Source organism: Vicia villosa, linkage group LG3 (genome assembly GCF_029867415.1).
Source record: "Vicia villosa cultivar HV-30 ecotype Madison, WI linkage group LG3, Vvil1.0, whole genome shotgun sequence".
Classification (NCBI taxonomy): Eukaryota; Viridiplantae; Streptophyta; class Magnoliopsida; order Fabales; family Fabaceae; genus Vicia; species Vicia villosa.
This window is the reverse complement of record NC_081182.1, coordinates 176,266,540-176,338,628: the sequence shown is the minus strand read 5'-3', so window position 1 is coordinate 176,338,628 and position 72,089 is coordinate 176,266,540. Positions and strand designations below refer to the sequence as shown.

The following is a 72,089-nucleotide window of genomic DNA, read 5'->3' as shown; positions in this document are numbered from 1 at the left end:
TTAATTAAATCGGCTAAAAAACCTAATTAACCTAATTAATTAAATGAGCTAAAAAACCTAATTTTAATTAATTTATTTTTTGGCCAATGGCTAAATGCATGAAAATGGACAACACCTACCTATTAACTGTTTTAGGGTTTGTAGTAATAAGAAAATGAAGAAAATGTTTTAGAAAAAACTTGAAAAAAGAAAGTGACCAAAATTAAGTGTGGAAGGCAGGACTTGAACCCTGGTCATTGAGGTTACCAGCAAAACTAACCCACCACTAGGCCACGCATGTTTCGTGTCAATTATCCAGCCTGCAAACAAGAAAAAGAAAAACGTGATAAAGGAATCAGTTCAAAAAACAAAGTCAGTGTGGTCCACCATCAACGCTCTGCCAATTAAAAACCAAAGGGAGATCATGGAATTTTGACTGGCCAATAGGATTGTCCCACCACACGGTCAACAGGTCTCCGACACTATTCATCGTCTTCTACCTTCGAGACCCAGGATTCAGCTACGGATCTCCTTCAAATTAGCTACGAACTTCGCAACTATCTTCGTAGCAAAATTCTTAGAACCCTAGACCTGCAAAAACACGTGAAACAAAACGAAACAAAAACTCAGATCAACTAATTAGAAGGCTACGAACTCAATGGCGTGTTTATTTCGGTCTGAAACCTTCTGTAGGTACGAAAATGAAGATGAACAAACTCTATGCCCTAACAATGGTGAATTTCGCTCTTGGCCTCATAACTTCATCCCAAGGATCCAAACCTCTCCTAAATGCTTCCAGAAACTCATATACATGAACAAATCACATTAAAACGCAAGGATACAAGCAATTCGAATTTCACGAAATATGCATGAATATGTAAACTTGGTATATACGTTATGGATACTATAGAAGCTTAAGAATGATGCAATCTTACCCTATCTTACCTCAAGAATGATTTAGGATGGTTATTTGGCCTTGAGGATGCTTGTAATGAGGAATACGATTTTTCACTCTCTTTGAAGTTTTTGAAGCTTGGAAAATCCTACTCTTCTCCAGAAATCGTCCCATGGCTTGTGATATTGTTGTGCTATTTATAGGGATGATTTTTAGGTCAAAATAAGTGGAAGAAATCAGTCATTGGCATGTGACAATATTTGATTTGAAATTAGTGCAATTCGTTCTATTTTTGAAACATATCTTGCATTAACTATTCCACACGAATTTCCTTAAGTTAAGCTTAGATATTTACTCAAGATTTGATCAAAAAATAAGCCAATACCATATCTTTTATGTTTTACATTATTTATTTACTTTATTCAAGAATTTAAATGAATAAACTCAAAATAAAATAAAATAATAATGATAAAAATAAAATAATGGCATCATGGGTCTTATAATGGGTCATGAACATGTTTAGATTCCAAAACTTAAACCCAATAGTCAAAAGAATCAAGTTTGTTCACAATGACATAACTCTCTCAATATTTGTCATATAAAGGTGTTATAAGACTTTTTAGAAAGCTCAAGGTGTCCTCTAAATTCTCTTTTTGGTTTCATCTCAATTGAGTCTTCCATGTTCATGTATTCTCTATTTGAAAAAGATGACCTTTTGGTTGACTTTTGAAAGAACTTGTAATGTTCTGGCTCATATCTCTAAACGGAAGCATTTCTTGGTCTTCATCGCAACATCAAAGTTGTAGAGAATTGAATTTCCTTTAAAATGAGCTTTGGTTGGACAATTTTTGATGAACCATGTGAAAGTTATGGCTGGTCAAAGTTCAGTTAACTATTAGTTTAAAAACCCTTAATTTAGAAACTTTGACTTTTGATGACTTTGGAGCTTTTCTTGATGAATCATGATCAACCCTTGATCAAATGATGAATATAACCTCAAAATGTTGATGTTGACCAAAAATCATGAGTTTTGACTGTAAGTTGACCATAGTTGACTTTTAACCTAGCATAGTCGACTATTGATCGTTTGGGCATTTGACTGAGCAATCTTGCACTGTGAGGCTCGAAACTTGGTATAAGGATACTTTGAATCATAATAGAAACAGTGAAGTCCACTTGAGGCCTTAGGAGTCCAATTTATTGAGAAAACCAAAACCCTGATTCATGTGTTCATTACTTAGGAGGCAAGTAAGTGTCTAACCCTTGTATATTTTTGGGGAATCACTGAGATTGAAGAGATCTTGAAATGAATTGTGTTGAAAATGGGAGGGCAAATTTGAGGGTGCAACAGAAAGGAACCAAATGCTATATAGAAAAAAATAAATGGGGGTCATCTCAATTAACATACACTTGGGCCAAATGTTGGAGTCCTTTTTGGGCCAAAAAGGTATTGGGCTTCCAAATACTCCAAGACTTCCAAATCTTAGTAATGATTTTGTTGCTAAATAATGGAATGAATTTATGGATGCTAATGATAATGGTTTAGTTAGGACATCTGATTCAGAGATGGAAATGGAATCAGCGACGTTGAGTAGTGAGCAATAATGTACTTGATTTTATTTTGTTCTTTCATTGTTTTTTTATGTTTATGATAAATTGTACAAATAAAATTCTAGTGTGGAATTGCCGGGGGTAGCCGAGACATTATTCTATTGTAATTGCAAGCAGTATGCAGAGGCTTACAAGCCTATTATGGTAGTCAGTTGTGAAACTCGATATGATCATATTAAGTTAAAAAGAACTTATAGATAGTTAGAAAGAAAGAGATTATGGAAAGAATAGAAGGGATACAGAGGAAAGGCCAAAATGGTAATATTAATAGGGGTTGAGGAAACTTGAATCTAAGCTTCAATGTATCTTGAAGAAAGGGGAGCTTATGTGGTTTGAAAGATCGTGTGCAATAAGGCTCATTGATTGGGAGCGTAATACGTGTACTATCATCTCTTGTGAATAGAAGAAGAATAAATAATTTTCTAATGCTTAGATATGAGAATGGTATTTGGATTGATGATTTTGTCAATTATGTCCATGTTTGGCCCAAAACCACGAGGCTTATGTTCAGTTCCCAACGATTGACCATTGAGATTTCCATTATCATAGAACTTTTATAACAAGATCAACTTACAAATTTCTTACATCAAACTTTTATGTCAGGTTCAATTAGCAACCTTTATATCAATACATTTGAGTCAAGAGAACAAGTCTATCATGTTTTACAGTTGCATATTACCCGCGGTTTACACAAGATAAACCTACTCAAGTGTTTCATAGGTCCTCCTTTTATATTAAAAGATTTATCCAAGAAAGGAAAATATTTTGGACTAAATCCACTTCATAATCGATTAGGTTGCGGTTGTAATCGATTATAACCTAGAAAATAGGAAAAAGTTTGTTGAATACGATTCATAATCGATTACTAGGCTTCGTTAATAGATTATTAAGAGAGTAAACCTCATAAGCAGTTACCATTAATACAAAATACACCTAACGTAACACGTTTTTACCACGACTACTAAACCAACCAAATTAATAATTCTTATTTAGGCGTCTGCATTTTTATTTCTCTTATTAAAATACATTTCACTATAGTTCTTATTAGTAACTGTAATGGTATGTTAAGGCTTATAGGTTTCGAATCCCAGTACCACCAATTTTCCTTTTTTTAGTTACAAAATGGGCATGTCACTTATAATCATAATATTTATATTAAAATTAAAATACCTTTCACTACAGTCTAAAACAACAATTGTGGTGAAATGTTCGTGTTAGATCCATGATTATAGGATTGGAAAAATTTTGCTAAAACATGGTGTTTGAAATATGTAAAGCAAGATGTCATAACATCTTGATCTTCTGATACAACTAGTATGAACTTACATTGAAAAACAGATGTCCTGACTGATGTCGTGACATTCTGTACCAGAACTCCAGAACAAGTTGTTTGGAATCTTGATAGATTTGATTTGTTTTAAATTGATTATGTGATATTTCTTTTGGATATAACTCAGTGATTTACGCAGGTCAATAAGATTTAATCTAGAACAATAGAATTGAATCTCCACCAGAATTAAAGTTTCTAAAATTGGATGATTGAGAAAATATTTGCTTTAAAATTCAAAAAGATTTCTCTGCGGATTTGTGGCAACTCTCAGCTTGTGAATCAAGTAAAATGTTTCGAAGCCCATGGACTGTTGAAGACTATTTAAAGATATCATATCATATCCTAATTTTTGACCCTAAGATTATCCATTCATTTGCATTCCAATCATTGGTCAATATCACATTCTTGAGGGTTTATCTTTGGTGATGTGCTCACCTCATCTTTAGGAGGGACCATAAAGCACCTATATTTTATCTTGTGTATATATTATACTAACAATATACAAAAAATATGTCTTTGATTTTCAATGTTTTGATGTAAGATAGGTGTTAAAGCAAGGACATCCACACCTCTCCTAAATTAGGGTTTTGAAAGTAATCTTCAATTGTCTGAGCGTTCATGCAAGCTAAATGAATGGAATTCAATAGGGATTTCTTATCATAAAGTGTCATATTATAAACATTCCCCCACTTCATTTGGCCAAACTTATCTCAAGATTGTGTGGTTTGACTCATCAAGGAACTTCGTAGGTTCATGTGTTTATTTCCATGTCTTCCTCAATAAGTTTCATCAAGCTATGGACCTCACAATCAAGTGTACTTCAAGAGAATATCATCTCAAGGTCTTATGTACTTCTTCATGTTTTATCATGCAAGAAAAGTTCAAAGGATTCCAAGTTGATTCAAGAAGATGGACCTAGTTGGACGAGTTCTTGGTTCCATGAATTGTAACAGCCCGATTTTATTCGCTATTATTTTATTAATTATATTATTTGATGTTGTTAATAATTATTTATTTATTTAGTTATTATGTGATATAATAATTATTTAAGTCTTTAATTATGTGTGTGTTTGTGTTATTTGGCTTAATTGAGTTATTAGAGAGATATAACTAAATGGGCCTAAGTGATAGAACATAATGGATGGATTGGTGGGTTAAGCCCAATTGACATAAGAGAGATAGTAAGAGTAGAAAGTTAGGGTTTTAGAGTTGGAGTCTCATAACTCATTTTGGGGGAGAAAGAAGAGAGAAGAGAAAGAATGGAGGAGCACTTGAGATAAGAAGAAAATTATGGAGGAATCCTCAATTTTCGCAGCAAGTCTCAGCATAGAGTCACCTTGGCAAATCGGGCGTATCTCCCAATCCAACCGTTGGATCGTTCCGATACTTGGTCACGGCGTTCCTAACTCGTAAAGGTAAGTTCTGACTAGAGCGATTTTCATTTTGAGTGTTTTAAGTTCGTTTAATAAGCTGGATTAAGTTGATTATGTTGTTGTCTAAGCTGGATTAAGTTTATTATGTTGTTTTTTAAGTTGGATTCGTGGTTGTGAATTCATTGCTATGTTTTATTGATGTTTGTCGTGATGATAGTTACGTTGATTCTCGTTGTGATTATGAAGGAAATTTTGTAGTTGTGGATGACTTAGTTGTGAATTTAAATATGTTATTATGATTGATTATTAACATTGTTGTTGTGATGCAAGTTGCTTTGAGATGAGAAGTGGTGAATAGTGTATGATCTTATCTTCACTATAAGTATTATCATACATTCTTTTATATTGTTTGATATCTCACCCCTTATGCTGATGTTTCCCCTACCATGGGAAATGGGCAGGTACTCAAGGATAGCTGTGGAAGTTTGTAGCTTCGTCGAGTCTAGTTGGTGTGTCGCTCTGATACGTAGCACTCTAATTTGTTGTTTCATGTAGTTAATATATAAGTTGTTGAGTTCTAAGTTGAATAATGAGAAGTACTATGATGGTTTAAAGTTTTTTCTGATTGAATAAAAATGATTTGTTTAAAAAGTCGAATGTTATGATTCCGCTGCATATTAAATAAAAGTTGGTTTGTTCTTAGAGCTGATATAAGTCGCTTGTGATCCTCTGAGATTGAAGTACCGCGTATCTGATTATGCATTGTTTATATGAAGTAAATGTGACATCCCAAATGCTTGTTGATAGTTTTTAAAATACTCTGATTTCTGCATTATAATTTCTGGTAAAATTTGGGGTGTTACAGTTAGAAGGGCATAACTTCCTTAATTTTCAATATTTTTGAATGCTTATTTTTGAAAAATACTGTCCTTGATATCATCAACAACTTATCTTCACAAGTCAAGAGAAAATGTTGTGAATAGAGTCATCAAAAGTTAGAAGACATTACAAGTCTCCTTTGAAAGTTAAGGAAATGTGTACCAACTTCAAAGGATCATAACTTGCTCAATTTTTGTCATCTTAAGCCCATTCTTTTTTCATAATAATATTTAGTGAGTCTAATTTGATTCATCTTTGAAGTTGAAGAGCAAAATATAAGTGGAAGATCATGTTTGAAGAGGAAACATTATAGGTCATATTGGTGTGCATTGGGTTTTAAGGCATAACTTGTGTGCAAGACTGTCCCAAGGCTAAATGATTCAAAAATAACTTTCTATTGCATAACTTTGGTACTTAAGCTTATTTTTTCATTTTCTACAACTTTCATGTTGGGACTTTTGGCAAATTCAAGCACTAAGATGGACTTTTGACATATGCATCAAGGTGTTTGATGAAATGACCTCGAGGGAATGCCTTATTTTTGTCCAAGTTGACAAACCCATGTCTTTTGATTCATATAAACTTTAAGGATTATTCTTTTTTCAGTGTGTTCATCATAATAAGGTGATCATTTTGCTCAAAGAAAAATGGAAAACGCACGAGCCAATTTGTAGAGGCCTAGGGTTGAAGTGAGCTGACCGAAAATGCCCAAAATTGCTAAATTTGGCTAAGTGTTTTAGGGTTTTTTATCCACTTTGAGAAGCCATAAATTTCAATTCAGATCATCAAATGTAACCTTTCTTAGGAAATTGTAAAGCTTGTAAGTTCCTCTTTCCAAAGATCCTAAGGTTGCATCATAAAGCTTCCTACATTACTTGCCCTATGAATTCAAAGTTGGTACCTTGAAGCTGAAGAAAGCTCATGATCAGTTTGGTCAATCTCCAAATTACTCAAAATTTATCCAATGTGGCACGCGTTTTTGCATCTAAACATGTTTAGCAACATTGCAGAAGGAGTTTAGTGCATTAAAACTCAAGTCTTGGTTGCGTTTCGAGTGAATTACAAGTCACATTTCTCTTGCTTCGACCTTTACACAAATTCACTCAATCCTTGATCATTTTACACGCTTTTTGATTCCATCACCTTCGCTATAAATAGAGGATCATTCCCCATTCATTTCGGAAGTTTTTGAGAGCCAAATCACCCCTGTTCAGATCCCACACAAACTCTGAACTTCAAATTTCCATTTCTTTATTCCTCACCTTCTTTCACTAAAATCTCCATTAAGTTAGCTTCATTAAACTTCTCTGAAGATAACTACACTCTTACATTGAAGAATTGTGACCTGAATCAAGCACACGAACTCCATTTTCAGAGCTCTGAAAGTGAACTTCTACAGGTAGATTCCTCCACCAATTCTCCTCAAATTTGTGGCTACAATGTAGCTCTCATCACTCTGATGCTTGTAGTGTTGTTTGTTTTCAACTAGAAGTGGTTTATGCTCATATATTTTCAAATTCCCTTTCATTTCATCTTCTGGTTTTTTTCCAAAACGAGTAAGCTATGGTTTGAATAAATTTTTCGCGAAGGTATGGTTGTCTTCGTCCTGATGAGATGAGTAGAATGACATAAGTATGAGCCCCTGATTTTACCATTTGTGGAGGATGAGTTGAGAGTGGCTGGAGGTTGAAGATGATGACGTGGTCATCTTCAACCAATGAGAATTTGACATGCTTATTTTCAAAAACGTTTTAAATAGGATTCAGTGTGATATCCACTAAAGTCTATGATATGCACAACGCGTCTGATCCATTGGATTAGCTTACTAACGCGTTTTGACACTATCAGATGGCCCACATTTTTTTGATTTTTATTTGATTTAATTTCAAAAATTAATAACTCCTTCATTTTAATTCCAAAAAATACCATCATTTTTTTCTAAAATCTTCTTTTATTTTCTCTTTTTTGATTTTTATTTTTCCATATTTTTATTTTTTGTTTTAATATTTTTTTCTAAATTTTTGCTTTATTAGCTTTATTTTAATTAGTTTAAAATTGTTTTCTGACTTTCAAAAATTATAAAAAAAATTTGTTAACACTAGTTGATTTATGTTTGGCCTATGGTTAATTTTTGGGATTTTTGTTTGATTTTATGATGCCATTTATGTATTTCATCACAAATTTCCAATTAATTAATCAGTTTCGATCAAGTTTTTAAATAGTTTTGAGTTTCTGAAAATTATGAAACATTTTTCTAAAAATCATATATAGTTTTTCTGATTTTATTATGGTCTTATGAGAAGTTTATTTGGTGTTTGGATACCAGTTAAGTATTTCATCAATAATTTCTTATTTTAGACCATTTTAAAATCTCTTTTATATGTTTTTAAATATTAATTTTGTTTCTTTTATGATTGGTTCTGACTTTGTGAATATTTTATGATACTTCAACTTGGGTTCATTAATGTCATTAGATCTAGGATGTTGATAGGTTTGAAAGAACCGAATCCATAATATTTGATGAATGATATTAATGATAATTTCATTTTTCTTCCCTTCTTTGATTAGTGGGTGTAAGTCTTGTTTGAATTCATTGTGTAGAGGTTTTGATTCTATCAATCCTCTGATGAATCATCAAGTTGAGATCCCATAAAAATAAAAATAAAATTCATCTGGATACCATGGTTCTAATATACTTCTTCCCCTTTCTTTTTCTTTGTTTCTTATTAGAGAACGATCATTCGCTGCCTAAACCTATGTTTACAAGCCCAAGGATGGTTGATTATTTGACAATTGGTTCAAAAACTTTGAAAGCTTGTTGTGTAGAGGTTTTGATTCTATCAATCTTCTGACAAGTTTTCATAAACTTTGACCTAAGTTCATTGGTCATCCATTATTGATCATTCAAGCTAACTATTAACTACTGATTTCTAACAATTGACAATTAACAATTAACTTTACTTTATGCCTTTTATTATCTTGTCTTTATTTTTTTATGCTTTATGCTTTACCATCTATCATTCATTATCATGTTTATGTTTATTCACTTTTTCCTTTGTCCACTTGGACATATGTTTATGTTTATGATATTTTTCTTTTGTCCACTTGGACCATACTTTACTTTTGTGTTTAAGATACTAATAATCAACTTGAATCATAAAAGACTTAATGTGGATTTGGACTTTGGTTACCTTACCCTAAGCTTGGAAGATGGATCTATGGACTTAGAATTAGGATTTTGACCCTGGCACTTTGGAGTTTCATCTGAGTTCTTGATACTTTGATTGTATTATGCTTGTTTGTCTGGAAGTCTTTGGGGTTCACTCCAAGGCATTGGGTTATTTCTCTTTATGTACACAGGTGATTCTTTAAAAGTCCTTGATGGTTAATTCCAAGGCATTGTGATAAGGAATTCATCTGAACACAGTTGTTACTCTGCCCAATATTTGCCTCAAGTTCTCATGGTGTATTTCCAAGACTTTGTACAAGTTTTGTTTGAAGATATCAAGTCCATCTGGATCCCCTAGTTGGTATTGTGTTTGCTTGGTTATGGTTTAAGTCTGACGGATGGGAAATCTACTTTGACTCTTTAATGTCAAGTGTTGGCTTCTTGTTTGGTTAGATTGTTCTTATCCGTAGTAAAACTCTGGTGCAGTAAACTTAAATGTCCTATATAATGTCAAGGCATCTGGTCTGTCATGAAGTACACAAGCAAGACATGAACAATTTTACACAGTACTGAAAAGTAAAGAACACAAGCAATTGTTGACCTAGTTCAGTGACAAACACACCTACTCTGGGGGCTACCAAGCCAGGAAGAAGATTCCATTATCAGTAGTACTATTTTATGTAAACAACCTCTGGTTTACAGATAAACAACTCCGGTTTACCTAGTCACTACCTAATATAACATTTATCTTAGAACACCATCTAAGACAAGAGAACTTCCAGTCACTCCCCAGTGATACCTAACTGTTATAACCATTTAACTTCTATTTAAACAACAACTAAAAGACACATTTCCATGACAATACCTAGTCAAGACTCTTGACTAAGAACAGTAACTTAGAGTTGCTTCAAAGCTTCCTCCTAGAATAATACACCTCTTACCTACAGGCTTCAATCTGGACACTACTTCTCTTTCTTCACATCTTCGAGAATCACATGGTGATCTTCCTACAGCCCGGGAGATTTACCTAGACAAACCCTATACTTCTACATCTTGAGTCGTATCAAACTAGGTTACAAATCCTTATATTTATATCTGATTCTTAATTGGATTTGGGTCTTCAATCACAGCTTATTTGCTATTACAAATAAGAAGTAACTTATGCTACAATCAAGGTATTTGATTCCTTAGTCTCCAAGAATATCTCCTTATTTAGAAACAATATAAAGCTGTATATTCTTCAAATATTCTGATTGATTCTTCTGAACTTTTAAACATATAACGCCTTATATGATTACATCATATCTCTGGATATATTTGTGACTGTTAAATCATAACTGATTTAACTTATCCACTTTAGCTCAGGCACGATGTCGTGACATCTCATACGACATGTCATTTTAGATATTGAAATAGTTCAACATAACATGTTCCAACATTCTGATAAGACTTCTTGCTGTTCCTGTTCTTCTTAGAAAGTTTCTACATCATATTCTATATTACATTATTGCTGCTATTATTTGTTTTACAAAAAATTAAGTCAATCCTAAAAATAGAGCACTTACACTTAGCTTTTACTTTATGCTTTAGGATAGTCCCTTCATCTCCTTTCCCCTTCTTAAATTTTCAAAATCTTCCCCCTTTTTCCAAAATTTTCTCCCTTTTTCCAAAATCTTCTTATGTTTGCAAACTCTTTTAAAAACCTTTCTTCAAAAAATATCTTTTGCCCTTAGTGGCTTTTCTTCAATAGTTTAGACATGATTAATTGTGGTGGTGAGATGTAAAACTCCAAAGTCTTGATATTGATTGATATGATGGAACCTTTTCCACTTGAAAGAGTTAGTGGCATACTTGTTATTTTTTTTTTCATTTGTGATGCAAAGGGTCCATTTGTTCTCATGTTCAAGATAATTGGCTGAGTATTCTCTTCTATGACGATAAAGAGTCTATCCAGTTTTTTAAACTTTTTCCCTTTTAAGTGAAACTACATTTGCTCTGACTTCTCCATTGCACTGAGGAGGTATGTAGGCACAAGATGTAATGTCTTGCCGACCATAATTTTAAAATCAAACAAAGCTCTTTCTTTTGCACACAATTCTCTTTTTACACAAATTTTCAAAAAGATTTCTATGGAGTATCACAAATATGAAGAGTGCTAAAACCTTCCCCTTGTATAACCAACACTCGTACCCAGAATCTCTCTTTTTGTTGTTTTTAATTTAAAAACTTCTTTTGGATTTATTTCGCTTTTTTCCCATTTCGTTTGGAAACAATAAAGCGCGGTGGCGACTATCACTAAAATACAAAAAAAAAATAAGTAAAAAAAATATGTAAAATATTTTAAAAATCATCATTGGTTTTAAAACCCCGCAAATTATTAAAGTATGTAAAAAAATATATAAATCATCAAAATACAAAAAACCTTCATTAATTTTTTTAAAAGGGAAATACTCTCTCACATATATATATATATATATATATATATATATATATATATATATATATATATATATATATATATATATATATATATATATATATATATATATATATATATATATATATATATATATATATATATATATATATGAGGAGGGATCAAATTACACCCGAAGAGTTACACCACGAGTTACACTCGTTCAATAACTACATCTCGAAATAATATTTTTTAAATTCAACCGTTGGATTGAAACATAATATCATATAGATCATACCTATAAAGTTTGAGCTTAATCTATAATGATTTACTATATCATCAAGATATATAAATTTCTAAACGTACAAGAAACATAAATACAATTCAAGTGTTATCAAGCTATAACTTTACATGGAGATAAACTTTAATGGAAAGACATCTTACTCTATCATGCTAGAACCAATATGGTACATCTAGGTTATATATATTTTGGAAATTTCTTTACCCACCTCCTTATGGGGTCACCCTTAGCGAAAACCCCAGTTTACCCTTGCTTCGGAAATGCATTTCCGAACTTTTTTTTTTAAAAAAAATTTCCCAGACTTCGGAAATGCATCTCCGAAAACACCAAATGGGGGGTGTTTTTGGAGATGCACTTCCAAAAATACCTTTTTTCAGATTTTAGTGTAATTCGGAAGTGCATTTCCGAATTATGCAGAAGTATATTTTTTATGCTTTTTCTAATAGTCCCGTACGAAAGATATACAAAACGTATAATATATACAAAACGGAAAAGCCGAACAAAACAAACGACATATCAACGTAAAATACTAATATAATAAATAAAATTCAAATAATATATACAGACCGAGTCATAGTGTGCGAAATATATAATCCAAATACAAAAAAAAACCCGGACCCCTACTGGGTATGCCTAACCCTCTCTCCCTGGGACCTCCTCTGCCGCCTGTATGCCGCCGCACGGCCCGCATCAGTGACAATCCTCTCCATCACGGCGACTTCCTCTGGACCACCCTGATCAACGATACCTCGATCCAACGCGTCTCGCCCAAGCATCTCTATCCGCAGGCAGATCGGCAGAACATCAATGGCGTGGTCATCCTCGGCATGCTAGTTCTCCAGGATCTCCTCGTGTGCTGGCCTAGGAGCGCCGGGAGCGTCGGGTCTCATCAGAGGATGTGACACCCGATAGAACCATGTGACATACCCCTCCACACTGTGCCAGTCATGGGTGACCCGAATGCGACGATACTCCTCCGGGACCACATGACGCTCTCAATCCTCAAATATGCCAGTGAGTTGCACTCGGGTCACTGTGTCGGGAGCAGCCTCAAAAGGTGACCTGGGTATCATCTGCACAAATCCAAACTGCCGCATGCACTGCTCAGGGAGATACCGCACCATGGTGTTGGTCCTGCATGCTGTTTACGGTGATTTCCGGTAAACAACCGCTAGTCTTCCAAACTATAATAAATATGATTTGGTTACTCGCAGGATCGACTAGATTGATCCTAGGACACATAGTCAAAAGGATTATTATCAATGTTCATTCGAACCATATTCATGATTTGTCTTCTTCAATAAGCGTTGTTCGATTAAAGAACAAATAATCTTGATAATTACTTTGTTATATGTAAGTGTGATTTCAACGCAAAGATAAGTAACATAACATATGAAATTAAAAGGACTATTAAAGCGTAAGGAATCTTAAAATGCAGAAACGTTACAGACTTTGAAAGTAAATAACATGAAAGTAATTCGAAAGTAAATGACATTAAAGTAAAGATACAGAAATGTAAATGGCGAGAAGTAAACGAAATGCAGTAATTCTGGAAGATATTTGAAAACAAAAGATAATACACATGTATTAAAGTGGTGGTGTCATACGTACATTTTCTCAGCGAACTCTTTCTCTTAACGCTTGATACTTGAGTAAATATGTGAGTGATTTGTACAAAATGAACACACAGAATCCTAACATTAAGACTCCTATTTATACTAGTTTCGACCTTAACGGTCCTACACTAATCTGCTGCCACGTCTCTCATAAGAACTTCTAGCGACGCCATCTGTTACTTGGACAGTTACGAAACCGTCTTCGAATTTCAAATCTTCCCGCCTGAGTCCGTCTTCGACGCGTGGCAGTGTATTAAAAACACTACGAAAACACGCTAAGTAGTAATACTTGAAAATATTTTATAAATTTTGTCTAAGTCCCCGAAGACACATACTTTCACTAGCTTTCAGTATTCACTATCTTCATAACGAACTTAGAAATCTTTATTCTCGAAGCATGACCGTCAGTAGCCATTCTTTTATTTTTAAGGGATGGCCATCAGTAACCATCTTTCCTTCGATTTTCCACTTCTTCGAAGGACAAATATTACAAAACGAAATCTTCAGCTAACAAATTGCCCCCAATAAATGCCTGTTTCGAGAATCAACAGAAATAGGCGTTTCTTGTCATTATAAGATTTCGTTCTTTATTGATCTTTGAGAGTTCCAAGACTGCTGACTAACGTCATAATCATTGATGACCCTATTTCTGAAACGTCTTGTCATTTTCAAAGATGTCTTCTCATAACTTACATTCCCACGTTTTTACCTTACTTCTTGATCATTACTCCTACATACTAGGAGTGAGGCTAACTTATTCGACCGCCGTTGGATTAAATCACCAGCCGCCACGTGTTCTTTGGGTTTTACCCAAAAGATTTAAAAAGGGTTTCCGTTAAACCTTTAAATACTTGGTCTTGTACTTCTATACAACCTTTCATTCCTATTTCCTCATCTTCTTCAACAAAAACCAAACATCTTCAATCTTTTCAAAAATCTTGTTCCCTTAATCAAAAATCTCTCTATGGCTTCATCTTCAAATGTTCTTCAACCTGTTCTGAAGCTCCAATCAACAACACGGTCTGGGGAACAAGAACATATTCAAAACCCTAACACCGAAGAAATACGCGCTATTTACGATTCCCAGGTAATCATTCCCTTTGAACTTTCTGGAAAATCTCTTGCTTTTATGGGTCCGTTACCAGGTGAAAACATCCCATCTCTGAATAGATTCTTCCCTGCTTATTACAAGACTAGACCATTAGTTAGCAAAATTAAGATAGATGAAGATGGTTGTTCTCCCTCAGGAAAATCTGCTAACATTGAAGAAACTTCAACTGTCACCCCTTTAGCTTTAACGAAAATTAGGTTAAACTATATGACCAATTCTGTAAAAGTGTTTAGGTCAATTCCTTTAGCCAAAGATCCTGATTTGTACTATGCCTGGTTAGAAAAAGTAGAGAAACAGAAAGAATCCTTCTGGAAATCGTTAGGAATGTACGATTTGATTCAACTGTCAAAAACAGGTTTAGAATATAACCAACCCATGTTAGTAGCAGCGGTTCACTTTTGGGATGCTTCTCACAACACTTTCCATCTCCCATGTGGAATGGTTACCCCTACTCTTTTCGATGTGGCTGCGATTACAGGACTTCGACACAAGAAGAGACAAAAAGCTGTTACCCCTTCAAGAAAAGGGAAAGGGATAAGTCCCTCTAAAGCTGCTTCTCCTGGCGATAAGGCATCCTCTGAAGAGTCTCCTTTGAAAACTGCTAGTAATGCTTTCGTTGTGGAAAGTCATAATTCAAGTCCAGACAATATCCCAACCAAGGTATTTGGGTTCCACCCCACATATTATCTTGTGATTTTAACCAAATAATTGAACTGACATTTACCTTGTTATTGCAGGATGACGCTTGCACTGCCACTTCAGGTTTTAAGGATCATGGCTTTACCATTAATGTTGACAAACTTTACGGTAATTGTCAAACTTTAACTTTCGTCAACTACACCCCTCAAAGGCTTATCTTTATGACTAACTTTGCTCCGTTTAATGCAGATACTTCTCAAAGCAAAACTCATGTTCTTTCGCCAGTCTTCGAAGATGTTAGGCCAATCGCCACCATATTGCCTAATGAACCAGTCGAATAAAGCCAATCCACTGACGAATCCCCACCTACTCATCAAGACAAAAATTTGGAAGAAGATCACCCATTCTCAGGCAGCGACAATGTGAACCCACAACCACATGACAGCGAAGATACTGCGTCGGAGAAAGATGCTATGGAAGAGACTTCTAAACCAGAAAAAGAAGATCCTCAAGGAACTTCGACTCTTGATACAGAAACCATTCCTGGGACAACTTCGACACTTGCCCCTGCGAAGCCTACTCCTTCGGAGCTGGAACAACTTAAGCAAACTGATCCTCTTAGTTTCCTAAAGGCTATCATGAATGTGAATACTTCTTCGCCTTCGGAACTTGATGTCTCTCCAGCTGTAACTGTAGAATCTAGTGATAAAGAAGATATTCCTAGCCTCCTCCGACAAATAAAAGAGAGATTCTTTGGGGTCAATCTTGTGGATGTTCTCAACCGGGAACCCATTAAGAGTCACAACTTAAATCAACTTTTAAAGAAAGTAGATTTGCTTCAAGTCTCCACAGAAGTTTCAGAGGTAATTGTTTTGCTAGGTTCTCTACTTGAGCAACTCCAAGCCAACATTCTTCGAAAGCAAAATGTCGAAAGAGAGCTATCTGAGACAATGGCCTCTCATGACTCTTCATGGAATTCTGCTGTGGACGCAACGAAACAAGGTGAGGCCCTTAAGCTTAAACATTCAGAAAATCAGAAGGCTTTTGATGATTATGAGAAGAATATCAACTCCTGGAAACAAGAGATAAAAGTACTCGAGGACAAGATAAAGGAAGCTGAACGTTGTCAGGCAGCCATACAAAAATCCAACCAACAGGATTTGCTCGAAGTGGTGCAGTCGGGAATTAACCATTTCGAGGCTGCACAAAAATTAGTGCCAGAGATCGAAAGATTGAAGAAACAACGGGCACTAATTGAGCTTCGTATGTCTTCGTGGGAGACTCAATACTTGAAGATCAAAAAGGATCTCCCTGAGGATTTTAACTAGCTGTTTCCAACCCTGTTACTTGTTGCATTTTTGTTTTGTAATCGAAACTATTGTAGAAACATCTATTTGTATGCTTGACTCCTATTTTCTTCGTTCATATCTATAATGTTTGCCAGCACTATTTTGGCGAATCTAAATATTTCTGCCAAAATATATCTTTAGATTTTCTACAGTGCTTTTATTTAATACAACGTGTAGAACCTGAACATCTTTCGCAGCATCCTTGCCTCTAGACTTGACGTTTCCACTTCTCTAGCCATAATTATTATTGAACAGTGACGTCACTTTCTTCAAAACGTCAGTTTTAAGACGTGCGTGCATCAGTTTCATGATTACTTCTCAACTTCCAAGGGCGGCAAACGGCGGAAGCCATAACTTCTCTCTTTGGAAAACCAAACGCAGTCCAATCAATCATTAACAATTTAAAACCACCCTTCAGTATTCCCAGTCTATATAAAGGGTCTAATATTGCCTTCATTTCTTCATTCATGCGCTTTCTCTCCAAGCCAAGCACAGAAAAAGAAAACACACAACTTCTTTCTCAAAAACCTTTCCTACCTTGCAATGGCTGAAACTCTTTCCTTTAACAACATCAAAGCCCTCATCAAAGGCGAGTTCAGACTCTCTGAGGATGAACTTGTTCGTAACTTTATCAACATCGAAAACCTCTTTGTCAACCAAGAACTGGACTTCTATTTTGAAGAAGTCTTGGAGGGTGCTATCTACCCCAATATGGTGGCAGAATTCTGGATGAATGCGTCTTTACGCATAGATCCTGAAGGTAGGACCACCATTGATTCTGAAATTCGACATGCTCGTCTTAGCATCACTCCCACCACTATTGCCAACCTAATAAGATGCAATAACTCTGGGGCAACTTTTGATGACAACAGTTTCAGCATGACTACTCATCTCATGTTGAGAACTCTTATGGACAACGATCGCTTCAGTGCCAAAGTCATCAGGATCTGGCACCAGATGCTCGTGGGAAACTTCCAACCTCGGAGGATCGATGAAAACAACATCATGGTTGAAGACTTGGAGTTTATCCTCTGTGGTCTTCGAGGGAGGAAAATTAACATTCCTTTGATGATCTTTAAAGGACTGGTTAAGGCTGTCTCTATCGGTGTCGACCGTCAAGGGAGTGTGACCTGTCTTCCATACGGGAGACTCCTCAGTTACATTTTCCTTAAGAAAGGTGTAGTGAGGCGGATGCGCGATTCTGGAGCCAGGGATATGTTCGAAGCTGAACCCTCGCCTGTGCTGTCCTTGGAAGGTTTAGACCAAAGGATTAACTAGCAAGTTTTTACCTTAGGTTTTTTATGCCTTCTTCTTTTTTTTTTTTGTAATCTCGGATCCTGTTCTTTGGATCCTTTTGTAATGCATGTACTTCTATGCTTTAAATGAAAAAAATATTTTGGTGTCTCCTTAGACTCTTTTCCTTCCATTTAACAATTTATTCTGATTGTAAAGCCATTTTGATCAATGTGGCGTATATGTTTTGACACATGCCTGACCATTTTGGCTTTTCGTAGTACCCTGAGTATCTACGTTTTTGCAATCTTTACTTCATACATACTTGGTTTATATCTCTTCAAATATTTCCCGTTTATTCTTAAGATCCTACGATCTTCTGCTAACTCTTCAATTTCGTAAGCATTGTTCGAGAATACTTTTAAGATTCGAAAGGGTCCTTCCCAATGTGGGGACCATTTACCAAGTGCCTGATTCTTTCGATCTACAGGTAAAATAACTTTCCAAACTAAGTCATTATTAACAAAAGTTTTACCTTTCACCTTTTTATTATATGCTCTGGACACTCTTTCCTTTTGCCTTTTTATCATTTCCAGTGCTCGAAGTCTGTCTTCGTCCAAATCTACTAACTCATTCATCATTAACTCCCAGTATACGTTGGGAGGAATGTCTGCTTGTCTTTGTATTCTTACCGATTGCAAACATATCTCAATTGGGAGTACTGCATCATGTCCAAACGTCAACTGGAAAGGAGTTGTATTTGTAGCTTCTTTTGGAGATGTTCGACAAGCCCAGAGTGCTTGATCTAAAGTCTTATGCCAGTTCTTAGGTTTCTTTCCCACATGTTTCTTAATAAGGCCAATTATTATTTTGTTTGCTGCTTCAACCTGTCCATTTGCTTGAGCGTAGTAAGGTGTAGAAGTAAATAACTTGAAACCTATTTCTCTGGCAAAGTCTTGCATTTTTCGTCCAGTAAAGACTGATCCCTGATCGGTTGTTATACTTTCTGGGATTCCAAACCTATATATAATGTGTTTCTGAATAAACTCAATCACAGCCTCTTGATCCACATTTGCCAGTGGTATTGCTTCGACCCATTTTGTGAAATAGTCTATTCCTACCAAAATGTACCTTTGACCTTTAGATGACTTGGGGTGAATTTCTCCAATCAAATCTAATGCCCATCCCCTGAAAGGCCACGGTTTTACTATCGTACTTAATTCGTTTGCTGGAGCGTGTTGGATACCTGCATGTTCTTGGCACTCTTGGCACCCTTTCGCAAACTCTATGCAATCCTTTAACATCGAAGGCCAATACATCCCATAACGAAACAAGAGCCATTTCATTTTGTGCCCTGCTTGATGTGCACCACATGCCCCACTATGTACGTTCGACAGAGCCAAATATGCTTCTGCTTCACCCAAGCATTTCAACAATACCCCTTCAGGAGTTTTCTTGAACAATTCATTTCCCATCAGAAAATATGACAAGGCTCTATACTTGATTTTCCTGTCTGTATCCGTCGAAGGATTTTTCAGATAGTTAATAATTGGACTCCTCCAATCTGTGTCTGCCAACGAGTCTATATTTAGTACTTCGAATTGTTCTTTGTTGGCATAACCCAATTGTGAGTTCTCTAGATCACTTGGCGAAAGTTTAGTAAACATTGCTCTTCCTCTTACTTCAATCAATTCTTCCAACTTTTCTTTTGATACTTTATATCCTGAAGCTAATTGTGCCAAGTCGTTTGCTTCCTGGTTATTCACCCTTGATACGTGTTTTAATTCCACATATTCAAATTTCTTGAGTAGCCTATTTGCAATGACAAAATACATGATCAAATTCTCTTTGATACACTTGTACTCCTTTGTCAATTGTTTGATGACCAATTCGGAGTCTCCTTTAATTTCGACTCTGGTTGCCCCCAATTCTAACAAAGCCTCAAGTCCAGCAATTAATGCTTCGTATTCAGCTTCATTGTTGGAGCATAATGGACCTTCGATTTTATACTTGAGCTTTGTTGGAATTCCATCAGGAGAAATTATCAACATTCCAACTCCAGTACCCTCTCTATGCGTTGAACCATCGAAGTATAACTTCCAAGGTTTTAAGTCCACATAATGCTGATGATTCTCAACCACCGCATGGTCGACAATGAAGTCTGACACAATTTGACCTTTCATTGCCTTGAGAGGCTGAAATATTAATGAATATTCAGTAAGGGCCAAAGCCCACTTGCCAATTCGACTATGTAGTATTGGCTTAGATAACATATGTTTGATAACATCACAATGAGATGAAACGTAAACATCAACTGGCTTTATATAATACTTAAGTTTGATACAGGAGAAATACAAACAAAGGCAGAGCTTTTCTATATCAGTATATCTAGTCTCTGCATCATTGAGTACTCTACTTAAGTAATAAATGGCTCTTTCGATGCCATTCTCATCTTCCTGGGCCAGCATGCTGCCTATTGTTTTATCTGACGCTGAAATGTATAGGCGCATGTGCTTCTTCCCATTTGGGGGAGACAGAATTGGTGGACAAGTCAAGTATTGCTTTATCTGATCGAAAGCTTCTTGATGTTCAGCACGCCATTCGAATTTTCCTTGCTTAAGCCGTAGTAGAGGTGAGAAAGCTTGCGTGCGTCCACTTAAGTTAGAGATAAATCTCCTTAAGAAATTTATCTTACCCAATAATGATTGTAGTTCTTTCTTCGTGGATGGAGACTTGGTTTCCCTAATGGCTTTTGTCTTGTTCTGGTTAATTTCTATCCCTTTTTTGTGGACTACGAAGCCCAAGAAATCACCTGCCTGCACAAAGAAAGCACATTTGAGGGGGTTCATCTTCAAGCCATATTTCCTCATTCTTTCGAATGATTGGCTCAGATGATCGAGATGACTCATACCCGAGGTAGATTTTACCACAATGTCATCTATATATACTTGCATGAATGTTTCTATAAAGTCATGAAATATAGAATTCATTGCCCTTTGATAAGTTGCCCCAGCGTTTTTTAAACCAAAAGGCATCACAACCCATTCGTAAGTGCCTATTGCCCCTGGGCAACGAAATGCTGTTTTGGATACATCATCTTCTGCTATAAAGATTTGATTGTACCCCGAATATCCATCCAACATGCTCAAATACTCAAAACCTGCGGCTGAGTCTACTAGCATCTCTGCTACAGGCATGGGATATTCGTCTTTAGGAGTAGCTGCATTAAGGTCACGAAAGTCTATGCATACTCTTAATGAGCCATTCTTTTTAATTACAGGTACTATATTAGCAATCCATTCAACATACCTTGTAGTTTGGATAAATTTGCAACGCAAGAGCCTTTCGACCTCTGCTTTGATCTTCGAGTGAATCTCTGGCGCGAATCTTCTGGGAGTTTGCTTTATAGGCTTCTTCCCTTCTTTTATTGGTAATTTTAATTCGACTAAGTCTCTTCCTAGCCCAGGCATCTCATCATAATCCCAAGCAAAACAATCTCTGTTTTCTTTCAGTATTTTGATGACCGTTGCTTTTAATTCTGGTTCTAATTTCGCGCTGATATATGTTATCCTTTTTTGATCATTGTCTCCAAGATTTACTTCTTCAAGTGGATCTTGGGCCAACATCTTTATGTTCGACGCCATTGGGTCTTTTTCGAATCCCAAAGGTTCCTCGTCGTATATTGCATCCAACCTTTGATTTGGTTCTTCTCTTATGATCTCTTCATCTGGAGCCGTGTTTTCGAAACTCGTACGTATCTCCAATTCTGTTATTCCTTCTTTGGTTAGAACCGCATCTATCTTTGTATTTGATAGTTCGGCTTCGAGAGCCGCCTTCCTTTTGTTCTCGGCCACATAGGCCGAAATCTTTTCGAAGAACGAAGACTCAGACATGATTAATGTCATCGTCCCAGCCTGTTGGCCGTACTGTTGGATAATTCTCCAATGGTGCTGTATCTGCTGGACCATCCATGATCTCTCTATCCCATTGGAATCCATTTGGGTGTAAAGTTAAATAGTACAATGCATTTTTATTTGGGGTATACATCTCTTCTGCAGCATGACAAGGGCCTATGTTTGCCAGGTTCCTATCGAAGTTGGTTTTATTCACCTGGTTGACTTCAGCCATGTAGTAACTCTGATCACCTTCGATATTCTCCACTATACCATCTTCTCTCCAAATTGTCACCCTCTGATGCATTGTTGAGGGCACAGCTGCTACCCCATGAATCCATTCCCTACCAAGCAAAAGGTTGTAGTTTGCTTTTGCTGGTATAACCATGAACATGGTTGGCCTGGTAACTGAGCCTACTGTCAAATTGACCTGAACGACTCCCAGTGTTTGTCCTATTTTGCCTTCGTAGTTAGATAAAACCATGTTATGTGGCCTTATATCCGTATCGAACATACCAATTCTTTTTAGCATGTATTGAGGCATTAGGTTCACTGCTGCTCCCCCATCAACTAGGACTTTATTAATGCCAACGTTCTCAATCTTAGCCCTGATATAGAGTGGCTTCAGATGATTTCGCATACCCTCATCAGGCCTTTCGAAGAAAGCATTCTGTTCTTCAACTGCACCATTATTCAGCACATAGTAACACACAGGTCTGTGTTTTGCCATTTCTTCGATATCAGCCTCTTCACAGTCTTCCACTTCAGTTTCCTGATTAAACTCGTGAGGGAGTACGGAAACAACATTGCAATTCAAGTTTATAGATGACACTCCATCAGAATCAAAATCATTTGTCATTCTATCCTCTTCTTTCCAGGAATTTGAACGCATCTTTTCTTCTTCATCCAAGAGTTTTTCAGCTTCGAATAATCTGCGTTCCACCGGAGGTTTGTTTGACTTTGCCCCCTGGTATGGGACTTGGTTGCTACTAGATTCTCCAGTTTCTCTTGGCCTGTATTCTTTCTGAGCCTTTTTTATTCTCTGATGCCTTCTCCACTGGGACCGAGACATAGGATTTTTTCCTTTATAATTCTCCAATCGATACGCCTCTCGATTGGGTCTTTGAAATTGTTTCCTATATGCCATTGCAGTTCTACCACCTTGGTCCCAACTTCGCCATTTGTTGGTTCTTGCATCAGCTTGCACCCACCTATCCCTGGGTGCATCTGCAGGGATTTTGAAAGTTACCCTTCGAGCTCTGGGGTGTGGGCTATCAGGCCTCTTTGTTGGAGTCCATATGTCGAAACCGTACAGGTTAGGACGCAACCCCTGAGTTTCTCGACTCATGTAACAGTACACACGTTCGAATGATCGTGCTAGCATTTCATCATAGACTGCCCCACATCTTGGGCACAGAGCAATTTCAGTGTTTCCTTTGTGGCATCTGACCAAAAATCCTACTAAGCTTTCCTCCATCCTTGGGTACAGTTGTAGTAGGGGATTTGGCTCTCTTCCTGGGTGTTCCCATCTTTCGCGTCGAGCCCTTTCGAAGTTGGCTTCGACCCTTCGATTCAGCATGATCGAACACCTTGGACACATCCATTGCTTACCACCATTTCTCTCGTGGCAATTCCAGAGATATTCTTTGAGGCTTTCGGTTTTTGGAGGAACTTCGATGCCCCCATTTTGCCTCGTCAGCCATGTCTCTAGTTCGCCAAATTCAGACACTGGGCGTCTGGCGCTGACCATGTTAACCGCTGCTGGAGGAACTTCAGAGATCTGGATTTTCTGGAGTTTCATCCTGAGGTCTTCAGTGGCCTCACTGTTTTCTTCCTTCGATGCTTCAATTATTTCTGTCTTGGAAGATTCTTCAACATCAGTGTTGAAGACTATGTCACCATTTAGGCTTTCAGTAGCCTGCTTTCCATTGAACATTGTTTTAGTTTCCACAACTTCAACTCCAGATGCCTCCACCATGTTGATATCTTCTACCTCACAGAGGCTAGCGTCAGCAATGTTCAGGGGATTGGTATCGACCCTCATATGACTCTTGGTCTTGTCAGCAAACTTCAACCTTCCATCATTGAGAGCATTTTGAATTAGATCCCTGAAAAGAAAACATTGAGAAGTTTTATGGCCTAAAAACCCATGATATTTACAAAAACCTCTTTTCTTCCGTTGTTCCAACGGGGGAATTTTGGAATTTGGAGGTAGTATCATTTGGCCATCTTTTACCAATAAATCAAATATTTCATCACACTTGGTAATGTCGAATGTATAAGTTTTCTTAGGGAACCTATCATTCTTATCGTTTTCTACTGGGTTTTTTCCATTTGCAGGATTTAGCAATTTACAGGCATAAGGTGGCGCTTCTTTCAACTCAGCCAAGTCTATTTCGACTTCTTCAGGGCTATATGAGTCATTGAAAGACTCATCATCAGCGTCCTCGGCTTCGACGTACGCTACTCTTTCCTTCTTATAACTTTTATTCGCCCTAACTTTTTCTGCCTTCAGGCGTTCGACTTGTCGAACCCTGTCTGCTAATTGGGCCATGTCCCTAAGGTATTGGGTATCTAGTTTCTTTCTTATTGAATAATCTAGACCACCTGCAGCCATTTCGACAAGTTCATGCTCTGGGACTGTTGTAAAACACCTTGATTTCAACAGACGGAACCTATTCAAATAGTCATCAATTGTTTCTGTGAATTTTCTTTTAACACTGGCCAATTCTTTCAAACTTATCTTAGTTTGACCCATATAGAATTGCTCATGGAAAAGCCTTTCTAAGTATGCCCATGCATCTATCGAATTTGGTGGCAAAGTAGTAAACCAAATGAAGGCATTCTTTGTCAGCGAACTAGGGAAATATTTGATCCTTAAATCCTCGTTTCCCGCTAAGTCTCCTGCTTCTGTCAAATATCTAGCAATATGTTCCACCGTTGACTCATTAGTTTCGCCTGAAAATTTTGTAAATTTGGGTACCTTAGTGCCCCTAGGCAATTCTGTCTGCATGATATAATCTGATATAGGGGATGTATAGTTTGGACGTCTAAGTCCAGTACTAAGGCCATTATTGGCCATAACCCTTTCTATCATGGCAGTTAAGTTATTTTCTGTAGCCAGATTTTCTCTTCTGACTCTTTGGACAACCTCATCTGGGTGTTCGTTCCTACCCACAATCCTTAATCTGGGTCGCTCCTCCTCCGTTTCCTGTCGAACGGGGACGGCTCTTTGATTTGAAGCTTCTAAGTTAATTACTGGAGTTCCTTCGAACATCTCTGTTCTTCGTGAGGGGCCTACATCCCTAGTGGCTGTCCTAGATGACGGAACTATATCTTGTACACGTTCCAAAATGGGCCTCTCTTCTTGATTCGAAGGCTGTTTGTCTTTCCTTTTAGGTGGTGTTACTCCCATGAATTCTGCCATTCGATTCATTTGAGATGATATCTTTTGGAAAGTCTCCATGTTTTCTCTATTTGTAGTAGTAACATTCGCCATTAGTGGGCTTAAAACTGAAGTCAATTCTCTGGCCAAAACCCCTACCATATCATGGTTGCTTGCATCCATTTCTTGTCGAAATGCTGCTTGGTTATTTGTGGTAAAGTGGGGCACCTGGGTAGAAAAACTAGTGTTGTGTGCACTTCGACCCACTGAACTAACATTCGGTGAAAATGTCGCATTGTTGGTTGGGGCATATATAGGTCCTGCCCCTCGTACGCCTGTTCCATATGGGTATGGCATTCCATATGAACTATTTGGTCTCCATTCGAAAGTAGAATTCGTGCCTTGACCAGACAAATTATTTGCAGCATTTGTCGATGAAAACAGTACGTCTTCTGGACTTGTGGATGAGGGTGCGGTTGTCGACACTGAAACTGGAGTAGTCCCTGAGGGTCCTGTATTAGTTTCAGGCATAGCCTGGGAATTATCTGCAGGTCTCGATCCATTCGGACCCGTTGCATCCCGTGTTCCTTGAGTGGAAGTCGAATTTGCCGCTCCTGATCCTGAACCTTGTGGGGGATCTCGATCACCCCCTGCACTGGCCGTAGCGGCCATTTTCTTGTTGTACCTTCGTTTGGGAATCGGTTGTGCACTGTTCTTTAATTTACCGTTCCTAAGGTTCATACAAGATCTTGATATTGTCTAGACAAAAATAAAGCAATTGATTAAAACAATCTGCTTGACACAGTCCCACCGGGCGTGCCAATTTGTTTACGGTGATTTCCGGTAAACAACCGCTAGTCTTCCAAACTATAATAAATATGATTTGGTTACTCGCAGGATCGACTAGATTGATCCTAGGACACATAGTCAAAAGGATTGTTATCAATGTTCATTCGAACCATATTCATGATTTGTCTTCTTCAATAAGCGTTGTTCGATTAAAGAACAAATAATCTTGATAATCACTTTGTTATATGTAAGTGTGATTTCAACGCAAAGATAAGTAAGATAACATATGAAATTAAAAGGACTATTAAAGCGTAAGGAATCTTAAAATGCAGAAACGTTAAAGACTTTGAAAGTAAATAACATGAAAGTAATTCGAAAGTAAATGACATTAAAGTAAAGATACAGAAATGTAAATGGCGAGAAGTAAACGAAATGCAGTAATTCTGGAAGATATTTGAAAACAAAAGATAATACACATGTATTAAAGTGGTGGTGTCATATGTACATTTTCTCAGCGAACTCTTTCTCTTAACGCTTGATACTTGAGTAAATATGTGAGTGATTTGTACAAAATGAACACACAGAATCCTAACATTAAGACTCCTATTTATACTAGTTTCGACCTTAACGGTCCTACACTAATCTGCTGCCACGTCTCTCATAAGATTTTCTAGCGGCGCCATCTGTTACTTGGACAGTTACGAAACCGTCTTCGAATTTCAAATCTTCCCGCCTGAGTCCGTCTTCGACGCGTGGCAGTGTATTAAAAACACTACGAAAACACGCTAAGTAGTAATACTTGAATATATTTTATAAATTTTGTCTAAGTCCCCGAAGACACATACTTTCACTAGCTTTCAGTATTCACTATCTTCATAACGAACTTAGAAATCTTTATTCTCGAAGCATGACCGTCAGTAGCCATTCTTTTATTTTTAAGGGATGGCCATCAGTAACCATCTTTCCTTCGATTTTCCACTTCTTCGAAGGACAAATATTACAAAACGAAATCTTCAGCTAACACATGCCAACCAGCCAGAATATAACGAGATGCTGTCAAAGGGGACAACATCAGTGTAGTCGCTGAATGGCCTCCAACTGATGTCATCGTGCATCGTGCGGTCGAGGTACCCACGGTATGGTCCCACTGCATTGTTCCCCCTCTGGAGAACATATCGGGCGCCCCTGGGCATGGCGTCCTCGTACGCAGAATCAACGCGGAAGCCGTGGATGCGGGGGAAGTAGGAGATGATCCAGCTCTGAAACACAAACACGATAATGTATTAAAAATAAATACGAAACATAAATAAATGTGAAACAATTAAAATGAAACGTACTGTAAGTAGTGTGCAGGACAATTGAAATCAATAAGAATGCGAAACAATAGAAAAAAATTCAATTCTGGACCACTTCGGAAGTTCATTTCCGAAACTGGGAATGGAGGTGTTTTCGGATATGAACTTCCGAAACACCCCTGCGAAGTAGTTTTCTGCAACTTCCATGGCAGACCCCAAAATCCATCTTCAAAACTAATTTTAATCAATATAAACAACCTAAATAGCAGTATCAACCTACCCCAATATAATTTTCGCAAGTTCTAAACACCCTAATAGATATATGAGTAATGGATCTAAAAATTGAAAAAAATTGATAAACTTACCACTAATAGAGATTGAGATGATTTAGGTTGAGATTGGGTCGCCTTTGGCAATCTCTGACTAGTTCACACACTTGCTTTTGCAGAAATTTTGAAGAGAGGAAGTTTGGAAGAAGATTTAGGATAAAATGAATGGGGGAGGGGGGCTGTTTTGCTTATTCTGCAAAACGCACAGTATTTCGAAAATGCACTTCCGAAATGGTGTTTTCGGAAATGCATTTCCGAAATAAGACAAATTTTGAAAGAAAAAAAAAACGCTTTCGGAGATGCATCTCCGAAAACAACATTTTCTTGCATTTCGGAAATGCATTTCGAAAATGTATTTCCGAAGTAAGGGGTATATTTGGTTTTTCACCAGAGGTGACAAAAAAAGTAGGGAGGTGGGTAAAGAAACAACCTATATTTTTTTCAACCTGCACATCACAGATGCAATACAGGAACCTTGTTGCGCCCAACACTAAGCTATTGAAGTTAATTTTGGCCAAAAAAAACTACTCAAGATGCAATACAATAATAGATCAAATAATATATCTAGAACACATCATTAAGAAAAAATCTAGAAGCTACAAAGAGAAAAACCAATGGCAAAAATATCTAAATTTCAATTTGTTTTGGCCTAGAACAAAAACAGAGATAAATAAGGTATCAATTGCTGACATGTTTATGACTGGCATATCCTCTTTCAAAGTTTCAACAAACTTGATTTCTTCTTATCATTTTAACATTTTGAGTTTAGTGGCTGCTATTTCTTATTGAAAATTATTCAAGATAATGAGTGGTATTCATAAATAAACATTAGTAAAATATCATTTGCACAATAAATGCACTACGCTAAATTCTGCACAAAAAAAATGCAGGCGATGGGGTATTGAGCCCTTTATCTCAACCTTTTACTGCGGTTGTTTTATACAATCGTAGTGGTATGATACGCGCTACTGTGTATTTAGCACGGCTAGTAGCCCTTGATTATAAAGAGGACACATACAATCACACGCTATCTTACTAAGTACCACCATCCGTAGTAAAATCTTTCTCCCAACCGTAGTAAGATACATGTTCTGTAGTAGTGTACCTAAGTACCATAATCAGTTGTAGGCCGAATTTCGATATATAATTGATTAAGTAAGGATCATAATCAATTAATGAATTGAGTAAATATATATTATATGATGAAATCAACATTTTTATGTTATTTGATTCATGTAACCGAGTTCACTAAAATTTAAGTGTTGTTGTCGTCATCATCCAACAAGATTGAGTGAACTCTTCAACCCTTACTTAAAGGTGGTGAGAACTCTATAATAGGCAGAGCATAAATTTTATTCTTTCACTACACTGATGTGAATTAGTTCACAATATTATAAGTCCAATTTATTGAATAACTCATCCATGTCTTACAACCATAACAATTTGAAATGACTTTAAATATGAATTAACTTTTGCAATACTATGTGAGCAATTTGAGGAAGACATTATTTAAGTTTAACTTTACAATTTTTTTAAATTGGGTGATTCTTGTTCTAAATTCCATGACTTGATCCTATAAAGACTTGAAACAGAAACATGTGACAGGCACCTTGCCTGTTTTTCTGATTTTGTTAGCTTTTTCTTTGACTTTCAACTCTTCTTTTCTTCTTTGATCTTCCAACTCTTTGATTGCTCTTTGCCCAATCATATCTAACCTTGCTATCTTTCTCTTGTAATGTTCTATTACATTTTCTCTTTGATGATCCATTTCATTCTATAATTACATAAAAATTATATCATGTGTTCACAAAATTTAAAACTAGAAATTCAATAATTTCAATGCTAACCTTTTTCCTTTCCATTTGGATTTTGGCTTGGATTCTTTTCTCTCCTTCCCAAGAAAGGATTTGGAGCTTCATCTTCTCATACCTGAATTTTCATCCATTGTCAAGAATAAATACACTAAATCTATATTTGTTCACACTATATATCAATTTAACAACTATAACAAACAAGATAAAACTTTAAAAATTGGTAATTATATTACCTCTTTTGAATCCTTTGTAGTTTAGCCTTTTCCCAAGCTTCTGCTTTTGCCTTATCATTTTTGTTATGTATTATAATCCCTTTTTGCTTTTGATACCCTCCAATTGGAGATATACCACTTGAGCTTCTAAGAGGTAAAGCACCTTCTCTTGTCCTTGTTTCTTGTCTAAATGGCCTTTTCATTGAAGTTTCACCTAGGTGGGACCGACATCACATTATTCTCATTAGTAAAATAATTTTGGAGAAATTACACTAGTCTAAAAATGATATTGACACATTTTATAGTTTTAAAATATGTATTAATTCTTTGAAATTTATATACCTATGGATATTTTTATTGACAGTTAAAAAAAATCTTAAGTAAAGATGACAATTTTTATATAATTTTTGGGTGTAGTTAAAAATTGTTAGTGCTATATTTAAATTTATGAAAAGTTAGTGCATATTTTAAAACTAAAACAGCGCCCTTATCATTTTAATAAACTCGGGGAGATGAGAGTAATTTACTCAATAATTTTTTTAGCAAAGATATATGATATATTTAAGTAAATGTCAATTTACCATAACTTGGTTGCCTTGGTATATTCTCCTCTTTTCCTTTTCCTCTTATAGATTGGTTCTTTGAAAATTTTGGACTATCTCTTATTTTCTTCAAATCAAGTATCCCTGCTTCTTCTAATGAATAAATGGAAAATGCAGTGGCTGCTAATGCAGTTACAAACTCATCATCATCTCTTGTTTGTTTATGTGATTGTGGACTAGAAAATGACACTCTAGAATAACACAAAAGTGATATTTTGTTAGTATAGTAAATAATTTGTTATTAGTAGGAAACTAAAAAACTCTAATGCTTTTACATTATAAGAAAATAAATAAAAAATAATGCATATCAATAGTTATACCTTCTTTGGTTTAGCCTATTTTCCATTTCTTGAAACTTGAAAAATGACTTGAAATAATGTCTTTCTTTGATAGTTATGTGATTGAAGATAGATGAGTACTGTAGTTATTCATTCTCCATGTTTATAAAAGGTGAATAGAACATGCAAAGAAGCAAGATAAAGTGTGTTTTACAAGTAGTCTATAGAGGAAGCAAAGGATCTTATTTGAATTAGTGTCAAAACATGACTTACCCAAACATGCACATAAACCTCTATTGAGAACTTGTTAGAACTTTAGGTTTCAAGCATTGCTTTATGGCTAGAGAGACAACTTTGGTACACAACATTTAGTTTTTTATTAATATGGAATGGTGATGTTAATGCAACTATTCCTTTTTGCCTTGGAATGGAAGGTATAGTTGCACGTTTGTATTGTATATGTGGTGAGGCATTGATTATATATATATATATATATATATATATATATATATATATATATATATATATATATATATATATATATATATATATATATATATATAAACAAAACTTTTCACCAAGAAGAAAAAAAATGCAAAATGTATCAAAATTACATTATGTGATCAAATTAATAACCCTAATGATGTAGTAGAAAGTTTGTGTACTCCTCTGACGGAGATCACATACAAATTATTCTGGTGCATACTGAAAAATTGATGACATGTGAGAATGAATGAATTCTTTCGATGTGTCAGTCTTCCGTATGGCAGAGCAAAGTTATGTCTTGTAAAGGTTAATAGTCTAATGTGTAAGTCAATGAGATCAGATAGATGTAATTTACAAAAGTAAATGAAAAACTATATGTCATGGCACATGAATTAACTTACATAAGATGGATGGTTAAAACTGATCCTGATTGATTCGGCGTGGGATGTTGGAGGCCGTTGGGTTGGATTTGATGGGTGATGATGAGTGATTGGTCTGGATCCTACATACGTCCTCTAGTGAATAGTCTGGATCCTATATGCGGTCCTCTAGCGAAAGTCTACCCGTACTTTATTGGCATGTGTAAGCAATAAAAGGGGATTAAATGGATCAAGTCCATACTCAAGGTGTGAAAAACAGAGTACATTGATTAAATGGTTTTAATTGTGTTGAAGTTTTTTTTTTCTTTCTAATTTGAAAATAAAGAGATAAGATAAAAGGAATTTTAATCAAAATGTTGAAAATAAAGAGATAAGAAAGAGAGAAGACACGTGAGTTTTATTCGAGTTCACCCCAAAATCTAGAGTTAAACTCAACTCCTTCACACTTGAGAGAAATTTATTATTATCCAGCTAATTACAAGTTTACTAAAGCATTTCCTAACCTCACACTTACTATACCAAAATTTTCCTAACATAATGAATTGACTACAACTTAGTCGAATTGTCTTTTTAAAGAATTTGCCTACAAATTAATGCTTTGAGAAAATTACAATATTAAAAAGATAACTGTTAGTGTTTACAATGAAAACTCTCAAAAAGATAATCAAACACATAATACTAGAAAGTAAATAAACATAACAAAATATAGGCTCATATATGTTAGGTCATTAATTCGGGAGTCAACACGAGGGAACATTTTTACATTGTGATCTTTTTCTTTATGAATAATATACCTTGTGAGAGACACACCACATATTCACTCAAAACCTTCAGGTGATAGGTGTGTAGATTTTCTCACTTATAAATGCTCAAGTCTCCAATTTTCTAATCAATGTGAGACTTCCCCACACTTATTTCTCAAGTGTTCTAACTCACACTTGTTATTCTCAACATTCTCAATCATGTGTGAGTCTATCAACAATGCTCCACCTCAAGGAGAAACTCTTTCATCCACATACATTGTACCACCATTTACACTCTTCAACAGAACATCTCCTATCCACCAGCTATGGGGAGCATTTTTGATACAATGAAGTCAATCCTTCACTGGAAACAAAAGACTTCTAATACCACTGTTGGGTCATCAATTTGGGGGTCAACACGAGGGAGCATTTTTATATTGGGGAATTTTTCTTTATGAGCAACACACCTTGTGAGAGACACACCACATATTCACCCAAAACCTTAAGGTGATAGGTGTGTGGGTTCTTTCACTTATAAATGCTTAAGTCTTCACTTTTCTAATCAATATGAGATTTTCTCACACTTGTTTCTCAAATGTTCTAACTCACACTTGTTATTCTCAACAATACAAAACAAAATAGAGAAAACTATCTCGAGTTTTAGAAAGTATATATAGATTTGTGATAGGTAGGGTGTGCATTTTAACCGGTTCATTTAAACCATAATTATAAATTTAATTTATCAAATTAAAAAGTCCAAATTATATTTGTTATTAACTCAACCAGACCATTTAAGGAAAGCCAATAATATTTGGAGAAATTCTCTATGCACACATACACTCTCTTAAAGACCTTTGGTGAAAACCCCAAACCCTCCTTAATTCCTTTCCGGAGAGCACACGCTCCCTTGCCTTCCCATTGCCAATGGGTGGACGCCCCTTCCATCTTCCATATAGGGGGTGGACGCCCCTGTTCTTTTTTTTCTTCTTTTCTCCACATGAGGCGAACGTCTCTTATACCAGTGCCCCCTCGCCACTTCCAATAACAATTAACCTTATCTTTACGGTTTCACTCAGAATCTACCCAATTCATATGTTTATGTTCCAATCGATTAATAATAGACCAACACAACAATAAAATTGCAGCAACACAAAAATTATATCAATCAACACAAAACAATTTTTGCAGTAACAATTCATCGAAAAATCACAACTTTTCAGCATCAGTCACAACAACTGAAACACAAAACAGAAGCAATATTTTTACATACCTAATCTCACATACTATTCATCATATACCCTATTATAGAGTCAGAACCTCACTCTTACCTTGGATTGAAGACCGCTCTATTCTACCGGTTGTAACTTCTTGGAACCCTTGCTTCTTGCCTCTTTTCTCTTTCTCTGTAACTTTCTCTACGCAACCTCCAACAATTCTCTAATTTCTCCAAAAACCCCTCATTAACCTAATTTCTCTTAATTTAACCAAACCCTTCACAACTTATTATTTCTCTTGGGCTTAACTCCACAATTTCAATTAGGCTTAACTTACACCCCCACATTTCTACTGTCAACCACCGAAACAAGCCCAATTAATTAATTACTTCATTATTTCTCCATCACTAATTAATTAATTCCAATAAAATTACTTAAAGCCCACTAATTCACATTCACTTCATAATTCATCAATTAATTCGAAAACAATTAATTAAATAATTAATCGAATTATTCGGGACGTTACAGGGTGCACCATACCTATTTGTACACAATAACACAAAATCATAAGATTGCTGAAAAAACAACACATACATGTTTCGTAGATGTACCTCCAGAACGTGTTCTTCTTCAACATGTTACGTAGATGTACCTAGGAATGTTACATTTTTTTTACAAAGATTTGATACATAATGTGACCAATGCAACAGATAAAGATGAATGTTTACTTGAAATTATGTCTTCTCTTGCTCCCTTTGATATGTTGCACCAAAAAGTTAGAGTTTTAGAGTGAAAAATGATATTGATGTTGTAGGATTTTTAGATTGTGGAAGTGAGTGTTGAAGAAGAAAACCAACAATGGAGGAATGATCATGCTGATTCAAACTATATCAGATAGTTCCGTAGGTACATCTACGGAAAATTCTAGCGCTAAGTTATTCCGTAGATGTACCTATGAAAAAAAATCCATAAACTAAATTAATTTGAAGTTTTCCCAACGTTCACTAGTTTAAAATGCTTCAGTAGATGCATCTTTAGAAATAACCAAATTTTGTAAAAATAAAGATGCTTCCTGATATTCATCTAAAGAAACATGATGCATAAATAAAATTTCGTCGGATGCCTAAGAATTTTAAGGAGTGCATCGAAATTTTCTCTATTTGTCAAATTATTTTTGTAATTTAAAATAATTTTTCAAAAACAAAAACATTTCAAAAAGTGCGTCATTTTCCCCATAATAATCCGTTAGAAAACACGCGCTACAAATCAATACTACATACACAGTTTTCAAAACACAAACACCGCACCTCGCATTCAAAAAACACCAGTGAGTAAGTCCATCCCCATCAATGGAACTCACAGAAGAACAACTAAAACAAATCGAAGCAAATCGCCTTGCCGCATTAGCAAAACGCAAAGCTTTCTTAGAATCATCTTCACAACCTCAACGAAACCCTTGGCACCTCTTCAAATGCCAAAAAATCTCCCAACCCCAACCAATTCAACCCAAACCCCAATCCCAACCGGTTCAACCTAATCCCCAACCCGAACCGGATATCAAATTCCGCGCAAGACTCGAAGTTTGTTCCCCCGATTCCTTCACAATCACTCCTCTCCCTCTCCCCAATTCCCGTTTCCCAACCTTCGGTACTTGCTTCCAGATCCTCAACAACCTTCTCTCCCAAGTACGTAATCAGATTTCACCGTTTAACTATTGGATTTAACTTGTATGCATAGGAATTATGATTTTGAATTTGATTATGATTATGCGATTTTGTTAACAGGTGGATGTGGATCCGTCGAATTTTACTCAGACGAGTGTGGACGGGAAAGCGTGTGTGCTGAAATTGGCGGACTACCGAACTGTTTTGAAGCAGTTGAAGGCGGGGATTGAGGTGGAGGAGATTCCTTGGAATACTTTTAATGTGGTTGAGAAGCTTTCTCATTCGGTGGGGAGGTGGAATCCGGTGAGGCCGGAGCATTTGAGTGATGAGGAGGTTGATGAGTTGATTAGGAAGTTGCCTAAGAGTTTAGTTGATGTTTTGTTGCCGTTTCAAATGGATGGTTTGAGGTTTGCGCTTAGAAGAGGGGGTAGATGTCTCATTGCTGATGAAATGGGACTTGGGAAGACATTGCAGGTTCTGATTGTTTGTTTTTCTTTGTTTTGCTTGAATTGTTTTAGATTTAGAGTGCGTCCAGAAGAGAGTTTTTATGAAGGTTTCTGTTACTTATGAGGCCCACATCGGACAATATATGGTCTGAACATGTCCTTATAAGTGGGGGCAATCCTCATCCTACAAGCCGGTTTTATAAGGACGGGTTAGGTCCAACCACATTTCTTAACAGCTTCCTAGGCTTATTTTGTGACATGAACATTTAAGCTTGTGATTGGTTAAACTTATAAAAATATTTAGCTTATGAACTAACTATAGGTAAGGTCTTATTTTGCTGTTATGGTTGTGTTGTGGTTGTATTGCCATCCTTGATTATGCGGAAAACGGCGGTTGTGGTTGTATTGCCATCCTTGATTATGCGGAAAACGGCGGTCAAATACGATTGATGCAGAGAAAAAAATCGACGTTGACCCAATAATCGCGTTACAAATAATTTTTCTTAAACATTGCCTATAAGTTCTTTTGAGTTATTTTCAATAAGCTTATGCTACAAGAATTATGACATAAATTCTCATGAGGTACTCTTGTTGAGTAAACTCTTAGTTAAGCACTTAAGCTGATTATCAAATGTGTATGTGGATGGTTTGTTGTTATGCATGATTTATGATAGACTTTTGTTGTTGTAGACTTTATATTGCTTGAATTTTTCTCACTAAAGTAAAATAGAATGGTGACTTGAAATGTGTATGGTTTGTATGTTTTTTCAGGCTATTGCCATTGCAGGATGTTTCATGGATGAAGGAGCTATACTTGTTGTTTGCCCCGCTGTTTTGCGGTATTCATGGGCTGAAGAAATTGAGCGGTGGTTTCCTTCCTGCTTGCCTACGGATATTCATCTCGGTAATGTATTACATTTGAAGTTGTGTATGGTGCTGTATAGTTGTATTACATTTAGTCATGTGCATAAATTAAAATTGAATATGGCAATGATATTCAATATATATTTTTTATCCATAGGGTTTTTGTAGGCTTTTTGGAATTCAACTAAGCTTTATTTATTTGAATGTAAACTTTTTTGTTGGATGGTTTTTAATTCATAGCACTGTTGCAAAGCTTCACTTTCTTTCTTTAGCTAGTAAACATTTACATGTTTCTTCCAATTCAGTTTTTGGCCACCAAGACAATCCTGTATATCTAACAAGATGCCCTAGAGTTGTGGTTATTTCTTATACCATGCTTCATCGTCTAAGGAAGAGCATGCTTGAGCGTAAGTGGGCTCTTATGATTGTTGATGAATCTCATCATGTACGTCCTTCAAAAAAAACCTCAGAACCCGGAGAGGTATGCTTAGTTTCCATCTCATTTTCTGGTTTGTAAAATTTAAAACACATAAAGTAAGTTTGCATTTTGTATAGATACATAATCCCTTTATGTTAGTTGTTAAAGTCGATGTGTATATTAATTTTGGCATCTCTTTGTGGTATTCAAAGATAGAGGCTTTTGGAAAATGATGATATTATCATGTTTGTCATTGCTAATATTATTAACATAGCTATCTTGTCCTCTCCCCCCAAATTGTGAACGGGCATTTAAAATTTATTGAATTGGGTGTAATCAAAAGCAGGGAAGTTCATAATTGTAAGCTGAAAATGAGCATCACTTACGATTAAAGCTTTAGTAATTGGCAAAAATTGTGAGCCTTATTTATAATTTTAGGGACTGATATAAACTTGGATGGAGGAATGGGATTTAGATTAGTGGGATAAGTAGATGTGGCAGGGGCCGGGAAGCTGCGTTGCACTGGTTCGGGTACGTACCCAGTACCTGGTACGAGTACGGGTACGGAATACAACATTTTTAGAAAAACTAAGGTACGGGTATGCCACTATATATTAATTAAAATATAATTATAAAAATAACTACATTGTTAAAAAAATAATAGGAAGGAAATATATTATTGAAATGATAACAAAACATTAAAACTAAAAAGTAATTTGTTCAAAAAGGTCAAGATCAATAACATATAATAAATCACGTTATCAATAATTCATAAAGTCAAAGGCTAAAATTTGAAAGTTGATAGCATCGGCGGAGTTAGACAAAAATGTAAGAATATATATATATATATATATATATATATATATATATATATATATATATATATATATATATATATATATATATAATTGATTTTTTACCTCTCATTTTATAAATAAATAGCTTGAAATTATATGGACCGAAGAAAAAACCTATGTTTTTTGTGGGTACGTGTACCAATCGTGTACCAACATGTGTACCAAATATGAAATAAAAAATAAAAAAAGGGTGCGGCTTTGGTACGTACCATAGGCATACCATACGCGTACCAGTACGTACCCGGTACTGGTACTTTGCCTAAAACGGTGTACCCGTGCATCACAGTCGGGAAGTCAAATAACCATTTTTTGCTCACAAATCAAATCTTTTTGGTTCAAGTTTATTTTTCCTTTTGGAAGAACTTCTTTTAGAAGAAAGGTTCATGTTCTTAATTTGTATGATCTCGTCTTTTAATATAACGTATTATCCTTTACGTATGTGTATCTTTTATTTGGCCAAAGCTTAAAGAGGTATTTATATATATTTTTCATATATGTTTTGTTTTAACAGATAAAGGCTGTTCTTGACGTGGCTTCGGAAGTCAAGCGTATAATTTTGCTATCAGGGACACCTTCTTTGTCAAGGTTGTAACATAGGTCTTACTAGCTGCATATGCTATGTTGTTAAGAGTTATCATTGGATTTTAAAAATCTAATTTTAAGATTTTGGTTGTGGCTCCATGTTTTTGAACTTTCCGTTCTTTGTTGTAAGTTTGGTACCCTCTTCAATTTTGTTATTTACTTTGTTAATGTTTTCTTATATCTTATGGTGCATTTCTTCCTAGGTGCCGATAGACCGTTTGACATATTTCATCAGATAAATATGTTATGGCAAGTATATTCAACTTGAACATTTTCCATATTTTTTTATTCTACTAACCATACTAATTCAGTTTTCTATGAAATTCTTCTATTTTACAGGCCGGGTTTGCTGGGGGTAACCAAATACGAGTTTGCAAAAACTTATTGTGATCTCAAATATATCAAGGGTGTCCAAGGAAAATATTTTGCGGTAATCCTGTCTGTGCGCGTGTGTAATTTGTATGCTTTTATTTGGTTATTTGTTATGAGTATCTTTTAGCTGCTACTAGTTATTTCTTACAAGTTACAACAGAAGAGCATTACCTTTTTGCATTATTTATACTAGGAATTTAGGTTGTTGGCGGATTTTATAAAAATATTGAATAAATAGTTGCAGCTAGAAAGGTAATGCTCTTCTGTTGTAATGTAATACTAGGAATTGCTCTTCTGTTATTAAAATATTGAATAAATAGTAGCAGCTAGAAAGGTAGTGCTCTTCTGTTGTAACGTTATACTAGGAATTGCTCTTCTGTTATAACAATATGGGATAAATATTGATGACGGTTGTTAAAAGAGGAATTGACACAAGCGACGGTATTGCAGGATTATTCAAAGGGCACTCGCTTGGAGGAGTTGAACGTGTTACTAAAGCAAACTGTTATGGTGGGCATTCTTAACATTTTTTTCTCTGGAAAATCAAGGTTATTTTGTTAATTTTTATTTTGTGTGCTGTGCAACATTAAGTCCTATACAACATTGCAAGTCTTGTTTACTCATTCCGCAAGCAAATATAGCTTGTTTTCTATCACAATTAACACCCAAATTGTTTGGTTACAGTAATCTTGATTGAACCTTGTGGTTACTTCAATATTTATTTCTTGTTGTTTTATATGATGAATCAAAGATATTCAGGCCCAATATGGATCAGCTTCTTGCTTCATATGTGCTCCTAATCTAAATTTAAAAAATAAAAATAAAAATATGGAGTTTCTTTTCTCATACATAGTTTTATAAGCTTGTTATTATAGATGTTTATGTTAAGAGTCCCACATCGGACAATATGTGGCTTGACATATGCTTATAAGTTGGGGCAATCTGCACCTTACAAGCCGGTTTTGTAGTGTTGAGATAGGCCACACCACAATTGTAAGAGTTTATGGAGAAATTAAATTAGGCCTTTTGAAGATATTGAGATCCAAAAGCTAATTTTAACATATACCTTGTTTAAAAAATGTTTGAAGATTATTTTAATATTTGTTTTTCCTTTCGTATTTCTTGAGAAGTTTACCAAACCGAAAACTGTGTCACATGATATGGCGTGGTCTCTAATTTTTTTTGTGTAAGGTAGATTTAGTGCGCATCTCTTTATTCAATGTTTATTTTATTATGCCTTCTTGATCGTGTATAATAAAATTTTGTGATACTTCTCCAATCCATGATTGTAAAGATATTGTTTTACCATGTCTTGCAGATAAGGCGCCTCAAGGAACAAGTGTTGCAACAGTTACCTCCAAAACGCAGGCAAATTATTAGAATGTCGCTGAAGAGATCAGATATAGTTTCTGCGAAAACAGCAGTTGGGGCATTGAAAGCTGATGACTCTGAAAATGCTAGTGAAGATGTGCATTTGGAAAGTTTTGAAGAACATGATGGTATTGTTGCAAAATCTTTACCTTCACTCTATTGAGTTACTGTGTTTCAGCTAATGACTTGCATAATATTTTTCAGTTCAACATTGTCTTAGGCCTCACATTAGGAAGAAATTTTATGTGAAATCAATTACATCATAAAAATAATGCATTAGTTTGAATTGTTTATAATTTGAATAGTTGAATTGTAGTCCTAATCATCTATTAGGCCCTGTTAGTTAAGGGGGTTAGAGTTAGTTAGGATAAGTCTGTTTTATTAAAATAATAGGAAAGGATGAGTCTAGGAATTTATAAGAGAATTGGAGCCTTTGGAAATGTGAGGTATGCAATTGCAAACCCTTGCAGTTATGCAAGTTTGTAGAAGTATTCAAGGGACAATTTCTCTATTCTGTCTAAACAAATAAAACAGTGGGTTTTTATCAACTGATATCTGAATTTCAAATGTTGGTGCTGTTGATACTGCATCTTGAAAATGTGGTTTCAATGTTTGATCTTGATGGATAATCAATGTGGATCAGTATACTCAGACAGTTGGAATATGTGTAGAAGATATCAAGGGTTGCAAATGTTTTACTCTTGAAAGGCCTTGCTTTTGATTGGCGGCTTTGCTCAAAGGGGAGCAACCAAATGTAATATGATACTTGTTGTTTGGTCGCTGAGGCTCAAGTGATGAGTTCGATGGCGGTGGTTTTGGCTAGAGTGGTGGATGTTCGAGATGGCGACTGGATTCTGCCTGAAAGACTAGGAGACACTGGTAGAATGGATAATTAGATAGGAATTGACAGTAGTGGCGGGCAACAATAACAAATGTATGAAAATGCATCTAATGTGTTTGGAAAGAAGAACGTGATGTAGAAAAAGGGTTGAAGCAGTAAACTGGAGATGAAGCAGTTTTAAGCAAAACAATTCATAATGGGAAAATGCATGAGCGTATCAGGATAAATACGAAGGTTAATGTTACGTTATTTACGTTTCTTGAAAGAGAGAGAACACAGGCATGTGATGTTGGAACCGTGTGCAAGAGCCCATTTTACATAGGATTGATTATATAATTACAAAATAAATAGGAGATTTTATAACTATTTACTTAATATGATATGCCTATACAATGATTACAAAAATCCTAAACATATTTTCAAACACTATTTATATGATATGGTAGAATGGTAACTATTTACATTATTTCAAAAATTCCAACAACAAATACGCAAGGTCACAAGAAAGTTCAATAGGGCCTAAAGTTGTCAGAAAAACAAGTCCAATTCTAGCATTTGTGATCTTGTGACATTAGCAACCAACGTTGGAATTGAGAATTATAAAATATTGATACAAATTGACTCTAAGCTTCCAAACAATAATTCATTCCCGGTAATGCCACTAACATTAACATACTTATTCTGGGAAAAATATCATATACTCATTAATTGTTTTAATTATACTTCCATAAAAACAAACTGTCACTAGGTTTTTATGTTGTTCAAAGAAAATGCCATGCTACTTTTACTCGTATCCTTTCGTTTCCATTAGTTGTGTTGCCTGATTTAAACTATACCGAAGTGGGAGAACATTGTAAATGTTTAATTTCCTCATCCTACCTATTGTCAGGGAAGCTTACTAATCAAGAACTTGGAATTGCAAAGCTATCTGGGTTTTGTGAATGGCTTTCCTTCCATCCACTCATTGCAGGATTAGATAATGCTCCAAAGATGATAATTTTTGCTCATCACCACAAAGTTCTTGACGGAGTACAGGTGCGTTTCTTATCAGCTGGTAATTAATTGACAGAGTTTGTCGCAGTTCTATAGTTGTTCGTCTGGGAGTCAGTTAGTATTAGTAGTAGTGGTAGCAACCCTCACTTTAACCCTCTTTCCAACACTTTAACCTTCTTTCCAACACTCACTCTCTTAATATGTGAAATTAACGTGGCCCCCACTTTATATGGGGCCCATTTCCAATATGGTGGGACCATTGTGAATTTTACCCAAAAATAAGAGTGTTGTCGCGAGTACTACTCTAGCAGTAGGTCAAATGATGTCAGTTACAAAAATATACTCACTAAATGTTTTAATAATACTTCCATAAAATATCACACACTCATTAACTCCAGTGGGGTAAATGTCCTTTCATTCTCCAAGAAGGTGAATATTTTAATGGGGATTGTGGAAACTCGCAACATCAAAATTGAGTAGACAGTTGTTAAAATGAAAATTAGCGTCTTGGTCTGTTGCACGAGTGTTGCTGACGTCCAGAACAGAAACTGATAGCTAGAGGTGCTTCCTCCTGTTCGAAAAAATGCTTGTGGCAACTGCTTCTTTGGTTTCGACAAAAGACAGAATGTGGCAAAGAGCGGCATCGGGTAAAGTGCTTATCATATCGGCCATTGAAACTTTTCACCATTTTACTAGAGAGAACAAAGGAAGGACCACGAACCACTGCTAATAATCTGATTGTTATCAGCAATTGAAATACAGTCCAGTTCTTTTAATTCAAATAGGGAAAAGGGAAAGTTAAAGGAAAACTTTTCTTACCTGTCTTTCCGAAAATTGTGTTTTTGTCAGAAAATACACGTTTGGAGAGTATAAAAACAATGCTTTATGGGATGTGTACTTCCAAAGTGCTTTTTAGAGTGTTAAAAGTTCTTCCGAAAGTTTTGGTTTTACATTCAGAAAGGTTTTGTTTATGGGGACGTTCAGAATTTGTTTGTGAACTTATGGGTGGACCAGTCCAGTTGAGTCCACAAACTAAATCTTTCTAATTTGAGATCATAATTTTCCCATGGCTGTTTATGATGTAAGAAAACTAAGGCATTAATTGGCCAATGGCCCCAATTTTTACTGTTAATTCTTGTTGGTAATTTACTATAACTATTAAGGTCCAATATAATATGATCACATGAATATAGAACCCCCAACAACATCGAACGTGTTCCTAAAAAATTCAACAGGTGGGAGAAAAAGCAACAGAAGCATTACAAGTTAATACTATTTAGCTACATGACATTGTTTAACAAATGAATGAGTTTTAAATTGGTATTTATAGTGAACTCTGGCAGATGAATATTGAGTCGGGTTTTGATTTATTGTCCTTTTAAAAACTCTATTGGATTAACTCATTTCTTCGTTTTGATTTCTTGTCCCTTCATTTGAACGGTAATCATCATACTGTAGTAGCATTGGCCTTTGGGCTTTAATGTCCCACAAATGTTTAAATTTTATTTCTAGTATAAAGCTTGTCTTCTGAACCATTCAGGAGTTTATATGTGAGAAAGGAGTAGGTTTTGTGCGAATAGATGGACTTACACTACCCAAAGATAGACAGTCTGCAGTAATCTCATTTCGATCATCACCAGAGGTATTGTAAACTTGCTATTTCTCTCCTGAATTTATTGTGATACTGATATTTTTCTGGTCACTTTCCTTTCCACCATATTAGTAAGTTTTAATATTATTTGTTGTTGAAAGTCAATTGCATTTGGAATATTAACTTGGAATACTTTGATGCTTTCTAATTCTCTCTCCGATTCTGTTTATAAGAAACAAAAGACTAAGTCACCAAGACCAATAAAGCACATTCAAATGATTTAATGCTAATTCTTTTCCAAAATTACTCTCAGCATTCATTAATTGAAACCCACTTGTGTAGGGAAGAAGAATTTTTAAGTAAAGAAAAACCTACAATTAAATAGGGGTATAAAAAATAGGGCCAGTAATGTAAAGCAGCCTAATTGTCACTTATAATCAGGACCAGAGGTAATTTAACTTTGAAACTGTATTTTTCCGATGATCAGTCTCATTTACACTGCTCTATTTGTTGAATTGATGTAGTAGTTTCATCTAGCTGTTGGAATGCATGCATGCTTATGTATTATCCTTAAAATTAACATGTTTCATTCAAGATCAAAGCTGGTGCGAAATTATTAAATGAGTAGATTTACATTGTTGAATAATAGTCGTGCATTACTTAAAAACAACCACATTGAACATTTTTGCTACTATCAGACTTTCTATCTCTGTCATATTAAATGTACATGTGTGTGTTCTGTGTTAAGTGTCATTTATACCATCCATCTAATCTAATATAATATATTAAAACACAGTCCCAGCTGCAGAAACGAATACCATTTAGCAAATAGCACCAGATCCTCAGAGACCTCAGTTTTTATTGCAATGATATTTTTAAATTCTAAAAATCGTTATTTAGGAAAGAGATTAGATATATCTAAAAAATTGTCTTGAAATTGGGTCGCCAAAGTTTAAATTGTAGATAATACATAAGATATTATACTTAGAGTCAGCTCATGATTTTCCGTTGGTAGAGATGTTCTCTTGTAATGTATTAATTAAAGTTCCCATTCAAAGAGATTACTATTCTAATAACATAGTTTAAATTTATTTTCCATAAGCTTCATACACTTATTCTAGCTCATATTATATTATTAGATATCACTAATGCAAAAAAATTCCAGCCGCGCAACATGCGGGTCATCATCTAGTTGATGTAAGTTTGGAGTATTTTACCTTGTCATTAGGCTTCTTTTGACTTGTTAGTTACACGTGCATTTCAGGTTAAAATTGCGATAATAGGTGTTCTAGCAGCAGGTTTTGGAGTTGATTTCTCAACTGCACAGGATGTTGTCTTTTTGGAGCTACCTCAGTGCCCAACAGTGATGCTACAGGTTCCGTTAGATTGAATATCACTTCACAAACGTTTTTTTATAACTATTGTTTGGTTGTAGGATATGCTGCATTTTCCAGGGACTTGTGTTTGTCTTGTCACGACAATTGATTATGAAAACATGATTTAGGTTTGAACAGTTTGTATAAATGAAATATCAATATAGCTGCAAATGATTCTGCAGAAGAGTGACTAGTGTAGCAAAAGAAATAAAATAGCCCTATTGTTGTGTAATTTACAATAATAAAGGTCCATATCACGCATCAAATGTATCTTAGTGTGGTGCTGGACGCTACAATCATAATGAACTGTAAACACATGTAAAGCTGATTGTCATTAAAAGAATAATAGGAATGGAAAATTAGGTTCATCTGTAAAATATACTTGATAATCTTATTGAAAAAGTGCAGCAAAACTCGAACCAGGGATGATTCCTTTAGAATAGCACATGGTGTTGAAAGATACTTAACCATTAGGCCTGTAATGGAACTTTTTTCATCCTTCTTTTGATAATTATCATGTCTGGTGTTGCACTTGATCAGTCTTGTTTACTATGAAAGTGTTGCAGTGTCACTAGATATTACCTATGGGCTATGAGATGGTCCTGTAAAGTTTTTTCTTAATCATGGAAACCTCATACAGATTGTTTGGTGTAGTGTACCTGTAGTTGATGATGAAGTGTAAATTGTGGGGGTATTCTAGATATATAAATAATTTCTTAAATAAATAATATAATGTTAACATGTTTTGAAGGCTGAGGACAGAGCTCATCGACGAGGGCAAACAAATGCAGTTAACATATACATATTCTGTGCAAAGGTAATTAGGTTCTCATTGATTATGAAGATTTGAGATTAGGGTTTATTGTGATATGCCTCTGTCAAGCATTTTTGTTTGAACGACTATCTACAGGATACTTCAGATGAATCACATTGGAAATATTTGAACAAAAGCTTACATCGTGTTTCATCTACGACAGATGGCAAATATGATGCCGTGAAGGAGATAGAGGTCTCACTTCAGTTTCTTTAATTCTATTATTTGCTTTTTACTGTTGGTTTTTGTTGTTTTCGTATAAGTGTCTGTGTAACTTGAAGTGTTTAGCTTGTCAATAGTTGTAATACTCATACAAATTGACAATTTTATACATTTTATGCTCTACAACAATAACAACCAAGCCTTATCCCTCTAAGGGGGGTTGGCTACATGGATGAAATTATGCCTTAATGTTCTATCCAAGACCATGTTTCATTCTAATTTGTTAATCTCCATATCTTTTTTATGAATCTCTCTTACAGTTTTTCTTGGTCTTCCTCCACCTCTAGTTGTTTGACAACACTGACATTATCTATGTTTATCTTTATTAATGCGGATGAATTCCCTTCCCAACTTATGGGATGCACAAAACACATTGGTCGTCTTTCCAATTGATTACATTGACAGAATCAGGCGTTTAGCATTTAGTTCAGTTGAATGATTTATTTCTCATCAGTTTTCAATGTAATACTGGGACCTGTTATGTTCTAATTTGGGTTTCAATACTGTGTTACGTGAAAGGTTTTGTCTTGAGTCCTAACTTCTGATTACCTAGTTAGATACACTTCTTGTCTTGGGTCATTATCATGAAATACAAATATTCAACATAGGTTTCAATGTTTTACAAGTTTATTTCTTTTCCTTTTTTCCATTTTCTTGGTTCTCTTGTTAATAGAGTAGTGGTTACATAATATTCTATTATATGTGTCAATAGTGGGAAGAGTAGTGGAGGATGCGTTCCACTACCACTGCTGAGCTGGCACTAGCTGTTAGACACATTTGTCAGTATTTGATTACCTTTTGCTTGCCTATATATATAGCAAGTTCCTTGTATCTTTATTATTAAGAAATACAATGAATATTTCTCTTATCTTATCTATTGCCTATTGTTTAACAAACTCTATCATGGTATCTTGAGCCTCTTTTTTTTTTCTTTTTCTTTTTCGTTTCTTTTCCGATCCATGGAGTCTCTTTTTCTTTCCTCTCAGGTGAAACTTTCTCACCTGATCTCTGTTAAACTCGATGACAAAAACTTCAAACAATGGAAACAACAGATTGATGGGGTTGTTCGTGGACATCGTCTCCAAAGGTTCGTCACTGTTCCGGTGATTCCTTCTCCCTCTCCTTCAGATCCTGCATCTCACAATGTATTTCTGGAGTGGGAGCAACAGGATGCTCTCATCTGCACCTGGCTTCTTTCCACCATCTCTGATTCTCTTCTTCCTAAACTTGTCGAGTGTAAACACGCGTGGCAAGTCTGGACAGAGGTCCACCGCTACTTCGACACCCTTCTTTCAACCAAAGCTCGTCAGCTGCGTTCTGAGCTTCGTCGTCTCACCAAAGGTTCGCTCACGATTGAGGAGCTTCTGAAGCGTACTCGTGAGATCAGTGAGTCGCTTGTTTCGATTGGGGATCCTGTTCCTCTTCGTAACCTAATCGAAATAGTTCTTGATTCCCTTCCTGAGGAATATGACTCCATTGTTGCCGCCGTCAACAGTAAGGATGAGCTGAGCTCCTTGGATGAACTTGAGTCGTCTTTGCTTGCTCATGAGTCGCGTCTTGAGAAACATCGCAAAGCCGCCGTTGCGGAGCCAGTGACGGTAAATCTCACTCAATCTGCGTCGTCTCCTTCAACTGTTACCACTGGTCAAGCCTCTACTGAAGCTTTCCCTCAGGGAACGAGTCACGTCACTGCCAATGCTGATAATCACACCTATGGCTCCCGTGGAGGTCGTTTCAGTCGTAGTAGTGGGCGTTTTGGTCGTGGTGGAGGACGCTTCGCAAAACAGTCATGTCAAATCTGTCACAGGTCTGGACATGATGCTTCAGTATGCTATTATCGTTACTCAAGTGGTGCTGGTTATCCTCAGCAAAGAGCTCCATTCAATCCATTTCATGTCGCTCCTCGTGCTATGTATCCTGTTCAGTTTGCTCATGGTTCACCCAGAGCTGCTTCTCCTAGATCCGCAGCACCACAGGCCCTTTTTGCAGGTACTGAAGCAAGCAACAACAATCAGTGGTGGTATCCTGACTCAGGTGCCTCTCACCATGTTACTCCTGAAGCCTCAAATGTGTCTGATTCTTCTTCTGTGCCTGGATCCGAGCAAGTCTTCATAGGAAATGGCCAAGGTTTGTCTATCAATTCTGTTGGTTCCATGTCTTTTCCTTTACCACACAAACCTCACCTGTCTCTCACCCTTAGGAACCTCTTACATGTACCACAAATTACCAAAAATCTCATGAGTGTGAGCAAATTTGCTCAGGATAATAATGTGTTTTTTGAATTTCATTCTAAATTCTGTGTTGTTAAATCTCAGGCTACTTCTGAAGTTCTGCTCAGTGGTCATGTTGGAGATGATGGCCTCTATAAGTTTCCAAATCCTGCTGCATCTCCAGTGTCAAAGTCTTGTCCTAGTCTTCACTCTTGTAGTACTAGCAATAGGGTTATGTGTTTTCCTGCTATAAGCAGTTGTAACTCTTCTAATTATATGTCCAATGCTACACTTCCTTGTAATGATCCTTCAATTAATAAAACTACAAGTATCTTTCTTAACTCTTCTCTTAATTCTGCAAATGCTAGCACTAATTTATCTTTATCTCACTCTAATAGCTCTACTGCAATAGCAACAAATCCTTATGTTCTGTGGCATACTAGATTAGGTCATCCTAATCATCATGCCCTTGTTGAAATCCTGAAAATTTGCAATCTTACTGTCCCTTCAAAACCTCCTACTGATATGTGTCATGCCTGCTGTGTTGGCAAATCTCACAGATTGCCTTCCTCTTTATCCACTACTGTCTATACTCATCCCTTTGAACTTGTTGTGTGTGATCTCTGGGGTCCAGCCCCTATGATATCTTCAAGTGGCTACACCTATTTTCTTACCTGTGTTGATGCCTTTTCTAGGTTTGTTTGGGTTTTTCCTCTCAAACTCAAGTCTGATACTATGCTTCAGTTTATTCAATTTAAGAAAATGGTTGAACTACAGTTTAATTGTCCCATCAAGTGTGTTCAAACTGATGGAGGAGGGGAGTTTAGACCCCTCACCAAGTATCTAACAGATTTAGGAATTGTTCATAGATTCACTTGTCCTCATACACACCATCAAAATGGTCTTGTTGAACGTAAACATAGACATATTGTAGAGACTGGTCTCACTCTTTTAGCTCAGTCCACTCTTCCCTTGAAATATTGGGATCATGCCTTTGTTACTGCAGCCTACCTTATCAACAGAATTCCCAGCCCTACCCTTCACAATCACTCACCCTACTTTAAATTACTCAACAAACCTCCTGATTATTCCACTCTCAAAGTTTTTGGCTGTGCTTGTTATCCTTTCCTGCGTCCTTACAATTCTCATAAGCTTGATTATAGATCTCAACAATGTATCTTTCTAGGCTATTCCTCATCACATAAAGGCTATAAATGTTTGGCTTCTGATGGTCATATCTACATCTCTAAGGATGTTGTTTTTCATGAATCTTTGTTTCCCTATTCCTCTTTATTTCCAGCCTCTCCTAACCCTTCTGTCCCCTCATCTATTCCTCTTAATCCTTCATCTGTTCCTCCCTTTCCTGCTACTGCCAGTCAGTTCCCACCTCCTCTCTCTCCATCCAATGCTCCCTCTCTCTCTTCCTATAATCCTGATACCAATCACAGCTCCCCTTCTAGTTCTTCCTTTTCTTCCCATATGGCTGTTCCCTCCCCTGAATTTTCTACTTCTGCAAGTCAGCAGGTGTCAAATACCATTCCTCAGCCTCTCACTGCTATTCCTACCTCCTCTCCCTCTATCTCTCCTGCTCTTATCCTCCATGATCCTGCTGAAACTAGCACCATTTCCCCTACTTCCTCTCCTGATCCTTCTGAACAGTCTAGCTCACACTCAAATCCCAGCCCTCCTGGTTCACCTTTACCTTTCATTCATCCTGAAAATGTCCATCCTATGCAAACTAGAGCCAAAAGAGGCATCACTCAACCTAGATTACATCCTACTCTCCTTTTAACTCACATGGAACCCAGTTCTGTTAGTCAAGCATTAGCATCTCCTCATTGGTTTCAGGCAATGCAAGAGGAATACAAGGCACTGCTGAGAAATCAGACCTGGACATTGGTGAAAGCTCCTATTTCCAGGAAACCTATTGGCTGTAAGTGGGTTTTCAGAACTAAGGAAAATCCTGATGGATCTATAAATAAATACAAGGCCAGATTGGTGGCTAAGGGGTTTCATCAAAGAGCTGGAAGTGATTTTCAGGAGACTTTCTCACCTGTTATCAAACCTGTGACAGTCAGAATTATTTTAACTATTGCTATTAGCAACAGGTGGCCCATTCAGCAGATAGATATCAATAATGCTTTCCTCAATGGCACCCTTGAGGAAGAGGTGTTTATGCAGCAGCCTCCTGGCTTTGAAGCTGCTGACAAGTCCCTAGTGTGTAAACTAAACAAGGCTATTTATGGTTTAAAACAGGCCCCAAGGGCCTGGTTTGACAAACTGAAGAGTGCTCTTGTTCAACTTGGTTTTCAAGCAAGCAAGTGTGACCCTAGTCTCTTTCTATTGCATCAAGGCAAGCTCCAAGTCATGATCTTGGTCTATGTTGATGACATAATCATCACAGGCAGTTCAGCTCCCTTCATCACCTCTCTAATCAACCATCTCAACAATAAATTTTCTCTAAAACAATTGGGACAGCTTGACTATTTCCTTGGCATTGAAGTCTCTCATCTTCCAAATGGTTCTTTACTTTTGTCCCAAACCAAGTATATTTCTGACCTCCTAACCAAACTTAACATGCTCAATGCTAATGGAATGCCCACTCCCATGGTTTCCAGCAGCAAACTATCAAAAATTGGCTCAGCAGCTGTTGAAGACCCCACTCATTTTAGGTCTGTTGTTGGTGCACTGCAATATGCAACTTTAACTAGACCTGAAATTTCCTTCTCTGTTAACAAGGTTTGTCAGTTTTTATCCAATCCCTTAGAGGATCACTGGAAGGCAGTCAAAAGGATCCTAAGGTATTTGAGTGGTACACTATGTCATGGCTTACTCATTCAGCCTGCCCCTGTTCAGCAGCCTATGCAGCTTTTAGGATTTTGCGATGCAGATTGGGCATCTGATCCTGATGACAGAAGGTCTACTTCAGGGGCATGCATCTATCTTGGTCCTAATGTTGTTTCCTGGTGGTCCAAGAAGCAGCAGCTTGTTGCCAGGTCTAGTGCTGAAGCAGAATACCGCAGTATGGCTCAATTGGCTGCTGAACTTATTTGGATACAATCTTTGCTTCAGGAACTTCACTGTTCTATTCAGGTGCCTAGGATTCTATGTGACAACTTGAGCACTGTCACCCTTGCTCATAACCCCATTCTCCACAACAGAACCAAACATATGGAGCTTGATATATTCTTTCTAAGAGAGAAAGTTCTCAGCAAACATCTCTCTGTAGCTCATGTTCCAGCTCAAGATCAGTGGGCTGACATTCTAACCAAGCCCTTATCTGCTGCTAAGTTTGTACCTCTGCGTTCTAAGCTGCGTGTGTTAGACAAAATCACTTTAAAGCACCCCCCTGCAGCTTCTAAGGGGGACTAATAGAGTAGTGGTTACATAATATTCTATTATATGTGTCAATAGTGGGAAGAGTAGTGGAGGATGCGTTCCACTACCACTGCTGAGCTGGCACTAGCTGTTAGACACATTTGTCAGTATTTGATTACCTTTTGCTTGCCTATATATATAGCAAGTTCCTTGTATCTTTATTATTAAGAAATACAATGAATATTTCTCTTATCTTATCTATTGCCTATTGTTTAACAAACTCTATCACTTGTTTATCATCAGTTTCCTTTTGGGGATGGCAGGTTGAAGGTGTTTCTTATTTAGATCCGTCCTTGAAAATTGACAGACCTAAAAAAAAATCTACATCTAAAGATGCATCAGCTGAAACACATTTGGATGGGCAACCCTCTGTAGTGAAGTCAAATGAAACAGAAGCAAATCAAGAAGATGAATCTGGTCTTGCAAACAACATAAATCAGGATGCTAATATTATGGTATGACATAGTTTATACTTTTAAGTTGCTTTGCCTCAAATATATTCGCTCTATTAGTTGCTTCTTTCTAATTATTCTATTTTATTGGTAGAATAGGTTGATAGTGTTTCCTTCCTAGATTTATGCAACGCTTCAGTTTTGGATGGAAATCTTGATGTAGATGCTTCTAATGCTGAGGATAGATGTTCTGAAAAGAGTTCCGAGGACAAAGATAAAGTAATAGAGGTGCATTTTCAATGAAGCTATCTAATGGAAGGAATGCCTACTTTAGCTTGTGTTTTGTGAGAGTATAGAAGTCTTATTTTTCTGTTTCAGGATAAGAAATCAACTTTCATAAAAGATGCAGATGATGACCAGCCCTCTCATCCTGTTGAAGCTGAAGTAAAACGCTCTCATCAAGTGAATTCTCTGCGGTTTGAGGTGAAAATCATTTGTACATTGTTTTGTTTTCATTGTACGGGGAGCAATATTATTGAAATGAATTTATGTTTATTTAAATTTGCTTACAAAATAATGGAAGAACTTGTATTCTGTGGGGTTCATCCTTTTATTTGGTGTATTTGGTTAGAGCAAGGTGCCCATGTTCAAGTAGATGTTGGTACCATTACCTTGGTGCCATGCAATGACTGGATTTTATACTTTATAATTCTCATGGGTGAAAAAATTACATTTTTCTACTCTTCAGGTGAGCCCATACACCGGAAGGATCCACCTCTATACTTGCATTTTGGGTAAAGATGCAAGACCACAGCCACTTTATGAAAATTTCCGACCAGAAGACCTTGAGCTGCTGAGTCCTGCCGATGATGATGATGATGAGAAAAAAGGTATAGAGTCTGCATCTGTCAAAGATAACCCTGTGTATAGGAATGCTCTTCTGGATTTTGCCAATGAGTGGAAGAGTTTGAGACCAATTGAACGTAATAAGTTACTTGGAAAACCATTACAACTTCCTTTGGCTGTCGAACTGTGCTGCTTAAATGAAAGTAATAGCCACAACAAGAAGGTTGGCACACTATGCACTTAAACTCCATTTTTGTGAATATGTATGATCTTTTCATAAAATTGTCTACCCCCCTCTAATATTAATTTGCTTCTTTATATGTAATGATGCAACAAAATTCTATGATTGACAGGGATTGATAAATGGTGGAAGCAAACGTCGCATGACTCCTTTAGTCGACATCAGCTATCCCTTACCATCAGATGCTGTTTGGAAACAGGTTTGTCTTCGAAGCGGTTGTGGTAAGAAGGAAAAAGAATACACTCAAGGCTGGAGTCCGAAAGATGGGCCTCTTTGTAAGCTTTGTCAAAATCAATGCATGTATGTCCCATACAAATCATGTGTTGCTGTAAACATCTTTTAGTAGTATACAATTAATAATTATATTTTCAGGGGTAATAATGCCAAGACACCTGAATATTTTGAAGATCTTTTTTGTAACCTTGTCTGCTATCAAGAGTATCGCATGAGAACTAGCAACAGATTCATCCGTCAGGTTAGAACATTTGTCATATTCAAATTAGAATGTATTTGACTAATTTTTGTTTCAATGTTCTCTGCTAGAAATATCATTTTGGAGTTTCATGTCTTTGAGTTAGGTTTTAAAGTAATTGATTGAGATGAAATTTTCAGGAACTTTTTAATATTGAGCAAGGTGTATGCACAAATTGCCAATTGGACTGTCATAAGCTTGTTGTGATCATAAGACCTTTGTCCTTGGAAAAACGACGGGAGTACATTGAAAAATCCGCACCAAATATTGCAAAGCGGAGGAAGCTGTGAGTTTATGATAGTGAAATACCTAAAGTCAATTTTGTTACGATGTTAGAAAACAAAGTTACAGTCTTTTAAAAAGACTGACTGTACAAAAGTGTTGCTAAACTTGCTTATTTCTGAAGCATTCTGCTGAAACACTAGTTGATTATCTGCAGGCTTGAGAAGCTTGCCAAAGATCCAATTGAAGGAAATGCATGGCATGCTGATCACATTGTTCCAGTATATAAAGGAGGAGGTATAATATCTTTTGAAGTCCAATCCCACCTGCTTTTGGAAGAATTGCAGTATCAATTTTTAATTGTACTGACATTCTCAGAAATGAACATCTTGATACTTGCAACTGAGATTTTTATATGCTCAATAGAAATGCCAATATTAAAATCTTGATTCATCTAGTCTTGCTCGTACTTGTAATACCAGTACTAAAATGTAAATAAGTTTAAGTAGTAGGGGCTACTATTAGCACCACTATAGAGTTTTTCTCTCACAAAATGCCTACATCCCAAAGTTAACTTCCAGAAGCTATTGACTTAGGACGTGGGGTAATTTACCATCTAGATGATTACTTTCAGAATTTTACAATGTTAGGATGTTAACTTTCAAAATTTTACAATGTTGGATGTTAACTTCTGGACTAGTTGCATAAATTACAAAATAATTTTCCTCTCCTTTTAGAAATTTTTTTTTAGCTGTTTGAATTTTATACCTTATTTAATAATTCCTATAGGTGAATGCAAACTTGAGAATTTGAGAACTCTTTGTGTGGCCTGCCATCATAATGTTACTGCTGAACAATGTGCTGAACGACGAATTATAAGAGCAGAAGCCCGGAAACAACTAAAAGCATTGATGGATACCATGAAAAATAATATGAAGGGTGCTGCTGGCACTAATATTGAGGTATGTAATAATTTCTGCTGATGCTTAGACACACATTCCCTGATTGTGTGCAGCATTTCAGTCTGCCATATGTATTGGATGGCATATTTGTATGACACTTGTGTCAAGCATTCATGCTTTGAGAAGTTATTTTGGTCAAATATATGGTTTGATGTCAACCTAGTGAGCTAAAATTTGTTCAAGATGGTATTTATTCACATCACTTCCTTTATAAAACTCAGGACCAACTGCTTCACGGGGAGCAAGAAATTATGCATGAGGATGATATTTTAGTCGAGGTTCCTGGAAGTGCCTATGCGCTCGCAAATTGTCAAGAAAGCGGAGATGCAGCCTGTTAAAAATCAAGGACTACTACTGAAGATCTTCATCATTCAGCCGAGTTTGTAAAAATCTTTGACAGCCAACATTGCACATGGTGCAATTTTAACAACCAGCAGATGATCCACTTGGAAGTGGTTGTCCATGGTGTGGCATACTTAGCAAGATCATCCTTATTTTATTGGAACGTTCCATTTTGACTGAGCAGCCTAACAATTAGATTCCTTGAGGAAATTTTTTGAAGAGTGGTGTCTTGCCTAGTTCTTGCAGCATCCATGATGTAAACTTAGAGAAGGCCCTTAAGCCTGAGATTAAGAAGACCATGGCAGTGTGTGGCACAGTTTTGGGTCATCCATGTGTAAACATATACTATTCGATCATTATTTTACATAGATTAAGGTATTGTTTGACCAAGTTTTTTTCGATTTAAAAGTTGCTTTTAAGCTGAAGTTGAAAATAAGAGCTTTATAAATAAAGTTAAAGTTGTTTAGTAATATTTATAATTTTTCAACTTTAAAAATGATTTTAAAGAAATTCATGAAGGATCTTTTGACACTCACATCAATGGACATGCAATGACAAGAAAGATGTTAAGAGCAAGTTACTATTGGATGACAATGGAATCAGACTGCCACAAATATGTGAAGAAGTCACAAGTGCCAGATCTATGTCGACAAGATGCATGTGCCTCCGACGCTTTTCAACGGTATCTCTTCTCCATGGCTCTTCTCTATGTGAGGAATTGACATGATTGATATGATTGAACCAAAGGCTTTGAATGGACATCGCTTCATCTTGGTCGCCATTGATTACTTCACCAAATGGGTCGAAGCAGCTTCCTACATCAATGTTACTCGGCAAGTGGTAGTGAGGTTTATCAAGAACAATCTTATTTGTCGCTACGGCGTACCCAACAAAATCTTTACTGATAATGGTTCCAACCTGAACAACAAAATGATGAAAGAACTGTGTGATGAATTCAAGATTGAGCATCACAATTCTTCTCTCTATTGACCAAAGATGAATGGTGTAATAGAGGCAGCTAACAAGAATATTAAGAAGATCTTCCAAAAGATGGTCGTGACTTACAGAAATTGGCACGAAATGCTCCCACTTGCTCTGCATGGGTACCGTCTTCGGTTCACACTTCAATTGGGGCAACTCCATTCTCCATAGTATACGACATGGAAGTTGTACTCCTGATAGAGGTTGAAATTCCTTCCATGAGGATTCTAATGGAAGCCAAATTATCAGAAGCTGAATAATGTCAAGCTAGATACGATCAGCAGAATCTCATTGAAGAAAAGAGAATGACTGCCTTGTGTCATGGTTAGCTTTATCAAGAAAGAATGAAGAGAGTGTTTGGCAAGAAAGTTTTAAACCTCGAAGATTCAGAGAAGGTGATCTCGTGCTCAAGAAGATATTGTTTTTGCAACCAGATCCCAAGGACAAGTGGACTCTTAATTATGAAGGCTCATATGTTGTTAAGAGAGCCTTCTCAGATGGTGCTTTCACTCTTATGACTATGGACAGTGAGGAATTCCCGTGTCCAGTGAATGCTGATGTGGTCAAGAAATACTTCGCCTAAAGAAAAATAAAAAACTCGCTAAGTTGAAAACCTGAAAAGACGACTTAGGCAAAAATGAGCATCTCGGTGGACTAAAAACTTGAAAAGGTGGTCCAAGCAAAAATTATATACATGAAAAGAAATAATCATCCCGATGGATTGAAAACCTGCAAAGGCAGTCTATATAAAAATTAGAGATTGTGGCAAGTAGCCACACCTGGTGCGACCTGACCATCCTGAAGATGCATTCTGAAGACTTTTGACCGAGGTCAGCGTACGCCCGATATTCAAAGTTGTTGGGGAGAATAGTGATCATTGTATTTTGGTGTAACCTTTCCCTTTAAAATTACCATTTTTCTAAAATTTGTAATGCTCTATGGAGTCATGTCGTTCGCAGACTACCATTCCATTAATAAAATTTGAGCTTTATCTCATTTTCTTGGAATTCTTATCTTTTATTCTATCTAGCAAAATTTGCTTTTAAAATTAAAAAGATTTGAAACAAAAATCACACTTTCAAAATGAAAGGGCAAAACGTTTTCTTAAAACTCGTGAATACGAAAGGAAATGTTGACCTAAGTCCCTAAGGAAGCTAGTCCTCGAAGTACGAAACTAAGCATCAACAAATGTTATCCCTGTGAAGCAGTCGAGCCTTGACACAAGTTGTCTCCGACTAAAGTGCAGATTTTCTCCCCGGAATGTTTTCCTTCTCAACAAGTTTTCTTCTCGAAATGAATCACTTTGATTTTGAAGACTGGTTTAAGAGTTCTCTCTCCCCAGCGAGGTTTTACCCTCCACGGAAGATGTTAAGTGACGATTGGCTGAGTACCTGGTTGTACCCCGGTGTTGTCATCTCTATTATATATGTCTGTTTCGTTAGCATATGCATAACATTCATTCATCCATTCTGTCATACCCCAAAATTTGCCCATAATATCTTTGATCCATCCGACTTTCAAATGCTTAAAGATCTCCAATTACTCAAAGCTACCTATCTCCTAAACAAGTGCCTCTGAACTAGGGTTTTGCTCAGGTCCTGATACCTCAAATGGATCCCATGGTCTCGCATATGTCCCAAAGAATTTCTATGCCAAGTTTCAAACCTCGATTCCAAAGATTGGTCACTCAATTGCTCAGAAAGTCAACAGCCGACTAGTTTGACCTAAAAGTCAACTGTGGTCAAAGTACAGTCAAAACTCCTAATTTTTTGTCAACACCTTCATATTGAAGTATCATTCACCATTTGGTCAAGAATTGATCATGGTTCATCAAGGAAAGATCAGAAATCAACAATTCTAAAAGTTTCTAAATTAGGGTTTCATAGGAGAAAGTCAACTAAACTTTGACCAGCCATAACTCCTACATGGAACATCAGAAATTTCCCATTCAAAGCTCAATTTGAAGGAAATTGAATTCTCTACAACTTTGTCTCTCACATGCCAAGTCCAAAAATGCTTCATTTAAGAGATATGACTTAAAACATTATAGGTCCTTTTGAAAATTGACCAAAAGTCATCTTTTCCAAAAGAGCGTACAAGGAGCATGGAAAACTATTTTGACCTGAGACCAAAGACATTGGTTAGAGGACTCTTCAAGGTTTCCAAAAAATCCTAGAACTCCTCCATATCTTAAAAAGTGAGGGAGATGTGCCTTGTTAAAGTTGGACAATTTTGAGAGAAAAATGTGAAACAAAAGGGCTTCAAATTGAGTTTTCTTGCAAATGGGCCCAATCTTTTTTGATCTAATCTTTCTCCTCAAGTCACCAAAGATACTCAATCTCAAATCCACGAATTTTTGATGAATATTTGATTTTATTTGAATTTTTATTCATTTAAAAGGTGATTTAAATCAAATAAATAATGAAAAATACAAGGAGATTTAATTTGTTTTGATTTCCAATCAAACCTAATCAATTAAACATCATATATTTCGTGCAAAATAACCTTGGTGAGATTGGATTGAGATGGAGCAAAAAATAGAAAGATTATGTGCAAGATTTGAATAAATATTTTTCTAATGAAAGCAAGATATTTCTCCATGATTCTGACCTAATACCATTCTCTATATATACCTTACATTCTCAAGAGCCAAGGAGACAAAAAATAGGGAAGGAGGAAAAGAACATTAGGTTTTCAAAGGTTGTAAGAATAACACAAACTAGGGCACGATCAAAAATTTGCTCCAGCAAGTTTCAGGGTGTTCCAAGAAGTCTATCATCATTCTGAGGATGCAAGGATCTCACTCTTGCCATTCGTGAAGCCCAGGACCGTCCTCCACAAGGCTACACCATTGGTAAGAGATTCTGATTTCAAAGCTTCTATTTTTACGCAATATGAATCATTCCTATACATTCCAGTATGCTTATAATTCTCTGAAAAGTCGTTATGAACCATTACCTTCGAGCTTTAACGTCCGGAATCGCAAGTGCCATTGTTAGGGCATGGATTCGGTTTCTTTCTGTATCGTAGCTTGCAGGGAATTTCAGTGCAAGAGCACGTCACCAATGGATTCGGGATAGTCAAATTAGTAGATCTGGGCTGGTATCCTTTCTGTTTCCAGTTGGTTTCGCAGGGTTCAAGGCATGTCCATGGAGGAAGACTGATAAACAAGAAAATCCGCAGGAAATTTCATGGGAATTTCCGCAGGAAATTCCACAACGCTGCATGTAGAAGATGATGAACAGTGGCAGTAGGATCGCTGACCAGACGTGGCATGCACTGTTTCGTTGGTCAAGATTGTTGAAACTCTCTCTACTCTCATTGGCCAGTCAACGTGGATACTGGATCCACGCGTGCTATCCACTCAGTTTGCTTTTTTCCTTATTATTATTTTTCGTTTAGTTAACTAACAAATAAAGAAAATAGCACAGGTGGTGGAGAAGCATATACCTTAACTACAAGGTCCTGGGTTCGAACCCAGGCTTTGTATTATTTTTCTGAAATGTGTTGAAAACAGATCCCACGCAGCGAACCTCATGCGCAACACGCTACAGCCTCAGCGTGAGCCAATGGATCTCCAGCTAGTTCACATCCAACGTCCAGGAAGATGGGACGCACCATACACCATCCAGAAGTCATCACACAGGATCCAATACCAGGTTTTCAATTTCCTTTTTTTCCTTTTATTATTTTTCTTTATTCCAATTTTTTTCTTTTGTTTCTTTTTAAAAAACCTTTTTTTCTTTTTAAAAATTTAGATTAGTTTTATTTACCAGAACCTTTTTTTAAAAAAACTTAGTTTTATATACACATATAATTTTAGTTAATTAATTTATGATTAATTTAATTCAAATTAATTAGATTAAAAAATAATTAGGATCAACATTCAATTAATTTTAGGTTTAATAATTTTTAATTAATCAGGTTAAACAATTTAATAATTAATTTTAGGCTTAGCCTTTAAAATTCACAAACCGTAGATAACCAAGTGAAACCTTTATGTAAAATTGTTCCCATTAACTGTAGGCTAATATCAACAATGTAAGAGTTGTCTATTAACTATAAGTTTTTTCACCCTTAGGTTTTAATCTTTGGGTTTGTCTAGGTTTTTTAGCCATAAGGTTTTTAACCATGATTTTTTTCTTAACTATATTTTATTCGCCTTTTCATTCTCCTTTTCATGCTTTTATTTTCGCGCCCAATTCTTTTCCTTTTCATTCTGGTTTTTCAGGGTTGATGAAAGATCTTTCAACCACGCGCCTCACCCGATAAAAAGCTAAGTTTTCTAATTTCTTTGTTTAATAATTTTTTTTTAAATTTTTTTTTCCTTTGATTAAAATAGGATTTTGTTCAATAGTGATGAATTGCTCCTAGACTCACCCCTATTGTTCATTTAATTCTCAGATGATCAGAGTCAATCGAAGGTTCGAGGAAGGTCAAGGCGTTCAAGAATTTTAATTATTGTGCCCTATTATTTTCTGTCTTTTAATTTCCCCCATCCCCGCAGGTGTTTATTGTAATAGCGTAGGAAATTTTATTTCTGCTTTTATTTTAATTGCGTGGTTAGTAAATTAGGGAGTGCAAGATCATCAATCAAACGTTAGATCACTAACAATACAAGATTAAATATTCGAACTGAACCATGTGATTGCTGCACACACGCACCTTTAGGGTAATCCCTCTGGTTGCCTTGTTGTCTTATTACTGTTGCCTTGTTGCCTTAATTTTGTTGCCTAAGAATAGTCAAGTCCCTCGATTCCGAGGATTCCTAAAGCAATGCTGCCTCAAAGTTATTGAAACTCCCTCGAAGTTGCCTCGGAAAAAATAAAGATGATTGTCCTATTGCTAAGGTATCCTCGCATGATGCCTAAAAAGATAAAATGACTACTATATCCTTCCCTTAGACTACCCGCCCTCTTTATGGCATGGGATAGTCTTGTGGCGAACGATTATTCTCGATGACCCTTAAACATCCAATTTAAAGACTTTCTGCCCCCTTATGGCATGGATAGATCCTTTCGTCTGAAAAGCTAAAAGAACGTTTTTTTCAAACTTAGGGTAGTTGCTATTAATTGCTTGCTCTTTTTTAAATTCAAATTCAAATTCAAAATCTTTTCCCACTTCATTTTAAAGAAACTTTTCAAAAAGACTACGCTTATTTACAAGCTAAAGTTCTTATTCAAACTTATTCAAAATCTTTTCAAACAGTTCAAACATTTTGAAAACAAAGTGAGCTAAGCAATTAAGAGCCCATGGATAACCATGGATGCAAAGGATGCCTTACACCTTCCCTTTGTATAACTTACCCCCCGAACTCAAAATCTTTCAAAGGTCTTTCCTGTTCTTTTAGCCTTTCCTAATTGGATAAAATAAAAGTCGGTGGCGACTCTTGCTATCTGCACATTTCAAATAAAGTCAGTTCACCGTATTACAGAACTGGTGACTCTGCTGGGGATGCTTTCGAATAAAAGAGGGGTTACCTTAGAGCAAGGATCACTTTAAATTTGTTTGACTTGTTTGCTTTATCTTTAAAGGTTGTTTTGGGTATTCTGCTGTGTGAAAGATCCTACACCCGGATCTAGTGTACCTTAGGTATGTGGCATTAGACCAGGGAGGTTGTACGACATGTATCGTTATGGTTGAACTGATGGCCACCGTTAGTGCGACACTTTGGTTTGTCCTGATGGCCCTTGAATATGATCGAGGAGACATTTGGCTACCGCGTGGTGTCATAAGCACTAATTCGCCCTTAGAACCCTAGTTGAACTTGACTTTGGCCTATAGGAAGTAGCGAGATAGCTGGCTTTGGATTCCTGACTAAAGCCGGTTGATACTCGATGCTACACTCATTGAGAATGGACTCTAGGAATGCTTTTGGCTGGCCGATCGAGTGCCATGTTGAGACAATGCCCGCGAGAAAGATCAGGGATATAAGCACCATAGAACCTGGTTACTATTCTAGGACAGGTTGAACCAACTTAACTTCAGTGGGGAGGGTACTTACCTACGAACTTCACGCAAGCCTTTAAACCTAAGGACACTTGTGTGACTTGTCTGTGCTTGCTACTATCCCTTTGGTTTTCTTGCAGGTTTTTCTTGTGGGACTCACTCGTCCTTAATATCTTATGCTTTGCCTGATGCATTGCATTCGCATAACATCATGACATCATGACATCATAAGCATAACATGATTTAACTAACCCTTTCAAGGATCTTAGGAATTTAGGGCGCACAATCTCAAGTACTTTTATCAAGGACTCAATTCCTAATCAAGGGGCAAGAGGTTTTATTTTCCTCTGGCCACGTACCTTCCAATTCAGAGACTCAGTTCCTATCAAGGGGCAAGAGGCTTTATTTTCCTCTAGCCATATACTTTCAAATTCATAGGTATCCTAAATCAGAGGCGATGACCCACTCGATATGGTAAGCTTGATTCCCATAGAAGAGCACATAAGAATTAGAGTTCTTCAAAGAAAGATGCGACCAAATCATTTTCCAATGTTGTTAACTAAATTTCCTAAAGATCCTTGAAAATATTGCATCTGCATTCATAACATCGTATCACAGGTTTCCACCCCGGGTTTCTCACCTCCTCGTTGTTTATTTCAGCATCATGAATATCGAGCAATCAGTCAAAGACCTTCAAGCTCAGAATGCCTAGTTTCAAGATCTGATCCTAAACTTATCCAAGGGGCAAGACGAACTGAAAGCACTCCTAACCAAGAAGAATAAAGGGAAGATGACTCTGGGGAAAAGTCTTAGACCGATCTTACAACTCAGGGATGCCGAAACCTCTGAAGACAATGACGAAGATGAGCAAGATGATGATGCTAGTATCAAGACTGAGGCAAAAAGTAACCATGATGCTGCCAAGCCTTCTGAAGAAGAAGAAAATTATTACCATGAGAACGAACATCCTAATGACAAATACAAGTTGTTGGAGGAACGTATGAAAGCCATGGAAATTCAGAAGGTACCTGGACTGGATTTTGAAGATCAAGGACTTATCTCTGGAGTTGTTATCCCTCCCAAGTTCAAAACTCCTACCTTTGCCAAGTATGACGGAGTTTCCTGTCCCAAGCTGCATTTGAAATCATATGTGAGAAAGATTCTACCTCATACTGCTGACAAGAAGCTATGGATCCATTTTTTCCAAGAGAGCTTATCTAGAACTCAACTCGAATGGTACTATCAACTGGAAGGTACCCACACCCGTACCTTGGAAGATTTGGTTGTTGTTTTCTATAAGCAATACCAATACAATTCGGACCTCGCACCAACTCTTATGCAACTACAAAGCATGTCTATGGGCTCCAATGAAAGTTTCAAAGAGTATGCCCAAAAATGGAGAGATTTGGCTGGCAGAGTTCAACCCCCGTTGACTGATAGGGAATTGGTCGATATGTTTATGAGTACGCTAATCGGTCCTTTCTACAGTCATTTACTGGGAAGTTCATCATTTGGATTCACTGAACTCATACTGATTAGGGAACGTGTCGAGAGTGGCATTCGAAGTGGTAAGATTCAAGTGGCTACATCCTCAGGTGCTACAAAGAAGCATTTCAACGGGAAGTCAGATTCCAATGCTGTGTATGGACAAAATAGGAGAAACCATGACCAATATATTGGGGCAGTTATGATCTCCACACCGGCGCCTCAACAAGGTCGTCAAAACAAACAAGACCCACCCAGGCGTCAATTCACAAAAATCAATACGTCGCTAGCTCAAGCCTTACAACATCTGCTAAAGGCAAATTTGGCTACCCTGAGGGATCCTCCTAAGAATCCTAACACCTCTGCTCCTAGCTACAAACCCAATGCGAGGTGCGCATATCATTCTAATAGTCCTGGACATGACACAGAGAATTGTTGGCCGTTGAAAAATAAGATCCAAGATATGATTGATACAGGCAAAATTGAGTTCGACCCTCCTGCAACTCCTAATGTGATCACTGCTCCCATGCCTAATCACAACAAGATTGCTAATGCTATGGATGGATAGAAAGATGGACTTTTAGATCATTAGATTTACTTTCATTTGCAATTTCTTTCCTGTTTGTTTGAACATTCGACTTATGATAGACATTATCTGTTTTAATAATCATCATCAGTGCATTGCATATGTTTGTCTTGAATAAATTATTTCGCTATCACTCATTTTAAATTGTGTATTTACTTTGCATATGTTTTGTGTTTATTCCACTCCTGCTAAGCTGTAAGCCTTTTGAGGGAGGATGACGAAAATGATAACGCAACCTCATACAATATGCTTTTGAACGGACTATGTTGACGATGTACAGGCATTGTTTCAATTCCAAAACAGTGGAGATATAAGGATGTTAATCCCTCGTCAACTCCTTTGAGCCTAAGGTGTAGAAGTTTTTCTTTCGCGTACAAGCTGAAACCTCTAATCATAACCTGGGGCAGGGTAGTTACTTAGTTAATTCAATTGTACTAGCTGTTGTTTATACAAATAACGATGGGTTCCCGCAACCAGTAAGTCATGCATTCAAGATCCACCAAAAAGAAAAGATGTTAAGTCAAAACCTATGAAGGAGACTTATCAAAGATCAAAAACATCCCGCTGACTGCAATATCCAAACAAGCAATTCAGGCAAAAGTTAGGGATAACAAAATCAAAGAGGAGGTTGCTACAAATCCTCGACAAAAGAAAACATTTCGAAAGAGGATATTACGGATCCTCGACAAAAGAAAAAGAATTACAAAGAAAGATGACTGACTGTCCAAATAAACTTTTGGTGCTTCAACCACCAACAAATAACAATGCTAACACTTCAAAGCTTTGCTAAGACTTCAACACAAAGTTAACTGAGCATAGGATCGAAGAACATCACGAAGATTGGGATGGGTACAAATAAATTTTGAGCCTTCATCCTTTGTTTCTTAAACCGTGAATCAAGCCACGTTACAACCCTCGAAAGTCCTAACTGAAGCATAGTTAGTTCGAAAGCATACTGTCACCAAAAGGGTATCCTGACTCCTTAAGGTTTTTCACAAATGCTGAGTTGATATTTCGTTTTTACAAATATCACGTTTTTATAAACATTACGGTATTACATCTCCAGTTTTAATGTTTTTCAAAAAAAAAAAACTCAAGACAGACATATGCACTGCATCTCATGAATTCATTATTAAACATATTTTGCTACATAATTTCAAATGTTAGCATCAGGAAGAATTTTCACATGGTACAACTAATGACTGAAAGTTATCCCGACAAACAAAATCCCTTCAGAAGCAATGTCTCTTATGTATACAAGGGACATGGCACGTTTTGCCCAATCAATCTGGGGCAATCAAGTCAAGATTCCAAGAATCTCTCGAATGCCGAATAATCAAAGGCATACATCCCAAGTGGGTTTCGAACTATTTCCCGATCAATTTGGGATAATCAGGTCAAGTTTCAAAAAAATATCTCAGAAGCATCAACAATCAGGGGCATGCACCCAAGTGGGTCCGAAGCTACTTCCCGATCAGTCAGGGGCATCATATTAAGTACTAGGGGCATGTCACCCAGAGTACACACTTCATAAGGTCCTCGCGAGGCAAATATTTCCAAAGTCCATACTAGTAGGGGCAAATCTATGCAAGTCCAGTTTGACATCTTGATCAATACTCAGTGGTATGTCCTAATCAATACAAGTCCTGGAACGACCATTACTATAATATTGGGGACAACTTTCAAGACATCCATGTCTTCCCACAGGAGCCAGGTTCACAAGGTCATATCCCCACAGAGTAATCATTAAGAAGATATCTTCAAATGTTCTCGTCCTAGCAAAGCCTTAGTTCCTCCACAGAGTTTACATCTTCGACATTGCTGATTCCCCGACATGCTACTCTTCTTCAAACAGGGTTATTCATCTCTCTTATCCCCAGTCAGGGTACATCAAATTACTATTCATCCCCAAGCAAGAATCATAAATCCCCAGCTGAGCATCTTCAAAACAAGATCATATGTCAAAATCACAAAGACATATAGATTTATTTTCTCAATCGAGATACTCCAAATAGCATAAATCATGTTCATACATCATGTATCATAGCAAATTCATACATAACATACATACGCCTCATTGCATACGCATAACACTCTCATTCATGTCAAAATGATACTACAATGCATGCATCACGACGTCGCATAAAACTAACGTTTCTTTTGCAGTCTACATCTACATCTACAATCAAATGGACATTATATTCTAGATATAGTGCAGAGATAATCAAGTCAACGATTTAATTCTGACGCTCATTCTAGACAGAGATTTAATTCTGATACTTAGTTTCGGGTATTCCCCAAAGATAGTTCAGAGATAATCAAGACAAAGATTTAATTCTGATACTTAGTTCCGGGTATTCTCCAGAGATAGTTCAACGATAATCAAGACGAAGATTTAATTCTGATACTTAGTTCCGGGTATTCTCCAAAGATAGTTCAGAGATAATCAAGACGAAGATTTAATTATGATACTTAGTTACGGGTATTCTCCAGAGATAGTTCAGAGATAATCAAGATAGAGATTTAATTTTGATAATTATTTCCGGGTATTCTCCGAAGATAGTTCAGAGATAATCAAGACGATGATTTAGTTCTGATACTTAGTTTCGGGTATTCTCCATGAATAGTTCAAAGATAATCAAGAGACTTAGATCTAATTCTGTCACTACGAATAGTGCTGGTATGATCGACCTCCAACAAATACTTCTCAATACAAAGGATCCAATCTAACGTACGATTCATCCTAGGATGCAACCTGACGTACAGTGTATTCTAACAACTATCAACACATAGGATCCAGTCTAACGCACGACTCATCCATCAGTCTAACGCACGACTTTCCAGACATCTACGGATGCAAATTGGATACGGTCTAATGCACGACTCATCCTTCAGCCTAACGCGCGGCTTTCTAGACATCTACGGATGCAATTTGGATTTAGTCTAACACACGACTCATCCTTCAACCTAACGCACGACTTTCAAGACATCTACGGATGCAATTTGGATTTAGTCTAACGCACGACTCGTCCGTCAACCTAACGCACAGTTTCTAGACATCTACAAATGCAATTTGGATTTAGTCTAACGCACGACTCATCCCTCGACCTAACGCACGGTTTTCCAGACATCTGCTGATGCAAACTAGACCCAGTCTAACGTACGACTCAACCTAAGCCTATTCCTCAGAAACGGCCTAACGTACGACGTATTTTGACTCTCAAGTCTATCAAGCTGGATGGCATCTTTAAGCCCATCCCGATCATGCATATCTTCCAAACACCTGGATGGCATCTTGAAGCCCATCTCCGACAAAAGTCTCTACTTCAGCAAGGGCAAATTTCTGGGTATTCTAGTGTTCAATCATCTTCTACCTTCAAATTCCGATAGGCACGCATGCCAATCTACTTCCTCAGGTATAAGAAGATTGAACAGGGGCAGCTGTCATACCCCAAAATTTGCCCATAATATCTTTGATCCATCCGACTTTCAAATGCTTAAAGATCTCCAATTACTCAAAGCTACCTATCTCCTAAACAAGTGCCTCTGAACTAGGGTTTTGCTCAGGTCCTGATACCTCAAATGGATCCCATGGTCTCGCATATGTCCCAAAGAATTTCTATGCCAAGTTTCAAACCTCGATTCCAAAGATTGGTCACTCAATTGCTCAGAAAGTCAACAGCCGACTAGTTTGACCTAAAAGTCAACTGTGGTCAAAGTACAGTCAAAACTCCTAATTTTTTGTCAACACCCTCATATTGAAGTATCATTCACCATTTGGTCAAGAATTGATCATGGTTCATCAAGGAAAGATCAAAAATCAACAATTCTAAAAGTTTCTAAATTAGGGTTTCATAGGAGAAAGTCAACTAAACTTTGACCAGCCATAACTCCTACATGGAACATCAGAAATTTCCCATCCAAAGCTCAATTTGAAGGAAATTGAATTCTCTACAACTTTGTCTCTCACATGCCAAGTCCAAAAATGCTTCATTTAAGAGATATGACTTAAAACATTATAGGTCCTTTTGAAAATTGACCAAAAGTCATCTTTTTCAAAAGAGCGTACAAGGAGCATGGGAAACTATTTTCACCTGAGACCAAAGACATTGGTTAGAGGACTCTTCAAGGTTTCCAAAAAGTCCTAGAACTCCTACATATCTTAAAAAGTGAGGGAGATATGCCTTGTTAAAGTTGGACAATTTTGAGAGAAAAATGTGAAACAAAAGGGCTTCAAATTGAGTTTTCTTGCAAATGGGCCCAATCTTTTTTGATCTAATCTTTCTCCTCAAGTCACCAAAGATACTCAATCTCAAATCCACGAATTTTTGATGAATATTTGATTTTATTTGAATTTTTATTCATTTAAAAGGTGATTTAAATCAAATAAATAATGAAAAATACAAGGAGATTTGATTTGCTTTGATTTCCAACCAAACATAATCAATTAAACACCATATATTTCGTGCACCATAACCTTGGTGAGATTGGATTGAGATGGAGCAAAAAATAGAAAGATTATGTGCAAGATTTGAATTAAATATTTTTCTAATGAAAGCAAGATATTTCTCCATGATTCTGACCTAATCCCATTCTCTATATATACCTTACATTCTCAAGAGCCAAGGAGACGAAAAATAGGGGAGGAGGAAAAGAACATTAGGTTTTCAAAGGTTGTAAGAATAACACAAACTAGGGCACGATCAAAAATTTGCTCCAGCAAGTTTCAGGGTGTTCCAAGAAGTCTATCATCATTCTGAGGATGCAAGGATCTCCCTCTTGCCCTTCGTGAAGCCCAGGACCGTCCAAATCGTCCTCCACAAGGCTACACCATTGGTAAGAGATTCTGATTTCAAAGCTTCTATTTTTACGCAATATGAATCATCCCTATACATTCCAGCATGCTTATAATTCTCTGAAAAGTCGTTCTGAACCATTACCTTCGAGCTTTAACGTCCGGAATCGCAAGTGCCATTGTTAGGGCATGGATTCGGTTTCTTTCTGTATCGTAGCTTGTAGGGAATTTCAGTGCAAGAGCACGTCGCCAATGGATTCGGGATAGTCAAATTAGTAGATCTGGGCTGGTATCCTTTCTGTTTCCAGTTGGTTTCGCAGGGTTCAAGGCATGTCCGTGGAGGAAGACGGATAAACAAGAAAATCCGCAGGAAATTTCATGGAAATTTCCGCAGGAAATTCCACAGCGCCGCATGTAGAAGATGATGAACAGTGGCAGTAGGATTGCTGACCAGGCGTGGCATGCACTGTTTCGTTGGTCAAGATTGTTGAAAATCTCTCTACTCTCATTGGCCAGTCAACGTGGATACTGGATCCACGCGTGCTATCCACTCAGTTTGCTTTTTTCCTTATTATTATTTTTCGTTTAGTTAACTAACAAATAAAGAAAATAGCACAGGTGGTGGAGAAGCATATGCGTTAACTACAAGGTCCTGGGTTCGAACCCAGGCTTTGTATTATTTTTCTGAAATGTGTTGAAAACAGATCCCACGCAGCGAACCTCATGCGCAACACGCTACAACCTCAGCGTGAGCCAATGGATCTCCAGCTAGTTCACATCCAACGTCCAGGAAGATGGGACGCACCATACACCATCCAGAAGTCATCACACAGGATCCAATACCAGGTTTTCAATTTCCTTTTTTTCCTTTTATTATTTTTCTTTATTCCAATTTTTTTCTTTTGTTTCTTTTTAAAAAACCTTTTTTTCTTTTTAAAAATTTAGATTAGTTTTATTTACCAAAACCTTTTTTTAAAAAAAACTTAGTTTTATATACACATAATTTTAGTTAATTAATTTATGATTAATTTAATTCAAATTAGTTAATTAAAAAATAATTAGGACCAACATTCAATTAATTTTAGGTTTAATAATTTTTAATTAATCAGGTTAAACAATTTAATAATTAATTTTAGGCTTAGCCATTAAAATTCACAAACCGTGGATAACCAAGTGAAACCTTTATGTAAAATTGTTCCCATTAACTGTAGGCTAATATCCACAATGTAAGAGTTGTCTATTAACTATAAGTTTTTTCACCCTTAGGTTTTAATCTTTGGGTTTGTCTAGGTTTTTTAGCCATAAGGTTTTTAACCATGATTTTATTCTTAACTATATTTTATTCGCCTTTTCATTCTCCTTTTCCTGCTTTTATTTTCGCGCCCAATTCTTTTCCTTTTCATTATGGTTTTTCAGGGTTGATCAAAGATCTTTCAACCACGCGCCTCACCCGATAAAAAGCTAAGTTTTCTAATTTATTTGTTTAATAATTTTTTTCCTTTGATTAATATAGGGTTTTGTTCAATAGTGATGAATTGCTCCTACACTCACCCCTATTGTCCATTTAATTCTCAGATGATCAGAGTCAATCGAAGGTTCGGGGAAGGTCAAGGCGTTCAAGAATTTTAATTATTGTGCCCTATTATTTTCTGTCTTTTAATTTCCCCCATCCCCGCAGGTGTTTATTGTAATAGCGTAGGAAATTTTATTTCTGCTTTTATTTTAATTGCGTGGTTAGTAAATCAGGGAGTGCAAGATCATCAATCAAACGTTAGATCACTAACAATACAAGATTAAATATTCGAACTGAACCACGTGATTGCTGCACACACGCACCTTTAGGGTAATCCCTTTGGTTGCCTTGTTGCCTTATTACTGTTGCCTTGTTGCCTTAATTTTGTTGCCTAAGAATAGTCAAGTCCCTCGATTCCGAGGATACCTAAAGCAATGCTGCCTCAAAGTTATTGTCCTATTTCGAAGTTGCCTCGGAAAAAATAAAGATGATTGTCCTATTGCTAAGGTATCCTCGCATGATGCCTAAAAAGATAAAATGACTATTATATCCTTCCCTTAGACTACCCGCCCTCTTTATGGCATGGGATAGTCTTATGGAGAACGATTATTCTCGATGACCCTTAAACATCCAATTGAAAGACTTCCCGCCCCCTTATGGCATGGATAGATCCTTTCGCCTGAAAAGCTAAAAGAACATTTTTTTCAAACTTAGTGTAGTTGCTATTAATTGCTTGCTCTTTTTCAAATTCAAAATCTTTTCCCACTTCTTTTCAAAGAAACTTTTCAAAAAGACTACGCTTATTTACAAGCTAAAGTTCTTATTCAAACTTATTCAAAATCTTTTCAAACAATTCAAACATTTTGAAAACAAAGTGAGCTAAGAAATTAAGAGCCCATGGATAACCATGGATGCAAAGGGTGCCTTACACATTCCCTTTGTATAACTTACCCCCCGAACTCAAAATCTTTCAAAGGTCTTTCCTGTTCTTTTAGCCTTTCCTAATTGGATAAAATAAAAGTCGATGGTGACTCTTGCTATCCGCACATTTCAAATAAAGTCAGTTCACCGTATTACAGAACTGGCGACTGGGGATGCTTTCGAATAAAAGAGGGGTTACCTTAGATCTAGGATCACTTTAAATTTGTTTGACTTGTTTGCTTTATATTTAAAGGCTGTTTTGGGTATTCTGCTGTGTGAAAGATCCTACACCCGGATCTAGTGTACCTTAGGTATGTGGCATTAGACCAGGGAGGTTGTACGACATGTATCGTTATGGTTGAACTGGTGGCCACCGTTAGTGCGACTCTTTGGTTTGTCATGATGGCCCTTGAATATGATCGAGGAGACATTTGGCTACCGCGTGGTGTCATAAGCACTAATTCGCCCTTAGAACCCTAGTTGAACTTGACTTTGGCCTATAGGAAGTAGCGAGATAGATGGCTTTGGATTCCTGACTAAAGTCGGTTGATACTCGATGCTACACTCATTGAGATTGGACTATAGGGATGCTTTTGGCTGGCCCATCGAGTGCCATGTTGAGACAATGCCCGCGAGAAAGATCAGGGATATAAGCACCATAGAACCTGGTTACTATTCTAGGACAGGTTGAACCAACTTAACTTCAGTGGGGAGGGTACTTACCTACGAACTTCACGCAAGCCTTTAAACCTAAGGACACTTGTGTGACTTGTCTGTGCTTGTTACTAACCCTTTGGTTTTCTTGCAGGTTTTTCTTGTGGGACTCACTCGTCCTTAATATCTTACACTTTGCCTGATGCATTGCATTCGCATAACATCATGACATCATGACATCATAAGCATAACATGATTTAACTAACCCTTTCAAGGATCTTAGGAATTTAGGGCGCACAATCTCAAGTACTCTTATCAAGGACTAAATTCCTAATCAAGGGGCAAGAGGTTTTATTTTCCTCTGGCCACGTACCTTCCAATTCAGAGACTCAGTGCCTTTCAAGGGGC

General features: G+C 36.6%; 2 protein-coding genes across 2 annotated transcripts; one reads left to right on the top strand and one right to left on the bottom strand.

The window, feature by feature from the left end:
* Positions 1-29,041: 29,041 nt before the first annotated feature.
* LOC131656946 (remorin-like) lies at positions 29,042-30,641 on the bottom strand. Its single transcript, XM_058926491.1, has 5 exons — positions 30,541-30,641; positions 30,200-30,411; positions 29,640-29,832; positions 29,440-29,521; positions 29,042-29,366 (listed from the first exon to the last, which is right to left on the bottom strand). The coding sequence occupies exons 1-5, from the start codon at positions 30,564-30,566 to the stop codon at positions 29,166-29,168; spliced, it is 714 nt and encodes a 237-aa protein (XP_058782474.1). The 5' UTR covers positions 30,567-30,641; the 3' UTR covers positions 29,042-29,165.
* Positions 30,642-34,581: 3,940 nt separating this feature from the next.
* Positions 34,582-55,715, top strand: LOC131662604 (uncharacterized). The gene is made up of 24 exons (XM_058932421.1): positions 34,582-35,006; positions 35,106-35,459; positions 36,203-36,335; positions 36,601-36,776; positions 38,082-38,155; positions 38,366-38,401; positions 38,492-38,582; positions 38,975-39,034; positions 39,843-40,023; positions 41,626-41,771; positions 43,270-43,371; positions 44,585-44,695; positions 45,448-45,513; positions 45,607-45,705; positions 51,584-51,775; positions 51,872-52,000; positions 52,091-52,195; positions 52,461-52,781; positions 52,912-53,099; positions 53,172-53,274; positions 53,412-53,557; positions 53,711-53,790; positions 54,283-54,455; positions 54,677-55,715. Exons 1-24 carry the CDS (start codon positions 34,671-34,673, stop codon positions 54,791-54,793), a joined length of 3,519 nt encoding a protein of 1,172 aa, XP_058788404.1. The 5' UTR covers positions 34,582-34,670; the 3' UTR covers positions 54,794-55,715.
* The last annotated feature ends 16,374 nt before the right edge of the window (positions 55,716-72,089 follow it).

Coding starts and splice junctions, on each gene's coding strand:
- LOC131656946 (XM_058926491.1), bottom strand. CDS start 30,566: ATGGAAAATAGGCTAAACCAAAGAAG. Junction 30,412..30,540: donor AATAGGCTAAACCAAAGAAG/GTATAACTATTG, acceptor GTGTTATTCTAG/AGTGTCATTTTCTAGTCCAC. Junction 29,522..29,639: donor CTACAAAGGATTCAAAAGAG/GTAATATAATTA, acceptor ATGAAAATTCAG/GTATGAGAAGATGAAGCTCC.
- LOC131662604 (XM_058932421.1), top strand. CDS start 34,671: ATGGAACTCACAGAAGAACAACTAAAACAAATCGAAGCAAATCGCCTT. Junction 36,777..38,081: donor AAACCTCAGAACCCGGAGAG/GTATGCTTAGTT, acceptor TTGTTTTAACAG/ATAAAGGCTGTTCTTGACGT. Junction 38,156..38,365: donor GGGACACCTTCTTTGTCAAG/GTTGTAACATAG, acceptor AGGTGCCGATAG/ACCGTTTGACATATTTCATC.